We start from the raw sequence: 72,089 nt of genomic DNA, 5'->3' as shown, positions 1-72,089 counted from the left end.
TTTGCTTTACCGGTCGGTGGGTCGGGTCGACGTTGAGGGCGTGAGAAACGACCTCCGGGTCGATCCCAGGTACATCGGCCGCCGACCAGGCAAACACATCTGCATTGGCTCGGAGGAATTCCACTAACCGGAGCCGAGCTTCCAAGTCGAGATTGGCACCGACCCGGACCGTGCGGTCCGGGCGGCCTTCTTCGAGGGGAACTTCGATTACGCCCTCGGCCGGCTCCCCGTGCCGCAAGGCCACTTCGTCTCTGGCGTCAAGTGACTCGACGCTTAGGGCCTCCATGGGCTTCTTCCTTTGAGAGTTGCTAGGAAACACTGCCGTGCGGTCGGCTGGTCACCTCGGACCTCTCCAATCCCGGCCGCTGTGGGGAACCGCATGAGCAAATGGTAGGTAGAAACCACCGCGCGAAGGGCGTTCAGTCCGGGTCGTCCGAGGATAGCGTTGTAGGCCGAGGGGACACGGACGACCAAGAACCCGAGCCGCACCGTGGCTTCTGCGGGTGCAATGCCCGCAGTCACAGGCAGCTCGATGACACCTTCGGCCGAGATAGCGTCTCCAGTGAATCCTATGAGGGGGGTGGATGTTTTGTGCAACAATTGTCGGGAAAAGCCCATCTTTTGGAAGGCCTCGTAATACAAAATATCAGCTGAGCTTCCACTATCCACAAGAACACGCCTTACATCATAGTCCGCCATAGTGAGAGAGATCACCATGGCGTCATCGTGGGGAGTCTGAACCCCCTTTACATCTTCATCACAAAAAGTGATTACATTTCCGACCCGCTGCCTCTTCGCGACGGCCACTCCTGATACTTCCGCCGAGCCCCCTGCGTTCCTCACGGGCCGAGAGCAGCCCCCAGTGATGGTGTGGATCACTCCCGCAACGGGTCGATTCTGCTCCCGAGGCTCCTGAGGGGCCGGGTCGGCTGGACGCGGGTCTGCGGGGGGACGTCGGTCGTTTACATATCGACCGAGACGTCCTCGGCGAATGAGAGCCTCGATCTCGTCCCGAAGCTGGAAGCAGTCTTCGGTATCGTGGCCGTGGTCTCGGTGGTACTCACAGTACGCCCGAGAAGGCTTCCTCCCAGGGATCTTCTTCATCTGCCTCGGGACCGGGAGGTCCTCCCGCCCCTTGACCTCCATGAGGATCTGGGCCCGGGGGGCCAGGAGTGGGGTGTACCGGTTGAAGCGTCGGTGCGGAGAACGAGGGCGTGTGGCGCCGTGGTTCCTTGCTGGTGACGGGCTTCTGCGCCGGCGTTGAGGCGTCGGGCTCCTCCTCTGGGGTGCCTCTTTTCGCCTTTTCTTTCCCGGGCTTTAGAGGGGCTTCGGCGGCCTCCTTGTTCCGGTGGGAGGCTGCCTCCTCGGCGTCTGCATACTGGTTTGCCCGAGACAACAGCTCCGGGAAGCTCCGCGGCAGACGTTTGTCCAGGGAGAAGGTGAGTCTGCCCTTCCGGAAGCCTCGCTTCAGGGCTGAGAGAGCCACCTCCTGGCTCAAATTCCGGACCTCCAGTGTTGCCTTGTTGAAGCGGGTGAGATAATCCCGCAGGCTCTCTCCCTCGTTCTGCCGGACATCGAAGAGGGAGTCGGAGACCAGTCTTCGCCGGCTACTGACGGCGAAATGGCTGATGAAGAGACGGGTGAACTGGTGGAAGGACTGGATGGAATTAGCCTCCAGGCCGGCGAACCACGCCCTTGCCGGGCCGCGGAGGGTCGCCGGGAAGGCCTTGCAGAGGAGAGGATCCGATGCTCCATGGAGGAGCATAAGAGTCCTGAAACTCTCCACGTGGTCCCGTGGGTCCGCCGCCCCGTCGTAGGGTTCGATCGCCGGCATTTTGAACCCCGGCGGGTTTAGGGTTCGCAGGATCCTTGAGGCAAGCGCCGGCTGGGAGGAGATTTCCAAGTCGGCGAAGGGATCTTTGGAGTGGCCCTTCAGGACCTGGAGCTGTCTGTGGAGATCGTCCACCCGCCGGTCCAGGGAGCGCGACCGGTGGGTGGGAGACAAGGAGCGGCGCGAGGGGGACCGACTGGAGTGCGGGCCCCTCGAGGACTGGGGTGTCTGAGAACGCGCCCGGGTCCGCCTCTCGTACCCCGCGCAGCTCCGATGAGAAGGTCCTGGCAGAATGGACCGCACTCGAGAATCCTCCCCGCGCCGGCGCTCCTCTCCATGGGAGAGGAAGGAGCGCGGGTTGTGAGGAAGAGGCGAGTGCTCGGGGAGCAGCGGCTCCTGAGCCCGCTGCGGCACCCGAGAGATCACACCCTGCAGATTCTGCACTGCCTCCGCGAGGGTGCGAACCTGCTGGGCTAGCTGGTCGAACTGAGCAGGTTCGACCGTCTGAATGGGAGGAGAAGCGGTGGAATGCTGCTGAGAGTGTGTTGGGGACGCAGCAGCCTCCCGGCCAGAGGCGCGAGAGGCTCCGCGACCGGAAGCATTGGAAGCTCCGCGACCACCTCGCCGTGCCATTACGATCGTTCTGAGATTCAGGCCCTTCCTCTAGCGCCAACTGTTGCTGGTGGTCCAAACCGAGAACGATTGACACGACGGTGTGAACGGGGTTCCGCCTGAGTTGTCTTGGTTGGTGCTGGTTGCGCTCCACCTTCCGCCAAGGAACCTGCAAACAAGCCTTGCACCACCACCAGGGTGGTGATGGCCCTCCGACGGTCAAGTCAGAGGAGATTGGAGGAGGAGAGATGATAATCACAAGTGGGAGAGAGTGCTCTGGGAGGTATTGCTTACCCCCCCTTCTCCCCCCAGCCGCATATATACCTGGCTGGGAGGTCTCTCCGGGGGGTTTGTCGTCGTGGGGCACGATAGAATGGCCACTGACATGGCCGTTATGGGGCGTCGTGGAGCAGCGCCGGGTACGGTCATGGCAGGGCGTAGTGGAGCTCCGCTTTGTACGGTCGATACAGGAGATCGTGGGCAGCATCGGGTACAGCCGTTGCAGGGAGTAGTGGAGCAGGAGGCCGCGGCGTGCCTCTGGAGAATAGCCTGTCGTTATCAAAAGATCTCCGATTCGGGGTCGGAATGCTGGATCATAGGGCAGCCGACCCGGGGTCGGGCTGCGGAGCCGAGGAGGTCCGACTCGGGGTCGGAGTGCTGGATCATAGGGCAGCCGACCCGGGGTCGGGCTGCGGAGCCGAGGAGGTCCGACTCGGGGTCGGAGTGCTGGATCATAGGGCAGCCGACCCGGGGTCGGGCTGCGGAGCCGAGGAGGTCCGACTCGGGGTCGGAGTGCTGGATCATAGGGCAGCTGTAGCTTTCCTGGATACGCGTGCCGATCACGTGGGGCATGGCGGCTCAATTCCCCCATAACAAATTTAATTAATTGGATTTAATTAATTGAACTTGATCACGAGTCCTACTTGGAGTAGGATCCTTGGAGTCCTAATTGGATTAGAATTTCAAATTAAATTAGAGTCCTACTTGGAGTAGGATTTCTAAAGTCCTAATTGTCTTAGGGCTGAAATTTAAACAAGTCCTGATTAGATTAGGATTTCTTAAGTTCTAATTAATTTTAATTTTAATCTAATTAATTAAATGACTCCTAATTGGATTAGGATTGAAGAGTTCAATAGAGTCATGGTTCAATTAAATTCTAATTGGATTAGGATTTGGAGGAATTAAATTGGGTTCATCTAATCCTTTTTAGAAAAGGATTGGGTCATAACCTATGTGGCTAAACCCACCCCACTTAATGTGATTAAGTGGGGTGTGGGAATAGAGGAGAGAAGAGGGAGGGGCGTATGCCCCTCCCTTGCTTGCGTGAGAAGAAAAGGAGGGGGCTACGCCCCTCCTTGCTTGCCATCTAAAGGGATAAGAATGAGTTCCTAAAAAATAGGAACTCATCTTTATCCCTTAATACTGTTGGAATTTGTATCCTAAATGTCAATCGTCAGCATATTGATGATTGAATTTTGTAAATGAATTGACAAATTAATAAAGTGTTATTTGGCATTATTCATCATTTCATCTTCAAATGAACTCTTATATGATGAAGTCCTTAGGACTTATGTTATGATAAAGGAGGATTTATCTTTGAGTCCTTAAACTTGTTTGCGATGAAATGATATGTTGTTACTAGGACGACAACATTATCGAGATTAGGTCGTTGTGTGACATATACGTTGGTTGTCCTCTTAACCAAGGAGTGTGGAGACACTGGTATGCCACACAAGTGAAGTGTAGAAGTACATTTCACTAAACGTGACCAATTCCGGAACGCTCTACTGTCGAGAGATGTTCCGAGTGGATATGGGTATAAGTTTGGCCCTCTGACCTGAGACGCAAACCTGTGACTAGCAAGCAACTCACTGTATTTTGGTACCGGACTACCTGAATTTCTAATTCAGTGACGGAAGGTCACTGGGTGCAGTCAAGTACTTGCGTAGTCAGTTGTGAGTCAAGATGGAATTGACCCCTCCTGAAAACAGGAGATAATGTCTTGTGATTAATTTAGCAAAACCTTGGCCAGGGTAATCCCAGTGAGGAGTCACGGGATATCTAAAGTTAATCACATAATGGATGTACTAATTATAGGGTTGACAGTGAGCTCTAAGTCATCCTGGCATTAGGAGTCAAAGGGATTGAATTATACAGTAACCATAGTTCAGGATTCCAGAATATTTGCTTCGCATATATTCGACCTATCCGGACGTCGGGTACCATTGCTAGATGGTCACATCGATTAGTGTAGAAAATTGTTCCTATACTACCGGCTTAGGTTCGAACCTATGAGGTCACACGCATAGAAGATTCCTGATTGATCAAGAAAGCTGGTGAATGATTAAGAATCATTCAGGGGTAATTTGGTCAATTTGATTGGCAAATTATCTTATAAAATAATTAAAGTAATTATTGAAGGATTAATTAGTAATTAAATTACTAATAAACTCAATTTGATTGAGTAATTGTGCTAAGGATGAGCCAAATTGAATTGGATTCAAGTTTGGGCTCAATCAGGGTTTTGACCTGATTGGATTAGGTCAGAACCAAAAAGGACTTAAGCTGATCAAATTAATTTTAAATTAATTTGTTCTTAATTGGGGATTGACCTAATTGAATTAGGTCCAACACAAAGTAATAATTCAATTTGATTGAGTTTGCATGAGCCAAAATTGAATTGGATTCAATTTGAGCTCAATCAGGGTCTGACCTGATTAGATTGGGTTCAACCAAATTGCTTTGTTTTAATTCGGGTTTGACCAAATTTGATAGGTGCAACCCAAGGGGATTAGGCTCAGATGATGTGGCAATTATTGGTGACATGGAATTGGATTTCATGAATTTTAAATAAACCAAAATTATTGCATGGCACATGGACCCATTGCTTGACACATGGCGACATTGTTTGTTATTTGAATTTAAATTCAAACATTAAGCAATGTGTTAAATGATTTTAATCACTCAAACCATCAGCCAAGGTGGCGTCTGAGTTTTTGAATGGATTAAATTCGAATTTCAAGAGGTGATTTCGAAATTATGAAGTGTTTTACCTTGCCGCATGGATTTCAAATTCCTTCCCTCTTGCACATGTGTTTAAAATTTGAATTTAAATCAGATTTGGTTGAGATCTGATTTGGGTTGTTCCTATTCCTTTGCATGTGCCAACTAAAGAGGTTTTCTGAAAATAAATTTCGAATTTTGAATGAAAATTCGGAGGCCATTAAAAGGGGTCAAACATGGGCACCAAAAACACATCCATTGCAGCCTTCTTCCTCACCCGCCTCCTCCTCCTCTTCTTCTCCATTTTAGATAGGGTTTTCAGGGTGAATATCTAGAAGATTCAAGATCAGATCTGAGTCCTATACTTCCCTTACAAACCTCATCTCTATCTGCTTCAAGACGATTGATCAAAAGTTGATTGAATCCCGACGGGCAGATTTCAGCTTTCAAGTGTTTTGCAGCTGCTAGCACTGTTGCGGAAGAAGATCCTTCAGGACTTCGCGTGTACTTCTCGTAGAGGCCATTCGTGTGCGTGGCTGCGAAGTCAAGAATCAGATTCACAACTTTCATCCATCATAAAAGGTATTAATCTAGCATTAATCATTTATTATGGTGTCAAGGTCTAGGTCCAATTTCCCGAGGTTTTACCCTCTTTTGGGGCTCCTCACGGAGATATCTCCAGAATCCATTCGATGGATATTCGGAGATTAATTGGAATAGAGTTCTTAAGTTTCAGATCTGATAGTTAATCATGCATAAAAGTTTTAGCATAATTGTTTAAACGATTCCGGCATAATCCTATATGTTCTTAAGGTGCTGATTTCTAGATTTGATCTTGTAAGCATGCATGAATTAAATTGTTTGATTCGGTTTTTCCGCTGCATTTTAAAACTTAAAAAGAACTACGTATGGCTTGATCCCCCTTATGAAGGGGTACGTAGGCAACCCGATCAGGTTCAGCCATGGTTTTCAAAAAAAAAAAAAATCCAGCATGCTAAACACCGAAGAACCTAGGATTCACTTTCAGTGGTATCAGAGCCAGGTTTATGTTTAAACATTTATGTTTTAATTCTTGCAATTAAATCTGAAATCATTAACATGTTTAGATTAGATCTAAAGTGCTTTTTATGATTGATTTAATTGCTGATTATGCATGATTAAGTAGATCTGAAATTTTAGATGCATATGATGCATGTTTGTGTTAGGATTAGTAACATGAATAAATCTGAAATCATAATATTATTTAGATTAGATCTAAATAAAGTTTATGATTCATATGATCTCTGATTTTAATGAACAAATCAGATCTTAAAATAAAAGTGAAAAAACAAATACATAAGATGTATGTTGTTTGTATTAATTCATGTTGTTATGTATATGTGATGCATGAACATAAAACATAATGACTTAAACATGAATTAAATCTGATTACATGTGATTAATTACAAAAACTCAGATCTGAAAATGTGTTTTAAGAACTGAAAGATTGTAATTAATATGTAATTAAAAAGAAATATGCAATGATCAAAACTTTCATAAGTCTAAACTTAACTGAGAATTAAGTGTTATGAAATAGAATTGTAACTCAATTAATTGACATTGCATAATTCTTTGGGCATATGGGTTAGCTTGAATCAAGTTCTTAGGATTGGGTTAGACCTAAGGTTAGAATCAAACATGGTCTAATTAGAGTTAATTGATCAAATCTAATTAAGTAGTAACTAGATTAGGTCAAGGAAACTCTAGGTTAAATACAATAGTTGTAGATTGATCAATTCCATGTCTTTGATTAGACCAAGATGGAACTTGATTTAGGCTCAGAGGTGTAGCCCGAGTCATTTGAGTAATCAAATCGAAATTGATTAACCAGTCGGTGTCTAAGGTAAGTTTGGCAGTTTTGACCGGTGGTTTTTAATTGGGAGCTACTCGCACTGATTCGTCTTTGTCGAGTTAATGGCATATCCCTTCCACCGATCTCACTTACCTGGCCGACATGGTCAATCACATTTTGATTGGATCACTTAATGATTCGAGTTAGCCCATGCCTTAAGAAAATCAGTATGACTGATTTAGGTGTCTCCTTAACCGGTTTGAGTCTAATCTGATTTGGTGAAGTCAGTGGGAGAAATTAGACTAACCGAATCTTCTCATCTATCCTAATTATGAAATCCTCTAAAATTATTAGGTCCTTAAAATGAAATGGTTATGGAGATAACTAGGTCATAGCCTCCCATTAAGTTGGGTGATAATGGGTCCAATGTTTTGATAATTATTGGAGGCGCCACACGCCTGGTACTTATCAAGTATTGGAATTGTCATTCAATATATGATGAGTTAAGTGTACCTTCAATAGGCGGTCAGGTGAGCCGAGCCACACTCGGGCTTGGTTGTCTATTAGTTGATTAGACTTAACCCTATCATTTAATGGTTGGACCTGACTAGGGTATTCGGTGGAGGCGCCACACGCCTGCCGGAAAACCTAGGGCAAAATCATCACTAGAAGTTGCTTGGTGAAGCAATTGGTTAAGAACCTACCAATAGGTGCATATGGGTTGGCCGAGCCACACTCGGGCCTATATGGGATCTATTGGGTTCTAGTGCCCACTAAAGAATTAGGAGTAATTTTTCGAATTAGAGGTAGAGGCTACCAATTTGTATAAAATAGTGGGAATATCTTTAGACTAAAGTCCAAGTCTACTGTGTTTAGTCAATTCATATACTAATAGCCAAATTTTCTTTTTATGCAGAAATGGCCACTAATTTATCACTTCGCTCATTGTTGGACAATGACAAGTTGACTGGTCCAAATTTCAATAATTGGCATAGGAAACTGAAAATAGTGCTAGAGCATGAGAGGATCCTTTATGTGATAACGGATCAAGCACCTGAGCAGCCCGCTGCTAATGCATCAAGATCGGCCAGAGACACTTATCAGAAGTGGCTCAGTGACCGGATCACTGTTCGATGCATCATGTTGGCAGCAATGAGTGATGAGTTTAGTAGGCGTTTTGAGAATACGCAGCCGGAAGATATCATTCAAGTGTTGAATGAATCATTCGGCGTTTCTGACGACGTTGAGAGGCACAAAACTAGTTGTGCCATCTTCAGCGCCCGAATGAAAGATGGGACCTCGGTAACTGATCATGTACTGTACATGATTGAGTTGATCGAGCGTCTAAGCTCTCTTGGCTTTCTCCTTCATGATCAATTGGGGAAGGATGCCATACTAAACTCATTGCCTGGATCATACCGTCCTTTTCTCACTCATTTTCGTATGACGAAACCTGTAGTGAATTATCACCAATTGTTGGGGTTACTACAGACGTTTGAGAATGATCACCAACTTCTTAAGAAGACGGTGAATTTAGTGGGAGGTTCATCCAAGGGTCGCTCCTTTAAGAAAGGAAAAAAGAAAAATAAAATCCAAAAGAAACAGGTGCACCATGCGCAGCCTAGTCAGAAAAAGAATAAAAAGGCTGATCAGAGCAAGGCGGAGTGCTTCTTCTGCAAGAAGCAAGGACATTGGAAGAGGAACTGTCCTCTTTACATTGCATCCCTCGATCCGAACCGGCCTAAGAAAAGTGGGCAATCAGTTGCCAATCAAGGTACTTATATGATAACACCTTGCAATTTTTCTATTTGTGATAATTCGACCTGGGTATTGGATACCGGTAGTCCTTTTAATATTTGCAATTCATTGCAGGGGCTACAAGTCAGTAAGAGGTTTGAAGAAGGAGAAAGGTTCCTGAATGTTGGAGATGGAAGACCAGTTCCAGTTCTAGCTTTAGGAATTCTTAAACTTGAATTCAGCTATCATGTAAATGTCCTTAGTGATTGTCACTATTGTCCAAGTTTTCTATTGAATATCATTTCTGTAGGCCTTTTGGCCAAAAATGGTTATGAAATATCAATAAAAAAGGATTATTGCAATGTCATTTGGAATGGTGTTGTTGTAATGAATGGAATTCTGAGTAATGGCATTTACATTTTGTCACAGCCTGTTCATGTAATGTATAAATCCAATAAGCGCCCTAGAATAGATAATGTCATGGATGTCTACCTTTGGCATCATAGACTAGGTCATATTAACAAGAATAGGATAAACAGGTTAAGTAAAGAGGGAATCCTTGATGTTAATGATTGTGAATCATTGACAACCTGTGAATCATGTCTTCTTGGTAAAATGACCAAATCACCTTTTACCGAAAAAGGTGAACGAGCCAGTGATTTATTGACCCTTGTGCATTCTGATGTATGTGGGCCAATGAGCACAGATGCTAGAGGTGGGTATTCATATTTCATTACGTTTACAGACGACCTTTCTAGGTATGGTTATGTCTATTTAATGAGACATAAATCTGAATCATTTGAAATGTTCAAATTATATCGTAATGAAGTAGAAAAACAAACTGGAAAGAGTATTAAAACTCTTCGATCAGATCGAGGAGGTGAATACCTCTCCAGTGAATTTTTGACATATCTAGAAGAAAATGGGATTCTCTCCCAATGGACTCCTCCTGGTACACCACAATATAATGGTGTGTCAGAAAGGAGAAATCGAACTCTATTAGACATGGTTCGATCCATGATGGGGTTTGCTAATCTGCCCATATCCTTTTGGGGATATGCTCTTGAGTCAGCCTGCTATATTTTAAATAAGGTTCCAACTAAGTCTGTAAATAAAACACCACATGAGATGTGGACTGGACGTAAGCCGATGCTCTCTCACCTTAGGGTTTGGGGGTGTCCGGCGTACGTCAAACGTTTGAAGACAGACAAACTTGAACCCAAGTCTGACAAATGTTTCTTTGTTGGTTACCCTAAAGAAACTAAAGGATATTACTTCTACTTTGCTGAAGAACAAAAGTTGTTCGTAAGCAATAGAGCAATTTTCTTAGAAAAGGAATTCCTTGGTGAAGGAACAAATAGCTCTAATATTGAGCTTAGAGAAGTTCAACATGTAGAAGATCCGACACCATCTACTGAACCAGTTGAGTCGGATTTGATTAGATCAAATCCAGAACCCATATTAGATGCACCATTAAGGCGATCGAGTAGAGTACCACGTCAGCCGGACAGATACTACGGTTTCTTGGTCCGGGATGGGGATCCTATCAAACTTGATGAAAACGATGAGGATCCGATCACATATATGGATGCAATGCAGAGGTATGACTCTGATAAATGGCTTGGAGCCATGCAATCCGAAATGGAATCCATGAAGGTCAATAATGTTTGGACATTAGTTGACCCACCTGAAGGAATTAAATCCATAGGGTGTAAGTGGATATTCAAAAGGAAACGGGGCGCAGACGGAAAGGTAGAGACCTATAAAGCCCGTCTGGTTGCCAAGGGTTATCGTCAACGTTATGGTATTGACTATGACGAGACGTTTTCTCCTGTGGCAATGCTCAAGTCCATTCGGATTGTGCTTGCGATAGCAGCACATTTAGACTATGAAATCTGGCAAATGGATGTAAAGACTGCATTTCTAAATGGAGATTTAGAAGAGGAAGTGTATATGATACAACCTGAAGGTTTTACATCTGCAGATGAGTCTAAAGTGTGCAAGCTTCAAAAATCCATTTATGGATTAAAGCAAGCTTCACGGAGTTGGAATATACGTTTTGATAAGGTAATCAAAACATATGGCTTCATTAAGAATGAAGAGGAACCTTGCATTTATAAATGGGCAAATGGTTCAGTTATTATATTCCTTATTTTGTATGTGGATGACATTCATTTAATCGGAAATGACATTCCTGCATTACAAGGAATAAAGGTTTAGCTATCATCTCAATTTGCCATGAAGGATTTGGGAGAAGCATCTTACATCCTAGGGATAAAGATCTATAGAGATAGATCTAGAAGATTGCTTGGATTATCCCAATCCACATACATTGATACTATACTGAAGAGGTTCAGTATGATTAATTCCAAGAAAGGCTATCTTCTGATGGGCCATGGAATTAACCTCTCTAAAAGGGATTGTCCGACAACCCCTCAAGAAAGAGAGAGTATGGATAGAATTCCATATGCTTCGGCAGTGGGATCTATAACGTATGCCATGACATGTACTAGACCAGACGTGGCATACTCACTAGGAGTAGTGAGCAGATACCAGTCTGATCCAGGTAGCAACCACTGGAAGGTTGTAAAAACCATCCTTAAGTATTTGAGAAATACTAAAGATCAGTGGCTTGTCTATGGTGATTCTGACTTAAAACTTGAGGGATATACTGATTCAAGTTTTCAGTCAGATCAAGATGATAGCAAGAGCGTGTCAGGATATATCTTCACTCTTAAGGGTGGGGCCATCAGCTGGAAGAGTTCCAAGTAGCATACAGTGGCAGATTCTACATGTGAAGCAGAATATATCGCAGCATCTGATGCCGCCAAGGAAGCTGTATGGTTGCGGAAGTTCATCACCGAGCTTGGAGTGACACCCTCCATTGATGGTCCAGTGCCTGTATTTTGTGACAATACTGGGGCCATAGCTCAAGCAAGAGAACCCAAAGCACATCAGCGGACCAAGCATATTCTACGTCGCTACCACCTGGTTCGAGAGATCATCGATCGAGGTGATATTGATCTTCAGAAGATTGACACAAAAGAAAATCTGGCTGACCCATTTACCAAAGTCCTCGGCATCAAAGAGTTCGACGAACACAAGTCGAAGATGGGTATTAGATACTGTGCCGATTGGCATTAGGCTAAGTGGGAGTTGTTGGAATTTGTATCCTAAATGTCAATCGTCAGCATATTGATGATTGAATTTTGTAAATGAATTGACAAATTAATAAAGTGTTATTTGGCATTATTCATCATTTCATCTTCAAATGAACTCTTATATGATGAAGTCCTTAGGACTTATGTTATGATAAAGGAGGATTTATCTTTGAGTCCTTAAACTTGTTTGCGACGAAATGATATGTTGTTACTAGGACGACAACATTATCGAGATTAGGTCGTTGTGTGACATATACGTTGGTTGTCCTCTTAACCAAGGAGTGTGGAGACACTGGTATGCCACACAAGTGAAGTATAGAAGTACATTTCACTAAACGTGACCAATTCCGGAATGCTTTACTGTCGAGAGATGTTCCGAGTGGATATGGGTATAAGTTTGGCCCTCTGACCTGAGACCGCAACCTGTGACTAGCAAGCAACTCACTGTACTTTGGTACCGGACTACCTGAATTTCTAATTCAGTGACGGAAGGTCACTGGGTGCAGTCAAGTACTTGCGTAGTCAGTTGTGAGTCAAGATGGAATTGACCCCTCCTGAAAACAGGAGATAATGTCTTGTGATTAATTTAGCAAAACCTTGGCCAGGGTAATCCCAGTGAGGAGTCACGGGATATCTAAAGTTAATCATAATGGATGTACTAATTATAGGGTTGACAGTGAGCTCTAAGTCATCCTGGCATTAGGAGTCAAAGGGATTGAATTATACAGTAACCATAGTTCAGGACTCCAGAATATTTGCTTCGCATATATTCGACCTATCCGGACGTCGGGTACCATTGCTAGATGGTCACATCGATTAGTGTAGAAAATTGTTTCTATACTACCGGCTTAGGTTCGAACCTATGAGGTTACACGCATAGAAGATTCCTAATTGATCAAGAAAGCTGGTGAATGATTAAGAATCATTCAGGGATAATTTGGTCAATTTGATTGGCAAATTATCTTATAAAATAATTAAAGTAATTATTGAAGGATTAATTAGTAATTAAATTACTAATAAACTCAATTTGATTGAGTAATTGTGCTAAGGATGAGCCAAATTGAATTGGATTCAAGTTTGGGCTCAATCAGGGTTTTGACCTGATTGGATTAGGTCAGAACCAAAAGGACTTAAGCTGATCAAATTAATTTTAAATTAATTTGTTCTTAATTGGGGATTGACCTAATTGAATTAGGTCCAACACAAAGTAATAATTCAATTTGATTGAGTTTGCATGAGCCAAAATTGAATTGGATTCAATTTGAGCTCAATCAGGGTCTGACCTGATTAGATTGGGTTCAACCAAATTGCTTTGTTTTAATTCGGGTTTGACCAAATTTGATAGGTGCAACCCAAGGGGATTAGGCTCAGATGATGTGGCAATTATTGGTGACATGGAATTGGATTTCATGAATTTTAAATAAACCAAAATTATTGCATGGCACATGGACCCATTGCTTGACACATGGCGACATTGTTTGTTATTTGAATTTAAATTCAAACATTAAGCAATGTGTTAAATGATTTTAATCACTCAAACCATCAGCCAAGGTGGCGTCTGAGTTTTTGAATGGATTAAATTCAAATTTCAAGAGGTGATTTCGAAATTATGAAGTGTTTTACCTTGCCGCATGGATTTCAAATTCCTTCCCTCTTGCACATGTGTTTAAAATTTGAATTTAAATCAGATTTGGTTGAGATCTGATTTGGGTTGTTCCTATTCCTTTGCATGTGCCAACTAAAAGAGGTTTTCTGAAAATAAATTTCGAATTTTGAATGAAAATTCGGAGGCCATTAAAAGGGGTCAAACATGGGCACCAAAAACACATCCATTGCAGCCTTCTTCCTCACCCGCCTCCTCCTCCTCTTCTTCTCCATTTTAGATAGGGTTTTCAGGGTGAATATCTAGAAGATTCAAGATCAGATCTGAGTCCTATACTTTCCTTACAAACCTCATCTCTATCTGCTTCAAGACGATTGATCAAAAGTTGATTGAATCCCGACGGGCAGATTTCAGCTTTCAAGTGTTTTGCAGCTGCTAGCACTGTTGCGGAAGAAGATCCTTCAGGACTTCGCGTGTACTTCTCGTAGAGGCCATTCGTGTGCGTGGCTGCGAAGTCAAGAATCAGATTCACAACTTTCATCCATCATAAAAGGTATTAATCTAGCATTAATCATTTATTATGGTGTCAAGGTCTAGGTCCAATTTCCCGAGGTTTTACCCTCTTTTGGGGCTCCTCACGGAGATATCTCCAGAATCCATTCGATGGATATTCGGAGATTAATTGGAATAGAGTTCTTAAGTTTCAGATCTGATAGTTAATCATGCATAAAAGTTTTAACATAATTGTTTAAACGATTCCGGCATAATCCTATATGTTCTTAAGGTGCTGATTTCTAGATTTGATCTTGTAAGCATGCATGAATTAAATTGTTTGATTCGGTTTTTTCGCTGCATTTTAAAACTTAAAAAGAACTACGTATGGCTTGATCTCCCTTATGAAGGGGTACGTAGGCAACCCGATCAGGTTCAGCCATGGTTTTCAAAAAAAAAAAAAATTCAGCATGCTAAACACCGAAGAACCTAGGATTCACTTTCAAATACTTCAAAAGGAGCATGGGATTTCGGCCACTATTTATGCTTTTCTCCTCATTCCAGTCGTGAGCACCCTCCTCCATCTTCCTCCTTTGAGCCGCAATCAAGAGAAGAAAAAGAAGAGCCTAGGAAGCCCTCTTCCTTCTCATCTTGGTTCCAAAAGAAGGAAAAGAAAAAGGCTGCGCAGAGGCATTCAATCTTCTTCATTGGTTCTTCCTTCTTACTCTTCCTCTCAAGCCAATCAAAGGTTGATTCAAAGGAGAGGACTTCAGCCATCAATAGCCTTCTCTGCAAGAAAACTAGCACCCCGGGGAGATCCAAAGGCTTCGATCGACTCACTACTTTGTGTGGATACCTGTAGAGGTCGGACGCGTGTGCGGCTTCCACTGAACCTTCATCAAATACCACGTAAATCAGATTTGCAGAGACCATCTATCCGCACAAGATGAAGATCTGATCTTCTTAATCATGATTTTAAAATAATTTAATAAGAATTTAATCCTAATCTATCTATAAATGGTGTTAAAATACGTTCATGCGATGAACGGGATATGCACATGTCTTTCCGCTGCATCTGAAAATTTTTGAATTTTCAGCGGCATGTGACAGATCCTAACATGAAACAGTACCTATTGGGTGTAATTGGATCTACAAAAGGAAAATAGGTTCGGATGGCAAGGTAGAGACCTATAAGATAAGGTTGGTGGCAAAAGGTTATAGTCAGCGTGAAGGCATTGACTATCAGGATACATTTTCACCGGTAGCTATGCTGAAGTCCATTCGAACGTTGCTTGCCATTGCAGCTTATCATGATTATGAGATATGGCAGATGGATGTAAAAACTACTTTTCTTAATGGATATCTTGAGGAAGATATCTATATGGAATAGCCTCAGGGTTTCACTTCCAATGATGGTGATCACAATATCTGCAAGCTGCAAAGATCCATTTACGGACTAAAGCAACTATCTCGAAGTTGGAACACTCGTTTCGATGATGTGATCAAATCATTTGATTTCATCAAGAACGAAGAGGAACCATGTGTGTACAAAAAGATCAGTGGGAGGGCTATAGTATTCCTCGTATTGTACGTGGATGATATACTCCTAATTGGGAATGATATTCCCATGCTCACATCGGTCAAGTTATGACTGTCTAAGAAGTTCTTCATGAAAGACCTAGGTGAAGCATCTTATATTTTGGGGATTAAGGTCCATAGAGATAGATCTAAGAGGATGCTTGGCCTATCACAGAAAATGTACATAGAGGAAGTGCTAAAGAGGTTCAGCATGGAAAACTCTAAGAGGAGATTGTTACCCCTAAGGCATGGGATAAATCTCTCCAAAAAGATGTGCTCCAAAACATCTGAAGAGATTCAGCGCATGAGTAGGATCCTTTATGCATCGGCAATAGGAAGCCTCATGTATGCCATGCTATGTACTCGACCTGATATAGCACATGCTGTGAGTGTCACGAGCAGATATCAGTCAAATCCAGACGAGGAGCACTGGATAGCTGTGAAAAATATCCTTAAGTACTTGAGAAGGACTAAGGATATGTTTTTGGTCTTTAAGAGAGGCATAGAGTTAAAGGTAGAAGGATATACTGATTCAGACTTCATGACTGACCCTGATGATAGAAAATCTACATCAAGATATATATTCTTATGCAATAGAGGATCGGTAAATTGGAAGAGTTACAAGCAACCGATTATAGCAGATTCTACCATGGAAGCAGAGTACATTGCTGCATCGGATGCCTGCGAAGGAAGCGTTCTGGTACAAGAAGTTTGTCGAAGAGCTAGGAGTCATATCATCAGATGCTATAACCCTTTGCTACGACAACAGCGGTGCCATAGCACTAGCTAAGGAGCCGAGGTCTCACCAGAAGTCCAAGCACATAGAGCGGCGATTTCATCTAATTCGCGACTACCTCAAAAAGAAGTATGTAGAGGTGCAGAGAGTAAACTCCACTGATAATGTGGCGGACCCATTCACTAAGCAGCTGAGTCAGAAAAAATTAGAAGTCCATCTTGAGAAAATGGGACTTAAATACATGTCTGATTGGCTTTAAAAGTGGAAGATTGTTAGAAGTATACCCTACAAGCCAACGTGGCTGACGCATATTTGTAATCTGGGGCACAAATTTATAATTTGACTCTTATCAATAAATAAGATTGGGCAATTTATTTTTCATTCATGTTTGTATGTGTCCATGAATCATCCAAGAAATTAATAGATGATGACACATATTCTTAAGGAGTTGAGAATTTTGAGGCATGTGTCATTAGGGATTAATTTCTAAATGCTCCTGATCGATGGTCCATCACGAGGGACGGTGATCGATCCGCTGAGATTAGTGTATAGATCACTTAGTCAGATGGACGAGTCTTGAGTCCACGGTGTAGAGACACTGGAGTGATTATGCGAGTACTTGTTAGAGAACAAGGTACTGAGCGTGACCAAAGATAAGTAGTCACATGGATGTCTATCCACTCGTCAGTGACTACTTATGCTGCTGTTGTATGATTGGTCCTTTGACCTACGATGCCTCATCTATTCACTGTGAGGTTGTTGTAGTTTGACGATCATGTAAACTTGGGCCCTAACCATTCGGATCCTTATAGTACGGATTGGCTACAGTAGGTTCATTTTGGAATAGGATTGCATCTAAATGGGATCTATCGATCTTGATAGATTAGGAGTGATCCTATGTGATTTATGAGACTAAGTTCGATAAATTTCTGACCAGGTATTTTGGAAAAAGAGTTTTTCATATCTCGAACTGGAAGTCGTATAAATTTGACATATGACGGACAATGGGGTTTGACGAGATATCCATAACCTCCATCACGTCGGAATCCATGATAGAGGGACCGTATCATATGCTAACTGCATCTAGAGGTTCAGACATTCCATTCTGCTGGGTTGCCACCATATACTGCTAGGTGTCACTAGTGGATTGTGAGACTTGAAGGTATTCACTTGGTGATCAGTGAACCCTGAGAGTAGAACTGAAATCATTTCAGTCCACTGAAAGGAGTTTCAGTGATATTGAGATGGAGATCTCAATATGTCTCACTACCAGTCAGAATAGAACCTACGGAGTCACACACATAGAGGATTTAATTAGTCTGACTATCATAATAATGATTTGGAATCACAATAGAAATCAATCATCAATATGATTGGTGATTGAATTAACCCACTAAGTGTTAGTGAGTTAATGGAAGAAGAATTAAGTGGAATTGATTGCAATTGGATTGCAATTGGGCTAATTTAATGAGCCAAACCAATTGGGTTCGACCTAAATTGATTTGGGTTCATGATTGGGTCAATTTGATTAAACCAAGGATTATGCGGATTTTAAAGACCACATGTCGTCGTAGGATGAATATGACTTAAGTCGTATTCATACTATGCGGACTTTAAAGTCCACATGGCGTCGTAGAATGCATGCTCCCAAATCAATTAATTCTCCTAATGAGATTAGGAATCCTAATGTGATTAGAAAATTAATCAATTGATTAAGTGAACACATGTCATGCATCTATGAGCATAAGGATTGGACACTTGGTATTAATCCAAGGGTGGGTTATAGTTCCATACTCCTAATAAGATTAGGAGAAGCTCTAAACCCAATCTATAAAAGGGTAGCAAGAGAGACATTATGAATCAATTCTCTCCTCTTCCTCTCCACGCCTTCCTTTCTCTTTTCTTCTCCCTTCCCACGGCAGCAAGAGGCTTCCCCTCTTCTTCCCCCCCGTTTTCTTCCAAGTGTTGGAAAGAAAGAAAGAAAAAGAACCTAGGAAGAGATCAATTCACCCAAGAAAAGAAGGAGTTCTTTCCTCCACGCCCAAGCCCATTCTTCCTCCTTCTCCACGGCAGCAAGGGGGTCCTCTGCATCCTCTTCTTCCATGGCATCACGGCAAGGAAGATCCACGCACAAAGGTTCCTCCTTCCTCTTCCTTCGTTGCGAGTAAGATCAAAGAAGAAAGGGTTCTTCTTCAAGGAGGTATGTTGCAGATTTCTTCCAATCTATTTGATAGTCATGAGAGATCTTTGCAAGGAGTTAGCACTCTGTTAAGACCCTAACTCAGATGATTAGATCCTTGTGTGGATACCTGTAGAGGCCGGACACATGTGCGGCTTAACTAGGAACCTAGAAAGATCATCAGGCTGCGGTGTTCTACACCTGCAGAATTTTTGAAGATGAGATCTTCAAATTTATAACTTCTGATTTTTGTTTCAGTTTTATAAATCTTAATCAACTCTCCTCAGATCCTAATCTCCCCTTCCTAATGAGTTCAAAGATCTTTTGGATTTGGATCCATAATTTTTTTTGAATTCTATGATCCAAGGCGCGTTCATACGATGAACGACGTTCCGTTCGAATTCCACTGCAAACGTCGCATCGAATAGGGCATAACTCAGCGTCGTTCACTCTCGACTGATTAAGGAGGTTTTAGGTCTCGATTAAGATTTATATCTTATGTAGATGTCATAATTATTTAGGCCTTGTTCACATCTTATATGAGTATGAAACTCCTTTCATATGTTATGTATTTACATCTTATGTAAATGACATATTAGTTCAAGTTTACATCCTATGTAAAATTCATATTTATTTAGGCCTTGTTCCCATCTTATGCAAATATGAAACTCCTTTCATGTGTATACATCTTATGTAAATAACATATTTGTTCATGTTTATATTTTATGTAAATGACCTAACCTATTTAGGTTTTTATTCACATATCATATAAAATATTGCTTAACATATATATATATATATATACATCTCATGCATATATTAGTTTCCGTTTAAGCATAAGCATGAACAAATATTCTTTTATGATCATGAATTCATAATTTGATCATACCTCATTCATCTCATGCATATAATTTTTTAGATTTGAAAGTATTAATTAAAAAAGCTATCAACTGAAATTTTGATCATGCAAGATATGATTTCAATTATTACAATCTCATTGTAATTAAAATTAATCATGCAAAATCTGGATTTTAAAACAAAAATCAGCATGCTGAAATCTGAAATTTCAGCACGCAGAAATTTCAGCAAGCATAGAAAATTTTCATATCTAAATTAAATCCTAATCAAGCCTATTAATCTTAATCTAAATTCCAAAAATGCGGCTCTGATAACACTGTCGGGTTACCCCCGCATGCGTTGCGACAATCGCAGCGGAAAGACATGCACAGGGTCGTTCATCTCATGAACGTCCTAGAGAATATATATTTAAAAAAAAAAATTTGAGTTCTCTAACTCAGAAAATTATGAAATCTTAAGGAAAGATTAAAATTAAAGACTTGATTAATTTTCAGATCTATTATTCAGAATTGTAAAAATCCTTTCTTTATCTTTGAACGGGTAGATCTTTACCGTTATCTAATGATCGCTGTATTTAGTTCGCTTGAAGCCGCACAAGCGTCCGGCCTCTACAGGTATCCACACGAGGTAGACCGCTCCAAAAACCTTGATCTTACCGGGGTACTAGCTCCCTTGCAGAGATTATCTTTGATGGCTGATTTTCTCTCTCTTTCAATCAACTCCTTTGATTGCTTTGAGAGGATGAAGAAGGAGGAAGAGGAAGAAAGACGTCGGCCTTCTTCTCCCTTTTCTTGCTCACGCCTGGAAGGAGGAGGAAGGGGTTGGGCGGCTGAAAGAGAGGAGTTTCCAATGCATCCAATGCTTTTTTATGCCCCACGCCAACCCTCCTTTTATAGGCATCTCATGCCTAGCTAAACAAGGAATAATTTCAATGAGAAATCACTCCTTAATTCATCCCTCCAAATTCTACCACACTCCTTATTTAATTCTCACACCCCTTATTTAAAAGGGTTTTGGAGAGAATTAAGTCATTGAATTAGTTTCCAGTTCAGAAGGAAAGAACGACTATAAGAAATCAAGCAAAACATGAAATAACATACAGAAATAAATGGATTGGTAAAAAAAGAAAAAACGGTGGGGAGAGGGAGGACAGAATGATAATATACCCTAAGGATGCCAAATGGGCTTGCATTTGGGACCGGAAGAATTGAAAGGAGGGCGGAGAAAGATGTTGAGATCCAAGCTGCAGCGGTCCACCGGAGAATGAACAATCATGATCGCCACCCCCAGTGGGAACGTAGTTGGATTCTTTGATGACTAGAATTTACTACTCTTTGCGCTCATCCACCCGTGGATCATCCACTGCTCGCTTTGAGAGTTGTGCGGTGGGTGATCCAACGGTGAAGCGGAGTGAAGGTGAATCGCTCTTTCCTGCGAAGGATACAACTGTAATCATGTCTGAAGACAACCGTTAGTTTTGAACCAAGTCCCATGGAGCAGCATTCCGATAAGCTTTTGCCGTTTGAATTAATACAGTTAAAGATTATATCTTGTGGATTAGGTTCTATTGGGCCAGGCTTTGATGTTAGTAGGTGTTAGGATCTCCTCCTATTCTCCTCTCTTCTTCCTTCTTTTTTTTATTTGTATGTTTTTTCTGGCTCCTTATTTATTTGCTAATCATTTCATTTTATCAATGCCATGGTTGTGCTCCCAAATTTTTTTTAAAATGTAAGCTTTGACGCATTCATATGGGATCACAAAGAGAACATCTTTAGAAAGCCTCGTGTTTGGCTATAAGGCATCATACTTCATCATCATGGTCCAGCATCAAAACTAGTAACGCTCAAATACCTGACCGCAACCAGCCTAGGTTGACCAAAACCTACTATTCGGCCCTAATTGATTCCAAAATTTCTTTAATCTGGATTAAGAGGAAAAAAAGGAATACTTTTGGGAACTACATCCATTCGACCTTTTGGAATACTTCTATCCTGGGTAGAAGCAAGTGTAGAAAATGTTTCCGCTGAAATCTCCTGGCCACTGTACTCCTCTCTCCCTAGTAAAGTTTGGTGGACTTCGGCCCTCCATTTTTTACTCAAAAACAAAAAACAAAAATCTCCCCCTTCTCCCATTTCCCTTATTGCAATGGGGGAAAAATTGTTATGCCGGATGACATAGAATAAAGCTCAACAAAATCCACCCTATCCTTGAAGTAAGCAGTGAGTTCAACTGTCAATAGAAGGGTTGTATCTTTGGCGTGAAAAAAGAATTCCCCTTCATTCGCATGAATCCACCATCAGATCGCACCATGGCCATTTTGAGATCTGCGCAAGCGAATGGATGAAGAAATTTAGAGAGCTTTGAGATCTCTGAGACACGATCCAACCGTAGACATGTGAAAGAAGATCAGTCATTCTTTCCTGCCAATGATACAGCCCAAACGGAACAAGGAAACCTTCATCAAAATAGCAAACTGTACATTTACAAAGAAACCTTCATCAAAATAGCAACTGTGCTTTTTTGAAATATACATTCCTCACGTATGGATAATCACGTTCAGTCTACTTTTTGATACAGCAGTAATTGTGAGATTCCATCGGCCATATTAAAAGTTGATAAAAAAAAACATAGGCATCAAAGAAGTATTAAAGCACCCAAATTTAACCTCGTAATGATGTTAAAATCAATTGAACAAACATTAAATCTTTTTCGTCCTTTTTTTCCTTGAGAAAAGGGACCGAAACCCATCCAAGTTTCATTGAGGTAACGGAAATTTACAAGTGAGGTCTATCCTTGTTGACTGCTCCATCAAATAAAACAAGTTCCAGCATCAAAAAATAAGATTTTTTTTCTGTTAATTTGCGAACGCCCAATTAAAAGACGATAACCGAGAACATCTTTCATAAACCAAACCCAACAAGTTCTTTAACTGGAATAAGTACATCCAACAAACAAGACGGCAGCATTTCGCGTGTATTTGCTTAGTTCTGCATCGCAACATGAGGGCAGTAGATCAGAGAGGCCTGCTAGAAATCCACCTTTGGACCATAGCAAAACATTCCTCAGGCTTGTACTCTGGAGCTGTGTGACCAGCACCCTAGATAAACAAATAAAATATCTCTGAATAAAACCTCTTCCTGAGAGACAAATGATTTTGTTTTTCGGGTACAAGAGACAAATGGTTTTTAATATAATAATAAAAAAATGCCTTACCCTTACAGTTGCAAATGTTAAATTGTTGGAATATGTTGTTGTGTATCTAAGAAACCAACAAGACAGGGCCCAATCAGAATGAACTCATGGTAAGATGGTACAATCCAAATCATAGAGAAGATCAGATCACATAAGAATTCTGACACTAGTAAGAAGCTCACCCGGCAATATGGCCACCAACATGCCATGATCTCCACTCATCCACAACAGAGAAATTGAGAGATCTAGTCCATGCTTGTGTGCCCAGAAAAGGTACCACCAAGTCATGATCCCCACTATGTGAACAAAAAGGGCATGTGATACATTAGAGAGTACAGCACGATACCACAATTACAATAGATGATGATAAGAGTAAAGGTATGCTCAGGGGTTCACCTGTATACGAGAGCACGATAACCTTTACTGGTGATGCTAAGATGATAATTTATATTATTTGGGATGTCTTTTGTATAAGGTAAGTCAAGATTACACCTCTGCCATTCTCTCACTGTTCCCTGCTTCATGTCATCATTGTTAGGGGTTAGATTTCTGGTGATAATCACTAGAGGCCATAGAAATTAAAGAACAAACAATTGACCTTTATAAACATTAAGGTAGAAGCCGTAACCTCTAACTTGGATGTGCCAACTTATCTATTTTTTATCTTCTCTATTTTAACTTTTTATTTTGAATACTATTCACAACAAGCTGCCAATTGCATTCTAACTTTCTATAAATCACAAACAAAACTGATGGCAGGTTCCCATCGAAAAAAAGAAACCTAATTGGCACATAAGGTGACATATCTTCCCCATAAAACCAATGTTGGAGAGGATGACATTAATGCAACAAGTCAATGAGGGATACATTTATATTATTGAACACATAATTAGAGATGCGTGACATTTATATTATTGAACACATAATTAGAGATAAGTGCTTGTTTCTTCCAACATCTTTCTTTTTTCCTTCATAATTCACAATGCATGCTCCCTCAAAACATAATTCACTATGTGTGCCTTTTTTATGCTAACTACTTCCTACTAGTATAGGCCACAATTTTCTCATGATAGATGGGCCCAGTTGGGGGTCCAGGGCCATTTGGGGACTCAGGGCTGGAGCCCCCAACCCATATTTTTAAGGTGTCCATACATGTATTTATTTTGCCAGTCCAAGGGCTTTTTGGATGGAACTTTTGTTTTTGGGCTTTTGAGAGCCCATGAGATTGAGAGCTTTTCTAATTGGGTTTCTCCTCTATACTTTCTCTACCATTAGTAAAGCTTTCTATGATCATCTTTGTATAATATACTAATATCAAAGATTGATATAGGGTTTCAAGATGACACTAAGGTTTGAAATAGAGAAATTTGATTGGTCAAATGATTTTAATTTGTAATGGCTAAGATGAAAGCTATTCTTACTTAGGGTTAACTATGGCTTTGAAGGGGAAAAAGAAGTTTCTTGCTAGCAGAATGGCCGAACTACTTGGGTTAGGGTATACCAACCCATACTAGTGATTACTAGGTTGGGATATGCAGTTGGCTCGGTACAAGCTCAAATCGGCCTAAACCGACTTGATCCAAGCAGAACTACCTAATTGCACTCGGTTCGGGGTTTGCACCGCCCTAATATTGGTGGGGAGGCAAAGGTCTCTCATGCCTTCTTTACCTTTGTTGACCCTAGTGTGATTTTGATATTTACAAAGCCATTGAGGTCCTATTGTTGTACTAATGCTTTAAACCTAAGCATGTCAAATGATCTAGTACATAAGTATCAAAGGAAGAAAGAATTCAAACATTTTTGATACGCTTTCCTGATACAGTTAAAACAACTTTTGAGAATAATAGTGTTACTTCGATGATTAACACAACCATTGAGGGAATATCAAATTAATAAAATAGTATAACGTGATACATCACTAATGAATACGACACCCTCGATACATTCATGATACATCAAGAGAATGAGATCAAGACGTCTTTCAATGATTAACAACGAGATAAAATCTGTAGTAGACAAGTAATAGAGAACTCCTAAATCTAATTAAGTAAAGTTTCAAGTGAGATATACTCTTAAGGGCAAAACAGTAATTTTCATTGTTAAGGGTATGTAGCTCTATCGTGGGATACACTCAAAATTACTTGAAATATGTTTCATTGATTATATGAATTAGTCTAACCTTAAGATGCAGAAAAATGTGGATTGAGTCGACCCCAACTTAAGTGGAGTCGACCCTGGCACACCTTGAAACCATTTGGCACACTCCTGCAAAAATGGCACTGACCAACAGTAAGTGGAGTCGACCCCATATATCTTTGAGTCGACCCCAGGAGAGGAGCCGACCCCAAAAAACCTTGAGTCGACCCCAGCTTCAAGCCTCAAGAAAACAACTCTCTGAAAATACTGAAAGGGCCGATCCCAAATTTCCTTGAGCCGACCCCAGATGGAGCCGACCCCAAGAACACCTGAGCGGACCCCAATGGAGCCGACCCCAACTGAACATGAGCCGACCCCAAAGATATGTGCTCAAAAACCACGTCTCTGGATTCCCTGAGAGGGTCGACCCCAATGGAGCTTGAGTCGACCCCACTGTAGCATGGGTCGACCCCAAGAAAGGTTGAGTCGACCCTAGTGAAAATAGCCGAAAATGTAAGGTTCTGTGGTTCCTGAGAAGGCCGATCCTACTGTAGCAGGGGTCGACCCCAGTAAAGTTTGAGTCGACCCCAGAGTAAGTTGGATCGACCCCAAGTCTGATGAACAGTAAGTTGAATCGATCCTAGAAAAGTTTCGATCGACCCCAGCACGGGCAAGGGCATAACGGCTAGTTGCCTAGTTCTCCAGAAGTGCTTTTTGACCTCCCAACGACTAGTAACGGATAGTTTTTCAAATCTAACCAATAGGGAGTGACTAAGAGAGGTGGGCAAGTATTTAAAGTGACACTATTCATCAGAGGAAGTATCTTTTGCCAAGAAATCAATAGTTCATTCAAGTCAAAGCAAGCCCTAACATCCTTCATCAAGGTTCTCCATTTAAGTCTCAAAAAGGAGGTGACTGAGCAATCTAAGTGTGCATTCAACAGCTCGACCAAACCATTGTGAAGTGAAGTAACCTTGGCAAAGAAGAGAAGAGCATCCTAAAGTGATAACTATTTTCTCATCTCTTCTATTAGTGTAAAATTATTATATTTGCTCTTCTACAAGTTTCAAACTCTTTCTTCTTAATTACTTTGTAAGGTTTGTTGGTGAGACCGTAAAACCAACGGTGAAAGTTCGTTGGTGAGCTCGCAAAACCAACATAGGTTTTTGGTGATCCCGAAAAACCAAAGTGTAAAAGCTTTTGGATTGTGAGCCTGGAAAACAATCCAACTGTAATCCGCGAGATTATAGTGAATTTCCAAGGAAACGCTTGGGAAGTGGACGTAGGTGCTTAGGAGAGTACCGGACCACTATACTTCTTGTGTGTTTGTATTGTGTATTGTTCTAACTTCACTACACGCACTCAATTAATATTAACTAAACCACTCACTCATCAATTGATTTAATTAAGGGATTGAAAAATTTAAAAAAAAACAATTCACCCCCCTCTTGGCTTGTCACCTTGGGCAACAAGTGGTATCAGAGCAAGGTGCTCTCATAGTATTTGTTGATCACACGATCAAGAGTCAAAGATCATGACAACCCAAGTAGGATGTTCTATGAGCGAGGAGCAATCCACAAATAGACCTCCTCTGTTTAATGGCACTAATTACACATATTGGAAAGCTAGGATGAGGATATTCATTCAAGCTCTAGATTATGACTTGTGGAATATCATAACTAGAGGACCACATACACCCACAATTAGTATAGAGGGCACAATCATTTCTAAACCAGAAATGGATTGGAATGATAGTGATAGAAAACTAGCACAATTAAATGCTAAAATAATTAATGTACTTTACTGCATATTAGATGTAAATAAATTTAATAGAATATCTACATGCATCTCCGCGAAAAAAATTTGGGATAAACTAGAGATCACACATGAAGGAACTAATCAGGTTAAATAGTCAAAAATAAATATATTAGTACATAGGTATAAATTGTTTAAAATGAAATCAATAGAGTCCATAACTGAAATGTTCACTCGATTCACGGAAATCATAAATGGACTAAAGAGCTTAAGAAAGTCTTATACTAACTCTAAACTAGTGCGAAAAATTCTCAGGTCACTACCAAGAGTTTGGGAGGCCAAGGTAACTGTAATTCAAGAAGCAAAGGACCTCAATACACTACAATTGGAAGAACTAGGATCACTCATGACCCATGAGTTGACCATGAAGCAAAACTTAGAAGAGGTCAAAAAAAAGAAGACCATTGCCTTGAAGTCTATAATGCCAAAACAGGAAATTGAATCAGAGTCTGATGATGAGGAGGAATATGATGAAGGAATGGCTATGCTCGCAAGAAAATTCAGAAAATTTATGAGAGGGAAGAAATTTCATAAAAGGAAGCCCTTCCACAAAGATAACTCGAGCAAGAAAAAGGAAAAGGACAAAGAAAAAAAAAGAAATGTCAATTTGCTATGAGTGTAACAAGCCCGGGCATTTCAAGATAGATTGCCCGGAATTGAAATGGATGGCAAGAAAGCTTAAAAAAAGAAACCTCATGGCTGAATGGAGTGAAAGTGAGGAGTCAAATTCGGAAGAGGAAGATCAACAAGAGACGGTCCAAATCTGCTACATGGCCAATGACGATGAGGTAGATTCTGAACTTGAATGTGATTTTGCTGGATGTAAACTAGATAGAAAAAACACTAGTGGCACATGTCAATTATTAGGTACTAACTTAATTTCATGGTTCAGCAAAAAGTAGAATTTAGTTGCACTATCAACGACTGAGGCCGAGTATGTTGCAGCTGGAAGCTGCTGTGCTCAAGTACTATAGCTCAAGCAAAAATTAGAAGACTATGGAACTAAACTTGATAGAATCCCCATAAAATGTGATAATACAAGTGCAATCAATTTACCTAAAAATCCAGTTCAACATTCTAAGACAAAACACATTGAAATTAGATCACTTTATTAGAGACCATGTACAAAATGAAAACATAAATGTTGAACATGTATGTACTGAAAAACAATTGGTAAATATATTTACAAAACCCTTTAGTGAGGATAGATTTTGCATGCTTAGAAAAGAGTTAGGAGTATATGACCCATTTGCATAGAGAAGGTCAAATGTTTCATGATACACTCCTCTCATCTCCAAAATCTTCTCATACGATTTGAAACATTGCTCAAATGATCAATTTAGAGCTTCTTCTCATGAGCATTGTTGACCCATGAAAATTTGGTAAGGATCAGATCAGTGAAAAAAATCATTAAAAATTTTTTTTTAGGGCTGAACTCGAGTCAACCCGAGACCTTGGTCGACTCGACTCGACGGCGGGACCCCCTCTTTTAAGGGGCGGCCGAATCCCATTCATTTGGGTATTTTTCACTTCCAAACAAGCCCTGGTCCTCTAGAAAACCCTTTTCCACTCCTCCATTCACCTTCAATCACCGGTAAAACCCTATTCCTCCCTCTCCCAAGCCGGTAGATCAATTTGTAAGGAAGGATTAGGTGAAGATGGGGCCCAAAAGAGCCGTGTTCAAGAGAGCTAGGAGGGTTACTCGTTCATCTACGGTTGATGAGCACGATAGAAGGCAAGGTGATGTTCCTCCACAAGCTGAAACACATGTAGAGTCTTCCCAACCTCCTTCCCCTTCGGTATTGCTTGCCAAATATGCAGGAAGACCGATCACCATAGGTAGAAAAATAGATTTTCAACTTTTGGATCGCGAAGGGTTTAGCTTGAGTAGATGGATACAGCAGCAGGGATGGGAGTACCTCTATTCTTTGGATGTACCGACCTACCTAAGGTTAGTTCGTGAGTTTTATGCATCATTACGGGTTGGTTCGGGAGGGATTGAGTCCAACGTTCATGGAGTCCGGATTATCCTTACTGAGCAGAGTCTCGGTCACCTATTGCATCTACCTTGTGAGGGTGCTATACCCGATAGATCAGAGGACAGGGTTAGAGCGTTGCAGATGGTATTGGAGAGAGATGAGTTAGACTATTTTGATAATCTGATTGCTAGTTCATTATCAGCGGAGATGAGACTGCTTCATAATTTCATAGGACGGATATTATTTCCGAAGAGCAGGAGATTTGACTATGTATCTGAGCGAGAGCTAGTGATTATGGAGTATGTTATTCAGGGCATTCTCCTGAATCTCCCGGCAATGATGATGAGATAGATATGTGAGGCCGTGTATAGGGCGAAGGCCTCTTTATCCTATGATATGGTACTTATCTTGATCTTTAGAGAGTATCAAATTTGTCTAAAGGGGAGATCTCCAAAGCACTGCTGCACACTGACACCTACAATGCAAGGTCACTTCATCGTATGGGGTACCAGAAGTTGGAGGGTCAATGGGTACGCAGAGCTGTAGGGCCAGAGCCGGAGAGACAGGCAGCTAAGCCTGAATTACCAGAGCCCAGAGATTTCATCCCAGAGCCTAAGATACCTGTGGAGCATCCATCTTCACATATAGAGGCAGGACCTTCATCATCAGCACCTACTAGTTTCACGGATGAGTAGTGGAGTAGGATGGCTGATATGATATCGACTCAGGTGATGAGCCTTTCAGATAGGCCGACGAGTCAGCTAGAGAGCTTATCAGATAGCTTGTCGGCACAGATCAGGGGTGTATCGACACAGGTGACGAGCCTTTCAGATCAGCTGACTACTATTGAGAGAGAGCTACATGGTCCCATCGCGTCTCGAGCTGCTGATTCTGAGGTCTCAGCACAGAGCCAGCCAGTCCATAGGGCTCACAGACCGTCTCACTCTCATCAGACCAAACCTTCCCTCGCCACCTATACTAGGAGATCTAGAGCTCGTTCTCAGCCATTAGATCCATCTAGGCCTAGTGATAGTACTACAGGAGCACATCTCGATTAGTGACTAGAGTTTATCTAGCTCTTGTATGGATTTTTTTTTTTGGTGTTTGTCTTTTGTTGCTGAACTACTTTAAATTAACTGAAAACAATGTTGTCTTATGTGGTAGTTTGTATTTCTTATTAAGAACATTGTACTTTTGGCATAGATGAAATACAATGTTTCCTCTTGAGTTATGATCTTTGTGATTGTCATTACAATGCTATCCATTTCATTATTATTTTTTCCTTTTGATAATGACAAAAAGGAAGAGAAAATATAAGAGAAACTAGAAGCAAATTCGATAAGAAAGATTGAATAGGGAAGAAAATATGAGTATTAACCCTTAAACTAAGAGGCATACATTATATACTTAAGGGGAAGACATGCGACAAAAAGAAAATCTGCATTTTGACAAAAAAAAGTCTAAATTTTAAAATCTTGATACATGAGAATTCATGATCCATGAAAATTCAAGATACATAAGTCTAGATACATAAGAAGGCATGATACATAAGTATTTGGCACATAATCATAAAGATTTTCCTTGCCTCGACACATAACTTGAAACTCGTGCTTTGACACAAACTTTTAAAAATTTTATTTTAATGAAATACAAGAGTAAGGGGGAGCAAAGCTAAAATTTATTTGGCATCTATTTAGATAAGATAGGGGGAGCTTTTGGTTCATTGATACATTCTCTAAATTAGACTATTTTGAAACTTTTGCACCAAAAGCATTTTCTATACATTAAACCTTACTTCTCACATGAATATCAATTTGCTAATACTCAATGTTTTGTAATCATAAAAAAGGAAGAGATTGTTGACCCTTATATGATTTTAATGTTTACAAAGCCATTGAGTTGATATTAATGTACTAATGCTTTTAAATTAAGTATTTCAAAAGATCTAGTACACAAGGAAGAAAGATTTGATACATCCTTGACACGGTTTGCTTGATACATTTGAAACAACTCTTAAGAACTAATCTAAAGACAAATTCATTGGAAGAACTTGAGGGAAAACTAAATTTTCAGTTTAACAAAGCTAAGAGTTAAGTTTCCTTAAAGGGCAATTCTGTCTTTTGCATAGTTAAAGAGATAAAGCTTTAATATGCCAAGCATCCTAAATTACTTGCAAAGTCTTTTAGTGGTTTTATGTGCAAGTCTAAACTTAAGATGTAGAAAATCAGGACTAGAGTCGACCTCAGGATGTTTGGAGCCGACTCTGATACATATGGCACACTTTGGCACACCTTGGCACAGACCTAGAGCCGACCCGAGAAAGATTGGAGCTGACTCTGGCACATTTGGCACAACTTGGCATGCTTGGCACAAAGTTTGGGTCGACCCCAGAAATTGGCACTATAGCTCGAGTCGACCCCAACAAGTTTTCCAAAAAAATTGCTCTCTAGAATTCCCTATCAAACCCGACTCCATCAAGCTCCAGTCGACCCCAGCCATGCTCGAGTTGACCCCAGCAAAATCCGAGTCGACCCCAAATTGTAACACAAGAAAATTGCTCTCTGAAATTTCCTATCAGAGCTGACTCTACTGTAGCTCGAGCCGACCCTACTGTAGCTCGAGCCGACCCGACTGTAGCTCGAGTCTACCCCAGCCTGTATCAACAAGAAAAGTGCTCTCTAGATTTTTCTATCAGAGTCGACCCCACTGTAGCTCGAGTCGATCCCAGCCTTGCTCGAGTCGACCCCAGCAAAATCTGAGTTGACCCGAGCTCAACTGACAGCATAACGATTAAGTTCTTATTGGTGATCCCGTAAAACTGTTAGGTTTTTGTATTGTGCTCGGTAAAACAATCCAACTGCAATCCAAGGGGTTATAGTGAATTCCTAAGAAAACGCTTAGGGAGTGGACGTAGGTGCCTTGGAGTGCACCGAACCACTATATGTGTTTGTGTTTGCATTGTGCCTTTTGCTTTATTTACTTTACTATATTGAGTAGTTGCTCTAGCTTGAATTCTCAAAGTAACTTAATCATAATTGCCTAGAGCTTAACTATTCTTGCTTCCACTGCACTTATATTCCTCGCATAGGCGAAACTACATATTCATTTAGAATTAATTAGAGGTCATAAAATTTAGAAAACCTAATTCACCCCCCCTCTTGAGTTGTTACCTTGGCCTACAACATGTCAATTCTTAGGTGCTAACTTAATTTCATGGTTTAGCAAAAAACATAATTTAGTTGCACTGTCAACGGCTGAGACCGAGTATGTTGCAGCTGGAAGCTGTTGTGCTCAAGTGCTACGGATTAAGCAGCAATTACAAGATTATGTAATTAAACTTGATAAAATTTTCATAAAATGAAATAATACAAGTGCAATCAATTTAACTAAAAATCCAGTTCAACATTCTAAAGCAAAACACATTGAAATTAGACATTACTTTATTATAGACCATGTGCAAAATGAAAACATAAATGTTGAACATGTGTACTGAAAGACAATTGGCAGATATATTTACAAAACCCCTTAGTGAGGATACATTTTGCATGCTTAGAAGAGAATTAGGAGTTGAGACCTCTTTGCATAGAAAAAGTCAAAAGTTTCATGATACACTCCTCTCATCTCCAAAATCTTCTCATATGATTTAAAACTTTGCTCAAATGATCAATTTAGAACCTCTTCATGAGCATTGTTGACCCTTGAGAATTGGTTAGGCTCGGATCAGAAATTTATTATCAAAGAAATATTTTTTTTTTGGCTGATCTCAGGTCGACCCGAGACTGTGGTCGGGTCGACTCCAGCTCGAGCCGACCCGAACAGTGGTTCGAGTCGACTCAACGGCGGGGGCCCTACTTTCTTAAGTCGGCCGAAAGTCCCCAAAGTGGCTATTTCCTCCTTCCAAACGTGCCCTAGCTCCTTAGAAAATCCTTTTCCACTCCTCCATTGACCTCCAATCACCGGTAAATCGCTATTCCTTCCACTCCCATGCCGGTCAATCATCTTGTACAAAAGGATTGTGTGAAGATGGCACTAAAGAGAGCCGTGGCCAAGCGACCTAGAAGGGTTACTCGTTCAAGTATGGTTGAAAAGCAAGATAGAGCCCAAGATGAAGTTCCTCCACAAGCCGAAGCACGTGTGGAGCCTTCTCAGCCCCCTTCCCCTTCCGTATTGCTTGCCAAATTCGTGGGAAGGCCTGTAACCACGGATAGAAAAATTGATTTTCATTTTTGGGACCGCGAGGGATTTAGCTTGAGTAAATGGATTCAGCAGCAGGGATGGGAGTATCTCTGCTCCTTGGATGTGCCGACCTACCCAAGGTGAGTTCGTGAGTTTTACTCATCCGTATGGGTTGGTTCGGGAGGGATTGAGTCCGACATCCGAGGGGTCCAGATTGTCATTACTGAGCAGAGTCTTGGTCAGTTACTACATCCACCGAGTGAGGGCTCAGTACCCGTCAGATCAGAAGACAGGATTAGAGCCTTGCAGATGGTCATGGAGAGAGATGAGTTAGAGTACTTTGATGACCTGATTGCAAGTTCATTATCTGCGGAGATGCGTCTGCTTCATAGTTTCATAGGATGAATTTTATTTCCGAAGAGCAGAAGATTTGATTATGTATCTGAGCGTGAGCTAGTTATTATGGAGTACGTCATTCAGGGCATTCCCCTGAATCTCCCGACAATGATGATGAGACAAATACATGAAGCTGTATCTAGGACGAAGGCATCTTTACCCTATGGTATGGTACTTACTCTGATTTTTAGAGAGCATCAAATATGTCTGGAGGAAGAGATCTCCAAGGCACTGCTACACACTGACACCTACAACAAACGGTCACTCCATATGGGGTACCAGAAGTTGGAAGATCATTGGGTACGCAGAGCTACGGGGCCAGAGCCAGAGAGAGCCAGCTGAGCCAATGATTGGAGATCAAGGAGCAGCTAAGCCAGAGTCCGGAGCATCCCCTGTCATGTATCTAGAGCACCCACTGTCCAAATACCATCTTCTGTTTGATTCATGGGATGCTAGACATATCTGCAAAATAGAATTTAGGCTTTCATCTTAGGTACTCAAGCTCTCTTGGATCCTTGCAGGTTAGCAATAATACTTCTTTTTGGAATCCATATCTTCTTAATTGAAACATTACTTACAAGATTTTGGCTTATAGGATTGCATGCAATGTATTTCTGTTTCAGTTTATCTAACTTACAGAATGCAGATTTTGGTTTAACGTAAGAAGGCTTTACAAACATGTTTTTCAGAGATTTCTATTTTCTTTATGGATTGTATCCTAATCCAGCTTTGTCAAAGACAACTCACTGACTTTCAAGAATTAGATTTAATTTTTTAGAGCTTAAGGTGAATCTGTCTACTATAGATTTCAGTTTATCAACTTCTTTAGCTAACTTTTGATTTTCTTCATGCAGTTCCTTTTCATTTTTCAGAAGCAGAGCATTTTCCTTTTCCATGGATTGATTCTTAATTTTCAGCTCCTTATTCTTTAAGCTAAGCTTTTTATATTCAATCATAAGCTCAGAAAAAGCATCTTGAAGTTCATCAAAAGTGAAATCATATCGAATATTTGAGTATACCTCATTCTCATGTGCCATTAGACAGATTTGCAGCTTTTTGTTGCTATTCTTCTTCTCCATAGCTGGAATCATCGCTGTCACTCCAAATAGCCAGCATAGCTTTCTTCTTCAATCTTTTTGGAACCTTTTTTAACAAGGGACAGTCTGTTCTGAAGTATCCTGGCTTTTTGCATTCATAGCAAACATATTGCTCCTTGTTGTTTTCCTTGCTTTGCTCTTCATTGATTACAGGCCTTTTCTTGAAGTTCTCTTTTCTCTTTGAAAAACTTTCTAAACCTTCTTGTAATCAGGGCCATTTCCTCACTGTTATCAGAATCAGAATCCTCGCTCTCATCTTCAAGTTGAGTGGACTTAAGAGCAATGGTTCTGCACTTCTTGGGTTCATCTTCCTCAAGGTTCTGTCTCATTGAAAGCTTGTGAGTCATTAAGAAACCCAGCAGTTCTTCCAGTGGGAGAGAGTTGAGATCTTTGGCTTCTTGGATAGCAGTGACCTTTGCTTCCCATGCTCTAGGAAGAGACATAAGAATTTTTCGAACAAGATCCCTATTAGTGTAAGATCTACCAAGGCTTTTCAAGCCATTTATAATATCAGTGAATCTAGTAAACATTTCAGTTATAGACTCACTGTTTTCCATTTTAAATAGTTCATACTTATGCACAAGCATACTGATTTTAGATTCTTTGACCTAGTTAGTGCCTTCATGAGTAACTTCCTGCCTATCCCAAATTTCTTGAGCGGTCATGCAAATAGATATACGATTAAATTTATTTGCATGTAAAGAATAGTAAAGAATATTCATGGCTTTTGCATTCAGCTGAGCCATCCCTTTATCATGGTCATCCCATTCAATTTCAGGTTTGAATGTGGTGATGCCATCAATAATCTTAGTTGGTGTGTGAGGTCTCTTGACAATAACAGTCCATAAATCATAGTCAAGTACTTGAATGAAAATATGCATACGTGCTTTCCAATAAGTAAAGTTTGTGTCATTAAAAAGAGGTGGTCTGTAAAGTGCCCTTTGGCAATAGAAGATCCCAAAGAGGCTGCCATGATCTTTAACTCTTGATTGTTAGATCAATAAGTGGCTGTGAGTACCAGGCTTTGATACCACTTGCTGCCCAGAGGTAGCCTAAGAGGGGGGGTGATTTGGGTCTTTTAAAAAATAATAATCTAAATGACTTATGAAACCACTAAAATACTTTTGCAAACTCAGAGAGCTAGCAGCGGAATTAAAGCAGCACAAAAAATGCAATAAGGTGAGGAAAAGCAGTTAGAAGAATGCGATAGAGAGAGAAAGACAAGCCACACAAACACAGAGATTTATAGTGGTTCGGTGCACTTTCAGCACCTACATCCACTCCCCAAGCCAAGCTTGAGACTTCACTATAATCTAGCATATTACAGCCTGATTGTTTTCCGAGCTCACAATCAGAAACCCAGTTGGTTTTCCCAGACAACCAACTGAGAACCTATCACCGTTTGTTTTTCCAGGCTCACAAACAACCTAGTTGGTTTTTCCAAGCAACCAACCAAGAATCTTTACACAGTTTGTTTTCCGAGCTCACAAACAACCCAGTTGGTTTTCAGATAAACCAACCAAAAATTTTTCTCTTGCTGAATTCTCCCGATTCAACAACTTCCAATTAAGGCTTGGAAGTGCCTTTGCAAGTTTCAGATGATGAAACTGTTACAGCAACAAGTAATCCAAACAAATGATTGCTGTAACCAGAAAACTAAAGCTTCAAGAAATATAGAATGAATCAATAGAAACAATGCTGAAGCCGATGAAGAGGTTGGCTGTTGATGAGAATCCCAATGCTGAACACCAACTCTTCTTTACGCAATGGATGAGAAGCTGACTGATTTCCTCGCAAAAGCAAGTTTCTGAATAATGCCGGTGAGGATGATGAACTTTTTGCTTTTTCTTTCTCCTTTTTTTTGATTCTACTTCTTGTGGAAACTTCTTTTCTTGATTGAATGTTTCTCTTCCTTGTTGTATTTCCTTTCTGAGGTTTCCTTGAATTTATACACCAATTCTTCAGAGGGATTCAAATTCCTTTCTTTCCATTCTAATAGGAATCTTTTATGTTATAGAAAAAGACAATTTATTACAAGGTTTCCGTTATGGTGCCAGCTGTACAGGGGTCGACTAATGTAGTCCAAGGGTCGACTCATGTTTATCCTGGGTCGGCACTTCAATATATTAAGACGGCTCTTGCTGCTGTAACTTCAAACATAAGGGTCGACTCATCTTCTTTAGAAGTCGCCTCTTCAAACACAAGGGTCAACTCATCCAATAATCATTCTGGCCAACGCTAAGACTGAGCTGGGGTCGACTCTTCAAACATAAGGGTCGACTCTTCAATGTCGGGGGTCGACTCATTTGTAGCAAGGGTCGACTCATTAAACAATCTTTCTGACCAACACTGAAACTGAGCTGGGGTCGACTCTTCAAACATAAGGGTCGACTCTTCAATGTCGGGGGTTGACTCATTTGTAGCAAGGGTCGACTCATTAAATCTTGTCTCAGGCGGTAAAAGCCCTCTGTTTAATTTGAACTACACAAGGGTCGACTCATATCTTGCGGGGTCGACTCATTGACTATACCACTTAAAGAAAACGTGCCAGAGTCAACTCAAACTTGTCCTTTTTGCTCTAAAGGTCGACAAGTGTCTCAGACAGAGTTCTTTAGACTTTTTCTTTGATCTTCATGAATTGGATTAAGGTCATTTTTCTTTTAGAATATATCTAATGAAGTGTTTATAAAGTGTTAAGGATAAGGATTTTGCAGTGCTTCATTTCTTCTGATTTTTCTTGACTTATAGAACTTCACAATCAAGCCAATATCATTAGTACACAACATCAACTCAAGTATTTCGTAATCATCAAAATTCATCCTTTAGGGTTGACAAGTAGGCAGTGAAGTGGATTCTTCGCTATTCGACAAGTATAGCAGATTTTCATTAATGTATGATAGGAACAATGATAATGGTGCTATTTTGGGTTTTCAGTTTCAAACTAGTGATTCTAATTGGTCATTAACAGGCTACCTTTTCACTTTCAAACGCTTTGTTATTAGTTGGAAGTAAGGCTGCAAATGGGTCGGGTCGACCCGTGACCGATCCGACCTGCCCCGTTTAAACCTCACCCGACCCATTTTGGAGAACCCGTGGGGCCAGGTCGGATCCTAAAATTGGACCCGTTCTATTTTCGGATCAGATCTAGATTTACTAAATTTAAACCCAACCCAACCCAAACGACCCATATGTAAAATATTAAAATATTATTATAAATAATAACTCTTTCTTTCGTGCTAGTTTCAATACCTAATGTAATAAATGCTAGTGTTTATGGTTACCATTTATTACACGTAATGTAATAAATGCCTTGCTTTTGGGAGGTAGATCTGGCAGCTGCAGATGAGCACGGTTATGGGGAGAGAGACAATAGCGCAGTTGTCAGTATAATAAATGTCTCTTCTCTATTTCTCAAAGAGAGAGACAAGAGCGCGATTGTCAGTATAATAAATGCCTCCTCTCTATTTCTATCCCTTCTTCCAACTCTCCACCCAGCGAGAAGAGAAGCCGAGAGCGAGAGACATAGGGTTTTTGTCCTCCCCTCCTGCCCTCGTCCTACTTTTGCTCTCCTCTTTGCTTTCCTCTGCTGCCTCCCCTTGCCGGCGCCGCCGACATCCCCCTGGGCTCCACTCTCACCTCCTTCAACTCCTCCTAGACCTCCGAGAACAAGACCTTCTCCCTCAGCTTCGTCTCCGACCCCGAGAACCCCTCCATCGCAGTCATCACCTACTCCGCTGCCATCCACGTCTGGATCGTCGTCGGCACCAACAGCGCCCCCACCGCGGTCGACTCCACCGCCTCACTATAGCTCCGCTCCGATGGCGGCCTCCGCCTAACTAATGGCTTCGGCTCCATCGTCTGGCAGTCCAAAACCTCCGGCAAGGGCGTCACAACCGCTTCCCTCAGCGAGTCCGGCAACCTCGTCCTCAAGAACGGCGGTGGTTCCACCGTTTGGCAAAGCTTCAACAACCCCACAGACACCATCGTCCAGAATAAATAATTACTGCTGAGTGTCCAATTAGGGGGAGGGGAGTGGGAGAGAGAAGCGACAAACTAGATGTTGGTCTTCCCTCTGGCCGCTTGCTTCACCAGCTCTCCAATTTTTTGGATTGGACCGAGTTATACATGGACCCGACCCGACCCGAATGATCCATTGGGTCTGCTGTGGACCCGACCCGATTTTTTATTGGGTCGGGTCTGGGTCCAAATTAGGACCCAAACAAAAAACCGGATCAGATCGAGGTCACTCAAGACTCGGTCCGAACCGACCCATTTGTACCCCTAGTTGGAAGGCATCACTACGGCTCACAATTCTTTGTCCACTGTAAAGGCAAAGTACATGGCAGTGATGGAGATAGTGAAGGAGGTTTTTTAGTTGAGTGGCTTAGTTAAGGACTTGGATATGCAGCAGGATAAAATAGTTGTCTATTGTGACAACCAAAGTGCCACACATTTAACTAAAAATCAGATGCAACATCAGATAACCAAACAAATTGATGTCAAATATCATTTCATCATGGAGATTGTGGAGATGGATATCTTACAATCCTAAAGGTCCCTACATCACATAACCCAGCTGATATAATGATTAGGCCTAATCCGTTGCCAACTTGAATCATTATTTGGACTTGATTGGTGTTATGGTAGCTGATTAGTGCGCTTAGGCACATGTGGAGATAGTCATGGAGCTTTTGTGGAGATTGATTAAATACAAGCCAAGGTGGAGATTTGTTATGGCGTTTCTTGTATTTAGAGGGCACACTGGCAAAAGAGCCTCCTGTCGGGTGGCTAGAGAAGCTGAGTCCTCCATACACTATATCTGATATCTTGCAGCTAGTCCATCCAATAACCCAAGGGTGACCAAGTTTTGAGATGCCAGTACATGTATATGTTTCGCCCAGCCAAGAGCTTTTGGGATTACAGCTTTGTTTTGGAGTTCTGACAACTTATGAGATTGAGGGCTTTTGTAATTGGGGTTTTCTCTTCTTTAGTGTTCTCCACCATTAGTGAAGGTTTCTCCAATCTTCTCCGCTCAAGGATGTAGGCCGTAGCTAACTATGTAAATTTCTATGTTCTTGTGTCTCTGTTTGCTTTGCTATTTCTACAACTAGTCCCTTTGCAACTTGAACAAGTGTTTTTACATACCAGAAGTCCAGATAGAGTGTTATTTCCATTTTCGATGTTTGTTGACATGATTTGAAAAAAGAAAACATTTAAAAATGGGAACAATTCATAAAAGGTTATATGCAACAACAAACGATATCCAAAGTACTACAATTTTGAAAAGGCAAATATCCACACACAAAGATCCCTTACAATACATAAACATGATGGCTAGTCATTAAAACCATTCAATTAACTAAGATTTTAAAACCCGTAAGATAGGGCTATTCATGTCTGCCCATGGAATGGGACACACCGCTGTCCCACCCCATCCCGACACTTAAGACAGAGGATATCCCAAGATGTACTGATCGGGATGCTGGGACAATGGTGGACCAGTCCTGTCCCGACATCAAGTATTTTAATTGAGTGTTGGAACGTCCAACCAAGATTTAAGACCATGATTCATACAAGACATGAGACTTGTAGATATCAATATTTTTGCATAAAATATGTGTGCGTTTTCACTAAGCCAAAACACAATTGATGTTGTTGCTTTTTTGTATGTCATTGCATGTCAAATGTGTTTGGGAGAATTACCTTCTTGATGTGGAGAGCCTTTCTTGTGACATTACTGTTTGCCCAATAATAGGATAGAAAATAAGCATAAGACTGCAAAGAAGTCAATGTTGTTGATTAGTAAATCAATTGGAGACTTAAGAAAAACCTATATAATTTAGCTAGTTATCTTAAGACAAAGGGAAATTGGCCTTATTATTAATTTATGATGTGTTTTATTTTTATTGGATATCAAGATTTAACTGCAGTTTCCAGTAATTATGTGACATCAAAGATTGAACCTCTCATTTCAATCGCTAGTCCAATTAAGTAGTGCATTAATTTCTCTTTAGTCACCATGAGCGGGTTAGATTTATGTCAGTAAAGCATGAGAGGTATATTTGAACTGATTGATGCTAGGACATATAACTTTTGAGCCGCTTTTATCAGGAGGGGGCTCAGTTGAACCCTCCTTCCTTTTTGAGAGAGAGATAGAGTGACTTATATCAGGAAACACTGGGTATAGCAAAATAAGTTAGAAAGTTTAAACCCTGAAATTATATACAAACCTCCTATCAATATTATCTTGTTATTACAAGATGACAAGGGCATCAACCTACAGGATCCATTAACTGGACACCCACTACCAAGAAAACAAAATGGATTAGTTCGATGGGATGTTCAGATATATGAGTGTCATAATAAAGGTTATATACTCACTTGCAGATTTCTTGTTGCATTTTGGCAAGATGTCAGCCTAAATGTTGCTATTTTTTATGGCACACACATGACACTCTAAAGTACACACATAGTGATGCAAAAGAGAATTGCATACTCTGCACTTGAGAGCAGGACGAGGTGGTGGACTATGGAGCTCTATGTACCCCTTCAGTGATCTTCTATCCCCAATCATTTCCTCAGGCTTTGGGGATGCTCTTGCACATTTAGGTTCCAAAATTTGCGTTGCCTGAGTTTCTGAGTAGAACTGCATGTGTAGAGGATTAACTTCACCTTCAGAGTAATAAGGACTCAGTGAGTGAACAGGTTGCCCACCTTATCAAAAGCATCAAGGTCTGTAGCACATTGTGCTCTGACAGGTTTTTCATAATCTTCCCCTTCACAATTTCTTTGTATCAACTGAGAAGGATTAAAACAAAGTTAATATATTACCCTTTAATATCCATATCCAAATAGAGTCTAAGTGATAATTCACCTCATAGAGTACATCTGATATGATCCCCACTCCATGAGCATATGGGACTCGAGCATTCATATCAATTTTTAAACCTGTTGCTGGGTTACCTATCAAATAACCCTGAAATCAATCAATCCACAAAGGTTATTTCTTGAACCAAAATGTTTTTATTTTTTGAGTTAATTAAATTCTAAGAGTATTGTTGAGTGTATCGGTATAAAAGCATCAACAACAGGCACAGGTTTGGAGACCAACCTGAAATTATCTCAAATTTCATAATCATATGCAACAAGCAGTGTCTCATATAATTGGCATTTGCCATCTATTTTTTATGTTTGTGATGGCAGAACAATTTGCTTCTTATCACCATAAAAATTACAGGATCATCAAAAACAGAACTCTATGTAATAACCAAATTAGTTTGCTCCAGCATTACTCTTTATTGCCCTCTTTGAGTAATATAAATCCCTATAAATGTCATAAAAATTAGTATTTTTTTCATTCCCATCCTTTGAAAATAAGATGGCCAATGCCCATCAAAATTCGTTGCATTCATGAACTGTGGTCGAGGTGGGACTGAATCCAAGCTGATTGGATTAACTTGGATTCAGTCCCCTAGCGACTTTACCAACTGGACCAGTTGTCACCCTCAAGAACATACTAAACTATCTTTCTTGCTAAGGAAATTTGACATCCTCTTCTGTTAGGTATGATTTGGTCTACCCAGAATCCAGTTGTCAGCTTAGTAGCATATTTACAGATCATAGGAGGTGGCTCATTTATAAATCAAAACCTATAACACATAATTACGTGCAAACATTAATGTAATCTGAACAGCACATGAAATATTTAAAATTATTCTAGATTAGTACCCTGTAAGAAAAATAATAATCCGAACAAAAGACTCTTAGTTAAATACTAACATCATGTGGACCAAAAAAACAACCTACTAAAATCACTATGGATGCCAAAATAAAAGCCAAGGTAATTGATTTAGTCTACCATGTCAGTATATGAGGATATTCAATATTTTCTGTTGGTAAAGACTAATTAAAAATATTGTTTCTATTACTACATTAATCCTATAGGAATATTTAACTGATAGTCTGCTTGAGAGAATGAGTTTGTCAAAAAAATGCAGCAATTTCTTTACGGTCATAGCCTATACCTTGAGATTAAGGCTTGGCTGCTGTTCTGCTTCGATATCTGGATTTCAAAAGAGTTAGATATACATCAGGATATTTTGTTAGCAATATATCACCTAAATAAGTAAATAAACTATAATTACAATTAATAGAATAATCTTAAAAAGAATAATATATATATATATATATATATTCTTTGGAATCAAAAGAAATCTATTTTAGCACAAAAGAAATATATTCTATAGAACATGTAATAAATTTAAATCATAAATTGTAAATGTTACAGATCTACTAATATTAAATTTGAAATAAGGTAAATGGAGATAGCCTGAATGAACGCAGGTCGAAGCGCGTTGACGCTGTCCCAAAGAAATATTTGCCCCTACGTATGGGTCTCCCGGCAATCCTTCTTAGAGATACGATGACTCAAAGCTTCTTCTTCGATACGTCTTGGAAGAAACCAACACGAACCCAATCGGACATGCAGATCCAGCAAAGAAAGAAAATAAAAAGAAAATAGAACTTCGCTGAATGAAGGCGAAAAAAAAATAAAATCAAAAAACGGCCAAGGGGAAGAGCAATATTCTTTTTCAAAATTTTTTCAAAATTTCTTTTCTCTTTCTTTTCATCATGAAATAGGAGGAACAGGGAAGTTTTTATAGCCTTCTTGGGCCAACGTCTCGTTGGCCCAAAAAGGCCGCAAATTGGACGTTGGCCCAAAAAGGTCGCAAAGGGCCAATTTGCGGATGCATCTACGCTTTCTGCGGATGCGGCCGGCCCATGGAGGGCGCCGACGGGCGCCAGGACGCGTCCCCACCTTCCGCGGACGCAGCCAGCCCGCGGAAGGCACCGGCGCGCGCCAGCACGCGCCAATTAATTTTTTCTAACAATCTTCCACATAAATTAATTTTTAAATAATTTTAAAATCAAAACAAAATATTAGATATCTTATATTATGTAATAGGTGTAGGTACCTTTCGATTTGAACCTTCATTTAGTGACAATTGATTACATCTACGGAGCCAAGGTGGTCTTAACCTTGAACCTCGGTCCATGGCTCAGATTAAATCAACAGCACACATAATATAGCCCGATATAGGTTATAAGCAGGTTGCGCTAATGCAGCCAAGCGCAGGTATCTTTCATGTGCTTTTTAGGAAATCGCCCATTTTCCATAGTCGCGGCCTCACAACTGCACATATAGGTGAGTCCTAATAAGGAAGCTAGCAAGAAAGCTCCTGCCTCTTGGATCTCAAACTCATTAAGAGTTATACAAACAAACTCATCCTACCGCTTGCTTTTATGAGCACTAGCACCATAGAAATGAGGAAAACATAAAACAGTGCTCCTCTTAGTCACACTCCGGTTTGTTTCTACTCATTGAACCTTTTAAGGTTGAGTTCCCACCATGGTGATCTATCTTTATGGGCTAAGCCCCATCCCCTTCGACGACTCTAGAACTACTATTCTCCACAAACCTTTTGTAAGCTGCTCGGCCAAATTATTTTCAAATTTTACAAAATTCAAAATTATAATGTTAGTTGTCAATTTATATCTTAATGATTTATGATGCACTTTTAAGTGTCTGTTCATTTTTACATTGGCATTTTGTTAGAAGTATGTGCTAGAAGCTAATTTGGCTGACGCATTATTTTGTTCTGGGATATAAATTTGTACTTGACCTAATTATGAATTTATTAGGATGGGCATTCTTTTCATTCATGTTCTTATGTGTCCATGAATCGTCCGAGGAATTAATAAGATGATAACGCATTTTCTCAAAAGTTGAAAATTAAAGGCATATGTCATTGGTGATTAATTCCTGAATTGCTTCTGATCGATGGATCATCACAAGGACGGTGATCGATCTGATGAGATTAGTGCACATATCACTTTTTTTGATGGACGAGTCTTGAGTACACAGTGTGGGGACACTGGAGTAATTGTGTAAGTGCTTGTTAGAGAATAAGGATACTGAGCATGACCATAGCAAGTAGTCACTTGGATGCCTATCCACTCGTCAGTGACTTACTTTATGCTACAGTTGTATGACTGGTCCTTTGACCTACAATGCCTCGGCTATTCACAGTGAGGTTGCAGTAGTTTGACGAGCACATAAACATGGGCCCTATCCATTTGGGTTCTTGTAGTGCAGATTGATTACAGTAGATTCATTGTAGGAGTAGAAGTACATCTAGATGGAATCTATCGACCTTGATAGATTAGAAGAGATGCTATGTGATTTATAAGACTGAGTTCGTAAATCCTTAGCCAAGGTAGTTTTTGAAAAAGAGTTTCCAATCTCGAACTAGAGTCGAATAAATTTTACATATGACAGATGATGAGGTTTGACGAGTTATTTATGACCTCCATCCTGTCGAAATCCATAATAGAGAAACTGTATCATACACTAACTGCACCTAGAGGTTCATCATTCCATTCTGCTGGGTTGCCCCGACATGCTGCTAGGTGTCACTGGTGGCTTGTGAGACTCAAAGGCATTCACTTGGTGATCAGTGAACTCGAATGAGAAGAGTTGAAATTGTTCCAACCCATTGAAAAGAGTTTCAATGATGTTGTGATAGAGATCACAATATATCTCACTACCAGACAGAATAGAACCTATGGGGTCACACACAATAGATGATCTAATCGATCTAATTGTTGGATTGTGATTTGGAATCATAATAGTTTGTAATTATCAATTGGTTTAACCCACTAAGAATTAGTGAGTTGAAGAAGAAATAATTGCAATCGGATTATAATTTGATTGAATTAATTGGACTTAATTAATTGGGCTCGATCTTATTTGATAAAGTTCAAAAGTCCTACTTGGAGTAGGACTCCTAGAGTTCTAATTGGATTAGGACTTCAAATTATTAGAGTCCTACTTGGAGTAGGATTCCTAAAGTTCTAATTGGATTAGGACTCAGATTATATGAGTCCTAATTGGATTAGGACTCCTAGAGTCCTAATTAATTATTGGTCTAATAGATGAAGATAACTCCTAATTGGATTAGGATTGAAGAGTTTAATCGAGTCATGATCCAATTAGGTCCTAATTATTAGGACTCCAAGAGTCACAATTGATTTAATCTTATGGATAAGGATTTTGAATCAAATAGAGAGACTAATTGGGTCCTAATTAGATTAGGATTCAATGAACCAAGGGCCACCTAAATTCTAATTTGATTAGGATTAGAAGGAAGGGGCAAGAACCCCTCCTTTCCCTAGGTACTCCCGGGATCCGCGTCCCAGTTGGCCGGGATGCACGTCCCGGGTGTCCGCGATGCGAGACCCGGTTGGGGTGCGGCCTCCTCCTAGGGCAAGGCTATAAAAAAGGGGGGCCGGCCCTAGACTTGTTTCATGGGTTTATGGTTTCTTTTCATGATAGGCGGCCACCCCTCTCTCCCCTTCTTCTTCCATCCGCAAGGCAAAGAAAAGAAAGAGGCAGCAAAATATGGAGTCTTCTTCCTCCTCTTGATCAGCTGCATGGAAGAAAAATAGAGAGGAAGATGTTCCTCTCTTCCCTGCATCCTCTTCCTTCTTCCAAGAAAAGGAAAGTGTTTCTCCTTCTCTTTCTTCCTCCTCTTGGAAGCAATCAAGAGTTGATTGCTTAGAGGAGTTCCAACCATCAAAAAGGATCTCTGCAAGGGAGCTAGCACCCCGGTGAGATCACGACCTTGATCGAGCAAGATCTTCGTGTGGATACCCGTAGAGGCCAGACACTTGTGCGGCTTTAAGCGAACCTGATTTTCACGATCATCAGATAGCGGTGAAGATCTACCCACTCAAAGATAAAGATATGATCTTTACAATTGTTTTATATAGATCTGAAAATTAATCAAGTTTTTAATTTAATCTATCCTTTAGATTTCATAATTTTCTGAGTTAAAGAACTTAGAATTTTTTTAAAATCTATGTCCTCGGGACATTCATGCGATGAACAACCCCGCACGTATCTTTCCGCTGCGATCGTCGCAACACGTGTGGGGATAACCCGACACATTTTCTTGGTAGCACTATTGCAGATTTACAGTCACAATGTAAGAAGACAGGTAGTAAAGGTAACTCATCTACAGAAAGGTCTATAAGTAGATCTCTAAGCCACTCAGTCTCATGCTAGTGGTGTCTAAAGCTATTAGTTTAGACTCCATGGTACTCCTAGATATCAAAATTTGTTTGGTGGATTTCCAAGACACAGCAGCACCTCCTAGGAGAGACATATCCTGTGGTAGATTTAACATCTAAGGTATCGCTGATCCAGTTGGCATCACTATAGCCTTCTAGAAAAGCAGAAAACCCACTAAAATGCAAACTATAGGACTTGGTACCCTTAAGATACCTAAGAATCCTCTCTAATGCTGTCCAGTGATCTCCATTTGGATTAATAGTATATCTACTATGTCTATTTACAGCATATGCTATATTTGGTCTGGTGTAGTTTGCTAGGAATCTTAGTAAGCCTATGATTTGAGCATATAGGATTTGAAGGATAGGAATTCCTAAGTTCTTCTTAAGGTGTGTAGAGGGATCAAAGGGAGTAGAGACAAGCTGACAATTGGTATAATTTAATTTATTGAGAATCTTGTCAACATAATGACTTTATGATAACTCAATTCTATTTGTACTTTTAATTATTTTGGTATTTAAAATTAAGTCAGCTTGTCCCAAATCTTTCATATCAAACTTATGACATAAGAATTGCTTTACTTCATCAACCATTTGAAGATCTGTGGCACACTAACCAAATCAAGAAACCGATTCAGAAAGATCGACACACGAAAGCCGGATAACGAGCACCGGCACATTGGTGGCACAAGATCACAAATTTATTTCCAACTCTATTATAGTATACACATTCGTCTGTACTATTGATTTCAAATCCAAATATCAGTATGATTTCATCAAATTTTAAGTACCATTGCTTGGATGCTTTTTTAAGACTATAGAGAGCTCTGACTAATCTACAAACTTTATTTTCTTGGCTTGAAATTATAAATCCCTCTGGCTGGTCCATATAAATTTTTTCATTTAAGTCTCCATTTAGAAAAACTATTTTCACATCCATCTAATGAATCACTAATCTATGGATGGAGGCTAATGTTATCAGGACCCTAATAGTAGTAATCCTAGCTACAGGTGCATATACATCAAAGAAATCTACCAAAGATCTCTGAGTAAAATCTTTGGCAACTAATCTAGCCTTAAATTTATCTACAGAGCCATCAGGCCTAAGTTTCTTCTTAAAGATCCATTTGCACCCTATAGTTTTACAGCCAAAAGAAAGATCAATCAGTTCCCCAGTATGATTTTGGATAATTGACTGCATGTCATTGTCCACAGCTTCTCTCCAAAAGGGTGAATCCAAGGATTCCATTGCGTCCTCAAAAGTAGTTAGAGAGTCCTCTATAAGAAAGGTATAGAAGTCATCTCCAAAAAAAATTTTTACCCTGGATCTCTTACTCCTAGGTTTTGCTTCTACTTCTATTTCTCTTGTCCTTATTCTACTAGAGCTACTAGGTATACCACTATCTACTCTAGTCCTAAGTGGAAAGGTGTCTTCAAAATATATTGCATCTCTAGCTTCTATAACAGTGTTGTTACTAATATCATTTTCCTCTGAATTAATCACCAGAAATCTATTGGCATTACTATTGGCCGCATATCCTATGAATATGGCATCTACTATTTTAGGTCCTATTTTCTTTCTTTTAAAATCAGGTATTTTCACTTTTTCCAAGCACCCCCACACTTTCAAATGGCTAAGATTAGATTTTCTATGTTTCCAAACTTCATATGGGGTAAGATCATTATTTTTGGAGGGAATCTTATTGAGGATATAACAGGCTGAAATTAGAGCTTCCCCCCACAAATTCTCTAGTACTCCTGAGCTTATAAGTATGGAGTTAACCATATCCATTAAAGTCCTATTCTTCCTTTCTGCTACTCCATTTGATTAGGAAGAATAGGGAGCAGTCACTTCATGAATGATACTATGATCTTCACAAAATTGAGCTATATCATTAGATGTATATTCACCTCCCCGATCTGATCTAAGAATTTTAATTTTCTTCTCTTGTTGATTCTCAGCTTCGATGTTAAAAATATTAAATTTGCTGAGCACCACTGTAAGACCCCGGAACTGGGCCGGTCCAAATGACCGGCCCAGTCCCAAAACCCCGGCCTCACTTGCGACACACGTGAGGCGACGGGATGGACTGGTTCCATCCCGAAGAAGAAGGAAGCCCTATTTTTAGGGCTTCCTCTCCTCCTTAAAACCACCGAGAAGAGCCGCCAGGGAGAAGGGGGAGAGATTTTCTTCGCATTACCGGAGAGAGAGAGGAAGAGGGAGAGCCAAGTAGCACGGGTGACCCTTTTCCTTCATTGCCGCCAGAGAGGAAGGGAGGCACGGATCTTCGTCGGGGCTAAGGTAAGCTTTTTCCTTCTCCTTGCTTGGTGATTAGCCATGGTGGGTGGTGATTTTGAGCCGGCCGATCGCCGGATTTTGGCCCAAAAAGGGATGCTTCGCTTCGGCTAGAGGCGTTAGCGCCGGCGTGCTCGCTGCCGCCAGCCGCAAGGGGTGGTCGGGCTTGCTCCGCCGCCTCCTGCCGCCGTTGGGGCCGGCCACCATGGCCGCCCCGGAGTCCGACCGAGAGGGAAGAAGAAGAAGAAGGGGGGGTCACGGGACCCCCTGTTTCACCGAAGGAGAAGAGGGGGAATCGGGAGAGAAAAGAGAAGAAAAGAAGAAAAAAAAGGGGGAAGGAAAGAAAAGAAAAGACAATAATAATAATAGTAAAATAAAGGGAAGAGGGTGGTCTATGGGTATGAACCCGAACCCGAACCCGATCTCGGGGTGCTAGGCACTCTTGTAGGGTCGGCCATGAAAAAATATTAAATTTAAGTTTTTATATATATTATGATTAATTTTAAAAGAAATATGATTTTTGGATATTAGGTCCTGCGAGGAATTTGTGAGATTAATTAGATTTGTTGTGGATCGCGTTCAATGTAAGTAACGAACTGCCTTCTCTAGACTCTTCATTTATATAATATTATTTTTGCATTGAATAAATTGTTAACGAATTTATATTTGATTTATGAATTTTACGAGATGATGATTTGAATGAAAAATGAATATGTGAACTGGAATAATATTTTTCGGATTATTGCTATATTTACTGTTCTTGCATCGTATATGCATATTGAGATCGGATTATGATACATGTATTATGTTACCAAAAAAATTTTGATGTGCATCAGATTTAGAACTCTCAGCCTGGCTATGTTCTGAACCCTGCCAATAGGGGTTATGCATTGGCAATTCTAGCCCCACCACAGGGTATAAATGTGGCATTCTGGCCCACTCCGCAGAATATAAGTGCGGTATTCTGGCCCACTCCGCAGGGTATAAGTGCGGTTCTGTTTCTGACCTAGCCACAGGGTATAAGTGTGGTCGTAGCTAAAGGCTGATGAGATGAATGTGATTTGTTTCGAATCAGATTTATGATTATGTATATGGATATTTGAAAAATACAATTTTAATGAATTTGTGCTTGAAAAGGAATTGATTATGTTATTATGTTGATTCATCGTAATTTGTATTTATATTTTATGTTATTATATGAATTAACTAGGTAAGGTGTTTATTACTTACTGAGTTGTCTAGCTCATTATACAATTTCTTGTTGTTTTACAGATTCCTAGAACTAACCTATCAGGGATTTAAAATGGGGAGAGCGACTAGAAGAACTGAAGCACAAGTTATCCTAGATTAGGCTTTATTTAAATTGATGTTTTATCTTTATTGTTCCGCTGCATATTTAGAATTGTGAGACTATATAATTTGGGTCAGTCAATGGAGTAAGATTGCATTTATTTCAGTTGAATTATTTTATATATATATATAATTGAGATTATTGGTTAAGATGCCTTGCATGCTCGTGGGGAGAGTTTTCTACGAGTGTGCGGCGGTTGGCGCGGACCTCCGACTCGCGATCTCGGACCGAGGGCGTGACAACTTTTATGGTATCAGAGCATGAATGGATAAATTTTAAGATAAGAAAATCTGACATGACATGAGTGTAGATAGGTAGACACTAGGAATATTGGAACGTTAGTTTATGATTATTGTAACAACCATTCTATGTACTTGTAATGAACTGGTAAGCTTATTATTGGTATGCTGCTATCTGATAGACATAGATCAGAATGCCTCCACGTCGGACGAGAAAGACTACTCGCAGAGCTACTAATAAGGCACCCAACCCGCAAAATGACAGCACACCCCAACAAGTTAGTAACACTCCTCAGCAGGAGAGAGTCGTCAATCCTGCTAGTGATACTCAGACAGGACAACAAGAGCCGGGCCTAGGCCAGGTTATGCAGACCATAGTAGGCCTTATGCAGATGCAACAGCAGGTGCAACAGCAGTTGCTCCAACAACAAGCGCAGTTGCCCCAGACACAACCACAGCAAGGACGAGGGGAACAGTGTGAACAGCGTAGTAGTATAGCTGAATTTAAGAGGCTGGCTCCTCCAGCTTTCAAGGGGACTACAGAACCGTTGGAAGCAGACAATTGGCTTACAGAGATGGAAAAAGCATTTGCTGTCTTGAGATGCCAGGATGATGAAAAAATTTTGTTTGCATCATACATGATGCAAGGTGAGGCATTCAACTGGTGGCGGATGTTGGAACATAAATATGAACAGGATAGGGAGCCACTCACTTGGGCAAAATTTCGAGGAGCATTTTATGATAAGTATTTTCCTCGAAGTGTAAGGACGCAGAAAGAGCAGGAGTTTATTCATCTAAAGCAAGGAAATATGACTGTTGCAGAATATGAAGCTAAATTTACCAAGCTAGCCAAATTTGTTCCAAAGTTAGTCGAAGATGAACTAGATCGAGCGCATAAATTTGAGATGGGACTAAAGACTGAAATTAGAAAACAAGTGGTACCTTATGAATTGATTACCTGTGCAGCTGTGGTAAATAAAGCTTTAATAATTGAAAGGAAAGTTAATGATGAACGGTTGGAAAGGGAAAGAAATCAAAAGAAGAGGAACAGATCGAATGAATTTCAGGGGCAGAGCAATGAAAATGCCGAAAGTTCAAACAAGAAATCAACGAGTGACAACCCTAAGTAGGTGAATATCAATAAATGTTCTAGATGTGGTAAGGCTCATGCTGACAAGGATTGTCATTGGAACACTGGTGCCTGTTTTAGATGTGGTAAGATAGGTCATAAAATTGCAGACTGCCCACAAAGAAACGAGAATAGATCTACTCAGGCAATGGAAGGAAGCCGGGGGCCAAAGACTCAAGGAAGAGTATTTGCATTTACACAGCAAGATGCACAGGCATCTGATGTGTTGACGACAGGTATTAATCTAGTCCCAATATTTATTTCTATTTATTGTTTTGTCATGCCCACTGCTCTTTGTTAGATAACTCATTATGCTGCTAGAAAAGATTAAATAGTTACATAACATTTTTTGATTGATTGTCAAAAGAAGAATATAAACTTTTAACTTTCGAAAGTGTTCACACAGAATAAGACATAATAATGAATGTACCAACAAGCAAGTAATTCTTAGAAAAAAAAATCTAGACTTGACACGGGTATGTTGAGGTTTAAATCAGAGTGTGCAGAGAAAGTATGGTGAATAGAATTATTTGACATTGGTCAGACAAGACGACTTGGATTTGAAGAGTGTTATGACTTGATTTGGAAGAAGTATTCTCAATTTTTTTAAAACTGCAGGTACGCAAATTTCGGAAACGAAATTTTTTTTAGGAGGGTGGGATGTAAGACCCCGGAACTGGGCCCGGTCCAAATGACCGGCCCAGTCCCAAAACCCCGGCCTCACGTGCGACGCACGTGAGGCGACGGGATGGACTGGTTCCATCCCGAAGAAGGAAACCCTGTTTTTAGGGCTTCCTCTCCTCCTTAAGACCACCGAGAAGAGCCGCCAGGGAGAAGGGGGAGAGATTTTCTTCGCATTGCCGGAGAGAGAGAGAGAGGAAGAGGGAGAGCCAAGTAGCACGGGTGACCCTTTTCCTTCATTGCCGCTGGAGAGGAAGGAAGGCGCCGGATCTTCGTCAAGACTAAGGTAAGCTTTTTCCTTCTCCTTGCTTGGTGATTAGCCATGGTGGGTGGTGATTTTGAGCCGGCCGATCGCCGGATTTTGGCCCAAAAAGGAATGCTTCGCTTCGGCTAGAGGCGTTAGCGCCGGCGTGCTCGCCGCCGCCAGCCGCAGGGGGTGGTCGGGCTTGCTCCGCCACCTCCTGCCGCCGTCGAGGCCAGCCACCATGGCCGCCCCGGAGTCCGACCGAGAGGGAAGAAGAAGAAGAAGGGGGGGTCACGGGACCCCCTGTTTCACCGAAGGAGAAGAGGGGGAGTCGGGAGAGAAAAGAGAAGAAAAGAAGAAAAAAAAGGAAAGGAAAGAAAAGAAAAGACAATAATAATAATAGTAAAATAAAGGGAAGAGGGTGGTCTACGGGTATGAACCCGAATCCGAACCCGAACTCAGGGTGCTAGGCACTCCTGTAGGGTCGGCCATGGGGAAATATTAAATTTAAGCTTTTATATATATTATGATTAATTTTAAAAAAAAATATGATTTTTGGATATTAGGTCCTGCGAGGAATTTGTGAGATTAATTGGATTTGTTGTGGATCGCGTTCAATATAAGTAACGAACTGCCTTCTCTAGACTCTTCATTTATATAATATTATTTTTGCATTGAATAAATTGTTAATGAATTTATATTTGATTTATGAATTTTACGAGATGATGATTTGAATGAAAAATGGATATATGAACTGGAATAATATTTTTCGGATTATTGCTATATTTACTGTTCTTGCATCATATATGCATATTTAGATCGGATTATGATACATGTATTATGTTACCAAAAGAATTTTGATGTGCATCAGATTTAGAACTCTCAGCCTGGCTATGTTCTGGACCCTACCAATAGGGGGTTATGCATTGGCAATTCTGGCCCCACCACAGGGTATAAGTGTGGCATTCTGGCCCACTCCGCAGGATATAAGTGCGGTATTCTGGCCCACTCCGTAGGGTATAAGTGCGGTTCTGTTTCTGGCCTAGCCACAGTGTATAAGTGTGGTCGTAGCTAAAGGCTGATGAGATGAATGTGATTTGTTTCGAATCAGATTTATGATTATGTATATGGATATTTGAAAAATACGAATTTTAATGAATTTGTGCTTGAAAAGGAATTGATTATGTTATTATGTTGATTCATCGTAATTTGTATTTATATTTTATGTTATTATATGAATTAACTAGGTAAGGTGTTTATTACTTATTGGGCTGTTAGCTCATTATACAATTTCTTGTTGTTTTACAAATTCCGAGAACTAACCTATCGGGGATTTAAAATGGGAGAGCGCATGGAATGCCGTACCGGTCCGTACCGGCCGGTACGGGCCGGTACGTACCGGTCCGGCCGTGGACCGGTACCAGAACGGATAAAAAACCGGTATTTCCGGTTTTTTATCCGAACCAGCCGGTACGGGTGCGTACCGGCCGGTTCGGGCCCGTACCGGCCGGTTCGGAGCCCGTACCGGCCGGTACGCACCTCATACCGGTGCGAACCGGCCGGTTCGCACCGGTACGATTTTTTTTTTTTAGAACCACAGCGCCGCGCGCTGTGGTTTTTGAAACCACCGCGTACCGGCCGGTACGGGACCGGTACCAGCCGGTACGTACCGGACCGGACCGGTACCGTACCGGTCCGGCCGGCCACCGGTACGCCGACCGGTACCGGTACGGCGGACCTTGGGAGAGCGACTAGAAGAACTGAAGCACAAGTTATCCTAGATTAAGCTTTATTTAAATTGATGTTTTATCTTTATTGTTCCGCTGCGTATTTAGAACTGTGAGACTATATAATTTGGGTCAGTCAATGGAGTAAGATTGCATTTATTTCAGTTGAATTATTTTAGATATATATATATAATTGAGATGTTTGGTTAAGATGCCTTGCATGCTCGTGGGGAGAGTTTCCTACGGGTATGCGGCGGTTGGCGCGGACCCCCGGCTCGCGATCTCGGGCCGGGGGCGTGACAACCTCATCCTTGGTTTTAATTAGATAGATGTAACAAAACTTAGATAGATCATCTATGAATGTCACAAAGTATCTGTTACCTCCCCTAGAAGTTCTACCAGAGTCACAAAATCACTATGAATCAACTCTAATAGATCTGAATCTCTATTAATAGATTTAAAAGACTTCCTAGGAAGTTTGGCTTCTACACAAATTTCACATTTCTCATTGTTCTTAAGATCACTTTTTGATATTAAATTTAGGTTCATAAGTTGCTTATTTGAATTATAATTTACCTGATCTAATCTACCATGCCAAATAGAACGAGGTTCTATATTCATAATCAAAAAAATTTTATTCATTGAAGGAACTATAACATTCAACTTAAACAATCCTTCACTAAGGAATTCTTTTCCAATAAACATCACACCATAAGAAATTACAACTTTATTAAACTCAAAAATAAGATGAAAGCCTTGCTGGACAAGCAAGGAACCACTAATAAGATTTTTTCTAACAATTGGAACATGTTGGACGCCGTGCAGGGACAGAACTTTTTCAGAAATAAGCTTTAAGTCCACATGTCCCACTCTTAGCACACGCGCCTCTGAGCTGTTTGCCATGATCACAGTTCCTCCACTTGAGACCTGGTAAGAAGAAAACCAGGAGCGATCTAAACAAATATGAATACCAGCTCCGGTATCAATCCACCAATCATGCGCTTGTAAAGTTATGTTAACTTCAGGAGTGAAGAAAACAGACTTGAAAGCAGTCTCAGAGGAGCTAGCGCCGGAAGTCACCATGTTGACTTGAGCACTGGTTGTGTTTGGACCTTTCTTCTTGGATTGAAGAGGTGCAGTCTTCTTATAGAAGCGCTGGGGAGACAAATGGTTGGTCCGACCACACACAAAACAGAAACGACCACTGTCTTCCTCTTTCTTCTTCTTCTGCTCCTGGGATTGGAAAGGTTTCCCATTGTAGTGATGGTTAGGGTTTCTACGGTTGTAGGGTTTCTTTTTGAAATGCTTATTTTGGTTATGACGGAAAGGTCGGTTCTAATTTTTCTTAGGTGAGACCTCTACATTATAAGCATTATTTTTGTATCCAGTAGAGGTTTTACTCCTGAGCCTATGCTGCTCTTCAATTCTAATAGAGTTCAAAACTTGGATTAGGATGAGACCTCCTTGGGTATGGCTCAGAGTCTTAACAAAATCAGACTGAGAATTAGATAGTTTATCTATCAGACAGGTTACCTAGAATGATTCATCCAAATTAGTTCCATTAGCCCTAAGCTGGTGGATCAGAATTTCAAAATCATGACTTTGGTCATTCATAGGCTTTGAGTCCACTATCCTAAAGTTATTGAAGTCGGAGGCTTTGAACCTCTTTACCCCAGCATCATCAAGACCATATTTGCTTTCTAGGGTGTCCTAGAGTTCTTTGATACTCTTGGTTATGTAATAAATGTCATACAGCCTCTCAGAAAGGGCATCTAGAATTCTATGGATGCAATGATAGTCAATCTCATCAAGTATCCTATAGGGTGTGCTGGTGGAGGCAGAAGGTTCAGTTCGGAAGGAGGATGAACTCGGGTTTGGGTTGCGGTAAGTAGCAGGTCGTGAAGCAGTTGGGTTAGACCCATTATCAACTTCAATAGTGCTCTCACCTATGGCTGTGATCAATCCTAATGTGGTGAGCCAAAACCACATTTGGTTCTGCCACCTCCTAAAGTTATGGCCATCAAATTTTTCAGGTTTGGCACTAAGATGCTCACTAGTGTTAAAGGTCATAGGTTCTAAGTTATAGAATATAGAAAAGAGGTAAAAACTTGTACGAAGGAAAAAAGTTTATGACAAAGAATTGCACCAATATTTATATTGAATTTTAGATGTCTAGTTGATATATCCAAAAAATTATAGCCAGATCAGCTCCAGATCGGTGGTGGAGCACTAGGCTCACTTGAGTACCAGCCTTTCTTAGGCACATATGCCTTTTTGACAAGCTTTTCTTCGACACTATTAATTAGTAGATATAATCACGAGATATCACAAAAATTTAACTTTTCGAAAAGCCTAAGTGCAAACGTAAATTAATTATTCTGGATTAACCAATTTTCGAATTTTCATTTGAATGAGATCTGAAAATTACTCCTTGAGGAGTCCAAATGGAGGTATGATAAACCTCTTGAAGGTTAAACAAATTATTACCTTATTAGAATAATTGATTACCTTATTAAAATAATTGATTACTATGTTTGTGCTAGCAAGACAACTATTGTAATTAAGATCTAATATGTCACAAATGTAATAGAGAATTCAATGAATTATATATTAGAATAATTTATTATCTTATTAGAATAATTGATTACTAAGTTTGTGCTAGCAAAACAACTATTGTAATCAAGATCTAATATGTCAAAAGTGTAATAGAGCATTCAATGAATTATATATTAGAATAATTTACTACCTTATTAGAATAATTGATTACTAAGTTTGTGCTAGCAAAAAATTATTATAATCAAGATCTAATATATCACAAGTGTAACAGAGAATTTAATGAATTATATATTACTAACAAAAAAAATACTTCTTTGGAGTGTTAGCAATATATCACCTAAATAAGTAAAATAAAACTATAATTACAATTAATAGAATAATCTTAAAAGGAATTATATATATATATATATATATATTCTTTGGAACCAAAAAAAAATCTATTTTAGCACAAAAGAAATCTATTCTATAGAACATGTAATAAATTTAAATCATAAATTGTAAATACTACTAATCTACTAATATTAAATTTGAAATAAGGTAAATGGAGATAGCCTGAATGAAGGCAGGTCGAAGCGCATTGACGCTGTCTCAAAGAAGTATTTGCTCCCACATATGGGTCTCCCGGCAATCTTCCTCAGAGTACGACGACCCAAAGCTTCTTCTTTGGTACGTCTCGGAAGAAACCAACACGAACCCGATCGGACTTGCAGATCCAACAAAGAAAGAAAATAAAAAGAAAATAGAACTTCGCTGAATGAAGGCGCAAAAAAAATAAAATCAGAAAATGGCCAAGAGGAGGAAGAGCAATATTCTTTTTCAGAATTTCTTTTCTCTTTCTTTTCATCACGAAATAGGAGGAATAGGGGGGTTTTATGTTTTTATAGCCTTCTTGGGCCAATGTCTCGTTGGCCCAAAAAGGCAGCAAAGGGCCAATTTGCGGACGCGTCCGCGCCTTCCGCAAACGCGGCCAGCCCGCGGACGGCGCCAGGACGCGTCCGCACCTTTCGCGGACGTGGCCAGCCCACGGCTAGTGCCAGCGCGTGCCCGCGAGCGCATGCAGACACGCGCCAGAGACGCGCGTCTCGGGCCGCACGCCAATGAATTTTTCCTAACAAATTTAAGAAGCAAAATAGCCTGTATAAAGACAGAGTAACATCTATTTATGATTTCATGAAGTTTTATGGTAACACCTGTATGCAGACATACTTTTACATGTGCATGTGTCTATCCATATGTCAAAGAAGCTAATGCATTTGATATAATCAAACAAGCAACAGTTCCAGTAAAAGATCATCTGAAAATTCATATGGTTGCAAATGTGTATATTTCTGCTATCAGTCAGTTGTCACATCACAGATTAGCAGTAAAAGGCTCTTATGCTGTAGAACATCCCTTTTCTCAAGTAGTCTTGTTGAACGCATCAGGCATTGCTCGCTTAACTAGTTTCCTTAAAAGCTTATAAATGCATTGTTTCTCAAAGCATGCTTGACTTACTTGCCTATTTTGATGTTTGAAATACTTCTGCTTATATACTGATGTAATAAAATCATAAAGATCTTTTCTACTACATCCTAGGATGGGGTTAGTTTTTATTCTCAGAAATCCCGTCCATACCCACATACGAAACACAAAATTGTGGATAAAACAACAGTTTATTAGTTGCATTCTCATTGTCAAGCTAACTTTGCCAATGCTGGTCCCAACCCAGTTGAGAAGGTGAAGATTTGACCTTAGATTCTCAACCAGTCTTAACAAGCAGCTAGAAATACAAAATCTATCCTAATTTGACATTCACCTTTCATAGGAACAAATTTTAACAAGTATTCATAAAGCAAGCACTTCATGGACATACTTATCCACACCTATAGTTTTTGTCAGCAAAGGTGAAGGTTGATTAGTCTTGGTATGACTAGAAAGCTTCTCGTTTCTTAAACATCCACAGTTCCATTCGGAACATTCTAAATCCACACCCACCCAATCCCCACCCAACCAAAAAAAAAAAACTACTTACAGCCTCACAGGCTAGGTTCATAAGATCAGCCATTTACATCAATTCCATAAAGTACTCATTAACTTTGGCACCATAAAAACTTTGAATTATTTCATATTTTAGAAATGTGCCAAGAGGGAAGAAACTCAATTTACCCTCTGATATTGCTTTCGTGACGACTGGAACAACCTTCCCAGCATAAGAATCACCGGAAATGTAGAGAGGATTGGAAAGGAATTTTGCGTGATCAACAAACCACTGCAACAAGGTTTGGAATCAAAAAGTAGGCTGCATGCCTAATTGAGTGCATTAATTCCTAAACATTTGTTAAAAAATTCTTTGAAATTTGTATCCACCTTTCTGAGAAACTTGTAGGCATGCATGGACCAAGCAATGTCCCCAGTTGCGTAACCTTCTGGTTTTCTTGAGAACGAGAACCCAGTTCCAACTGGGGAATCAAGGAAGATGATGCTGGCTACCTGAAAACAGTAAACAATCAAGAACAGTAAACAGAGATAAAGAGGAAGGGGGCTGAGAGAGGACTTCTCACCTTTGTCCAAGAGTATGGATGATACACTAAATTTGGCAAGCTCCCATTGTATTCAGCAGTCACAAATTTTAGAGGACCTGTTTACAGAAATATGAAGATTAAGATAGAAGGTACATCTCTTTTTCTTTACTTTCTTGAGTAAAGATGTGTCAGCTGATTTTATTCACAAAATTTCAAAGAAAGACAAAGAAGTGTATCCTGTATATAATGTAAGGAGTAAAGGTTGGAAATTTTTGCAAAACCATGGAGTTAATTAAGATGAGCAATTTGGCGCAAAGTTCCTTTTTCTGGGGTCTAATTACATTAAATATCTCTCATCCGATAAGACCAAAACCCTTTGCTTTGTTTTGCTTAGGCGGCTCTTATTATAAATACAGCCAGCAGAGTTCGAATACTGGAGATCATGAAAATGTGCAGGGATGGACAAGTAAGAGTCCCAGAAAGTAATCAAGACCAACCTATTTCAAAGACCAAACCACTGAAGGCAGAGCATCCTGGTCCCCCAGTGAGCCAGAGAAGGAGAGGGTCTTCACTCGGATTCCTCTCCGACTGTATGAAGTAGTAGAAGAGCTCCAAGCCGTTCTCCTCATCCACACTCACATACCTTAATGGCAGCCCCCAAGTAAAAAAAAAAAAGAAAAAGAAAGAAACATAAACACAAAAAAAAAAAAAAAGCTGAGCTCACCCTGTTTCCAGATAGAAGGGCAGAGGCCCTTGGAAGCCCGGGAGATGGGTGATGATAGACGCTGAGAGAGCAGTTGAGCTTAGGTAGTACAGAAAGAACAGTATTGTGAGAGCCATAAGAAAGGGAGGATATCTTGCCCTTAATATATTGGTGGAAAAGAGCCTCAAGGGTCGCCCACCATCCCTGTTGCACCGACCGTCCCTTCCTTGTCTACCACGATGGCACGATTCCAATTATTAGCTGTCACCGGGAACGTGGGACACGTGCACAGGAATGGAGTCAGACTGGACAACACAATTTCTTGCGAGATGTCCTCAGCACAAGTTACTTGAATGGATGAGGGACCATTTATCCAATTTTATAAGGGCGGCATGGCATCTAAACATTTTAATACTTTAATAAAACAATATTTTTTTAATTAAAATTTATAACTAAAATCCTTGGTAAACCAGATGGGCTGGCAATTTGTCTGGATCAGAGCCCTGCTCATGGCGAAAATGATGAGCACTAGTTTTTGCTACTGGATAAATTGGACACAAATAAAGAGCCTCCTCTCCGTCAAAATTTGACCCACCAAGAGCTATAGTTACAGTGCAAATTGTGAGACCCTGGAACTGGGCCCGGTCCATTTGACCGGCCCAGTCCCAAACCTTGGCCTCACATGCAACGCACGTGAGGCAACGGGATGGAATTCCTTCCATCCCGAAGAAGAAGGAAGTCCTGTTTTTAGGGCTTCCTCTCTTTCTCCTTGAGGCCACCGAGGAGAGCCACCACACCAAGAAGAGGGAGAAGGGGGGATCCTTCTTCCTTGGGCTGCCGGCCGAGAGAGAGGGAGAGAGAGAGAGAGAGCGCCGAGCAGCCAAAGCACGGACGACCCTTTTCTCCTCTGTTTGCCGCCGGAGAAGAAGAAAGCTGCCGGATCTTCGCCGAGGCTGAGGTAAGGTTCCTAACTTCATATCTTTGTTAAACCATTTGAAAAAAAAGAAAGAAAGAAAGAAAGAAAGAAGAAGAGAGGGAAGAGGGGACTTACCCGTGTGCGGCCGCGAGCACCGCCGACGCTGCGGGTCCCCGCCGCGAGCTCTTCCTCTCTTGAGCTCTCTCTCTCTCCTCCATGGGAAGAAGAGAGGGTCAGTTGCCGCCCTTCCGAGCCCTCTCTTCTCCAGGGGACGGAGAGAAGGCCGACCACCGCAAGTCGCGGGCACCGCCGACCGGCCGCAGGCGCCGCCAGCACCGCCGGCCTCTGGCCGCCACCCCTTCCAAGCCTCAAGATGGGGTCGCGTCTTCCCCTCCATGGTCGCGGGAGAAGAGGGGAAGAGAAAAAGAAGAAGAAGAAAAAAAAAGAAAGGAGAGGAAGCTTCGTTAGGAGAAGGAAAAAGAAAAGGAAAGGAAAGAAAAGAAAAGAGAAGGAAAAAAAAAGAAAAGAAAAGAAAAGAAAAGAAAGAAAGAAAGAAAATAATAATAATAATAATAATAATAATAATAAAATAAAAGGAGGAGGGTGGTTTACGGGTATGAACCCAAATCCGAATCCGAACCCGGGTTGCTAGACACTTCTGCAGGGTCGGCCCTGAAAAAATGTTAAAATTTAAGTTTTATATATATTATGATTAATTTTAAAAGAAAATATAATTTTTGGATATTAGGTTCTGCGAGAAATTTGTGAGATTAATTGGATTTGTTGTGGATCGCGTTCAAGGTAAGTAAAGAACTGCCTTTTCTAGACTCTTCATTTATATAATATTATTTTTGCATCGAATAAATTGTTAATGAATTTATATGTGATTTATGAATTTTACGAGATGATGCTTTGAATGAAAAATGGATATGTAAATTGGAATAATATTTTTCGGACTATTGTTATATTACTGTTTTTGCATCGTATATGCATATTTAGATCGGATTATGATATATCTATTATGTTACAAAAGAATTTTGATGTGCATCAAATTTAGAACTCTCAGCCTGGCTATGTTCTGGACCCTGCCAATAGGGGGTTATGCATTGGCAATACTGGCCCCACCACAGGGTATAAGTGTGGTATTCTGGCCCACTCTGCAGGGTATAAGTGCGGTTCTATTTCTGGCCTAGCCACAGGGTATAAGTGTGGTCGTAACTAAAGGCTGATGAGATGAATATGATTTGTTTCGAATCAGATTTTTGATTATGTATATAGATATTTGAAAAATACGAATTTTAATGAATTTGTGCTTGAAAAGAAATTGATTATGTTATTATGTTGATTCATCGTACTTTGTATTTATATTTTATGTTATTATATAAATTGACTAATTAAGGTGTTTATTACTTACTGGGCTGTCTAGCTCATCATACAATTTCTTGTTGTTTTACAGATTCTGAGAACTAACCTATCGGGGATTTAAAATGAGAGAGCGACTAGAAGAACTGAAGCACAAGTTATCCTAGATTAGGCTTTATTTAAATTGATGTTTTATCTTTATTATTCCGCTGCGTATTTAGAATTGTGAGACTATATAATTTGGGTCAGTCAATGGAGTAAGATTGCATTTATTTTAGTTGAATTATTTTAGATATATATATATATAATTGAGATGTTTGGTTAAGATGCCTTGCATGCTCGTGGGGAGAGTTTCCTACGGGTGTGCGGCGGTTGGCGCGGACCCCCGGCTCGTGATCTCGAGCCGGGGGCGTGACAACTTTTATGGTATCAGAGCCAGATTGGATAAATTATGAGATAAGAAAATCTGACATGACATGAGTGTAGACGGGTAGACACTAGGGACATTGGGACGTTAGTTTATGATGATTGTAGCAACCATTCTATATACTTGTAAGGAACTGGTAAGCTTATTATTGGCATGCTGCTATCTAATAGACATAGGTCAGGATGCCTCCACGTCGGATGAGAAAGACTACTTGCAGAGCTACTAATAAGGCACCCAACCCGCAAAATGACAGCACACCCCAACAAGTTGGTAACATCCCTCAGTAGGAGAGAGTCGTCAATCTTGCTAGTGATACTCAGACAGGACAACAAGAACTGGGCCTAGGCCAGGTTATGCAGACCATAGTGGGCCTTATGCAGATGCAACAGCAGTTGCTTCAACAACAAGCGCAGTTGCCCCAGACACAACCACAGCAAGGACGAGGGGAACAGTGTGAACAGCGTAGCAGTATAGCTGAATTTTAGAGGCTGGCCCCCTCCAGCTTTCAAGAGGACTACAGAACCGTTGGAAGCAGACAATTGGCTTACAGAGATAGAAAAAGCATTTGCTATCTTGAGATGCCAGGATGATGAAAAGATTTTGTTTGCATCATACATGATGCAAGGTGAGGCATTCAACTGGTGGCAGATGTTGGAACATAAATATGAGCAGGATAGGGAGCCACTCACTTGGGAAAGATTTCAAAGAGCATTTTATGATAAGTATTTTTCTCGGAGTGTAAGGACGCAGAAAGAGCAGGAGCTTATTCACCTAAAGCAAAGAAATATGAGTGTTGCAGAATATGAAGCCAAATTTACCAAGCTAGCCAAATTTGTTCCAAAGTTAGTCGAAGATGAACTAGATCGAACGCATAAATTTGAGATGGGACTAAAGACTGAAATTAGAAAATAAGTGGTACCTTATGAATTGACTACCTATGCAGCTGTGGTAAATAAGGCTTTAATAATTGAAAGGGAAGTTATTGATGAACGGTTGGAAAGGGAAAGAAATCAAAAGAAGAGAAACAGGACAAATGAATTTCAGGGCAGAGCAATGAAAATGCCGAAAGTTCAAACAAGAAATCCATGAGTGACAACCTTAAGCAGATGAATATCAATAAATGTTCTAGATGTGGTAGGGCTCATGCTGACAAGGATTGCCATTGGAACACCGATGCCTGTTTTAGATGTGGTAAAATAGGTCATAAAATTGCAGACTGCCCACAAAGAAACGAGAATAGATCTACTTAGGCAATGGAAGGAAGCCAGGGGCCAAAGACTCAAGGAAGAGTATTTGCACTTACACAGCAAGATGCACAGGCTTCTGATGTGTTGACGACAGGTATTAATCTAGTGCCAATATTTATTTCTATTTATTGTCTAACCATACCCACTACTCTTTGTTAGACAACTCATTATACTGCTAGAAAAGATTAATAGTTACATAACATTTTTGATTAATTGTCAAAAGAAGAATATGAACTTTTAAATTTCGAAAGTGTTCACATGGATTAAGACATAATAATGAATGTACTAATAAGTAAGTAATTCTAAAAAAAAAAAATCTAGACTTGACACGAGTATGTTGAGGGTTAAATCAGTATGTGCAGAGGAAGTGTGGTGAATGGAATTAGTTGACATTGGTCAGACAAGATTACTTTGATTTAAAAAGTGTTATGACTTGATTTGAAAGAAGTATTTCCTACTCTTGAATTGCATGTACGAAAATTTCGTGGACGAAATTTTTTTTAGGAGGGGGGAATGTGAGACCCTGGAACTAGGCCCGGTCCATTTGACCGGCCCAGTCCCAAACCGTGGCCTCACGTGCGTTAACGGGATGGAATTCCTTCCATCCCGAAGAAGAAGGAAGCCCTGTTTTTAGGGCTTCCTCTCCTTCTCCTTGAGGCCACCGAGGAGAGCCGCCACACCAAGAAGAGGGAGAAGGGGGATCCTTCTTCCTTGGGCTGCCGGCCGAGAGAGAGAGAGAGAGGGAGAGAGAGAGAGAGAGAGAGCCGAGCAGCTACAGCACGGACGATCCTTTCCTCCTCCGTTTGCCGCCGGAGAAGAAGAAAGCAGCCGGATCTTCGCCGGGGCTGAGGTAAGGTTCCTAACTTCATCTCTCTGTTAAACCATTTGATAAAAAAAGAAAGAAAGAAAGAAAGAAAAAAAGAAAGAAGAAGAGAGGGAAGAGGAGACTTACCCGTGTGCGGCCGCGAGCACCGCCGACGCTGCGGATCGCCGCCGCGAGCTCTTCCTCTCTTAAGATCTCTCTCTCTCCTCCATGGGAAGATGAGAGGGTCAGTTGCCGCCCTTCCGAGCCTTCTCTTCTCCATGGGACGGAGAGAAGGCCGACCACCGCAAGTCGCGGGCACCGCCGACCGGCCGCAGGCGCCGCCAGCACCGCCGGCCTCTGGCCGCCACCCCTTCCGAGCCTCGGCATGGGGTCGCGTCTTCCCCTCCATGGTCGTTAGGAGAAGAGGGGAAGAGAAAAAGAAGAAGAAGAAAAAAAAGAAAGGAGAGGAAGCTTCGTTAGGAGAAGGAAAAAGAAAATGAAAGGAAAGAAAAGAAAAGAGAAGGAAAAAAAAGAAAAGAAAAGAAAAAGAAAGAAAGAAAGAAAGAAAATAATAATAATAATAATAATAATAATAATAATTGTTACGGGGGAACTTAGCCACCATGCCCCACGTGACCGGCACGCGCGCCCAGGAAGACTACGGCAGCCCCTTGATCCAGCAATCCGACCCCGAGTCGGACATCTTCGGCTCCGCAGCCCGACCCCGAGTCGGCTGCCCCTTGATCCAGCAATCCGACCCCGAGTCGGACATCTTCGGCTCCGCAGCCCGACCCCGAGTCGGCAGCCCCTTGATCCAGCAATCCGACCCCGAGTCGGACATCTTCGTCTCCGCAGCCCGACCCCGAGTCGGACATCTCTCGACAACGACAGGCTATTCCCCAGAGGCACGCCGCAGCCTCCTGCTCCACTACTCCCTGCAACGGTTGTATCTGGCGCTGCTCCACGATCCCCTGTAACGGCCGTACAAGGCGGAGCTCCACTACGCCTTGTCATGTCCGTACCCAGCGCTGCCCCACGACGCCCTGTAACGGCCGTGTCAGTGGCAGCTCCATCGTGCCCCACGATGACGAACCCCCCTGAAAGACCCCCCAGCCTGGTATATATGCGGCTGGGGGAAGAAGGGGGGGTAAGCAAGAACTTCCAGAGCATTCTCCTACTTGCTACTATTATCTCTCCTTCTCCTCCAATCTCCTCTGACTTGATCGTCGGAGGGCCCCCACTACCCCAGTGGTGGTGCGAGGCTTGCTTGCAGGTTTCCCGGTGAAAGGTGGAGCGCAATCAACACCAATCAAGGCAACTCAGACGGAATCCCGTTCACACCGCTGTGCCAATCGTTCTCGGTTTGGACCACCAGCAACAGTTGGCGCTAGAGGAAGGGCCGAATCTTATAGCGATCGTAATGGCACGGCGAGGTGGTCGTGGAGCTTCCAATGCCTCCGGTCGCGGGGCCTCTCGCGCCTCCGGCCGGGAGGCCGCTGCGTCTCCAACACATTCTCAGCAACACTCCACCGCTCCACCTCCCATTCAGATGGTCGAAGCCGCTCAGTTCGACCAGTTAGCCCAGCAGGTTCGCACCCTCGCGGAGGCAGTGCAGAACCTGCAGGGTGTGATGTCTCGGGCGCCGCAGCGGGCCCAGGAGCCGCTACTCCCTGAGCGCTCACCTGTCCTCCTCAACCCGCGCTCCTTCCTCTCCCATGGGGAGGAGCGCCGGCGCGAGGAAGATTCTCGAGCACGGTCCATTCTGCCGGGACCTTCCCATCGGAGCTGCGCGGGGTACGAAAGGCGGGCCCGGGCGCGTTCCCAGACCCCCCAGTCCTCAAGGAACCCGCGCTCCAGTCGGTCCCCCTCTCGGTGCTCCTTGTCTCCCACCCATCGGTCGCGCTCCCTGGACCGGCGGGTGGACGATCTCCACCGACAACTCCAAGTCCTGAAGGGCCACTCCAAAGATCCCTTCGCCGACTTGGAGATCTCCTTCCAGCCGGCGCTTGCCTCGAGGATCCTGCGGACCCCGAATCCGCCGGGGTTTAAAATGCCGGCGATCGAGCCCTATGACGGGGCGGCGGACCCGCGGGATCACGTCGAGAGTTTCAGGACCCTTATGCTCCTCCACGGAGCATCAGATCCTCTCCTCTGCAAGGCCTTCCCGGCGACCCTCCGTGGCCCGGCAAGGGCGTGGTTCGCCGGCTTGGAGGCTAACTCAATCCAGTCCTTCGACCAGTTTACTCGCCTCTTCATCACCCATTTCGCCGTCAGTAGCCGGCGGTGACTGGTCTCCGACTCCCTCTTTGATGTCCGGCAAAACGAGGGAGAAAGCTTGCGGGATTATCTTACCCGCTTCAACAAGGCTACGCTGGAAGTCCGGAACCTGAGCCAGGAGGTGGCTCTTTCAGCCCTGAAGCGTGGCTTCCGAAAGGGCAGACTCACCTTCTCCCTGGACAAACGCCTGCCGCGGAGCTTCCCGGAGCTGTTGTCCCGGGCGAACCAGTATGCGGACGCCGAGGAAGCGGCCGCCCACCGGAGCAAGGAGGCCGCCGAGATCCCTCCAAAGCTCGGGAAGAAAAGGCGAAAAGAGGCACACCAGAGGAGGAGCCCGACGCCTCAACGTCGGCGCAGAAGCCTGTCGCCGGCGAGGAACCACGGTGCCCTACGCCCTCGTTCTCCGCCCCGACGTTTCAACCGGTACACTCCTCTCCTGACTCCCCGGGCCCAGATCCTCATGGAAATCAAGGGGCGGGAGGACCTCCCGGTCCCGAGACAGATGAAGAGGATTCCTGGGAGGAGGCCCTCTCGGGCGTACTGTGAGTACCACCGGGACCACGGCCACGACACCGAAGACTGCTTCCAGCTTCGGGACGAGATCGAGGCTCTCATCCGCCGAGGGCGTCTCGGTCGATATGTGAACGACCGACGTCCCCCCGCAGACCCGCGTCCGGCCGACCCGGCCCCTCAGGAGCCTCGGGAGCAGAATCGACCCGTCGCGGGCGTGATCCACACTATCACTGGGGGCTGCCCCCGGCCCGAGAGGAACGCAGGGGGCTCGACTGAAGCGTCAGGGGCAGCCGTCACAAAGAGGCAGAGGGTCGGTAATGTAATCACTTTTTGTGATGAAGATGTAAAGGGGGTTCAGACCCCCCACGATGACGCCATGGTGATCTCCCTCACTATGGCAAACTATGATGTAAGGCGTGTTCTTGTGGATAGTGGAAGCTCAGCTGATATTTTGTTTTACGAGGCCTTCCAAAAGATGGGCTTGTCCAGACAATTGTTGCACAAAACATCCACCCCCCTCATAGGATTCACTGGTGACGCTATCTCGGCCGAAGGTGTCGTTGAGCTGCCTGTGACTGCGGGCGTTGCACCCGCAGAAGCCACGGTGCGGCTCGGGTTCTTGGTCGTCCGTGTTCCCTCGGCCTACAACGCTATCCTCGGACGACCCGGACTGAACGCCCTTCGCGCGGTGGTCTCTACGTACCACTTGCTCATGCGGTTCCCCACGGCGGTCGGGATTGGAGAGGTCCGAGGTGACCAACCGACCGCAAGGCAATGTTTCCTAGCAATTCTCAAAGGGAAGAAGCCCGTAGAAGCCTTAAGCGTCGAGTCCCTCGACGCCAGAGACGAGGTGGCCTTGCGGCACGGGGAGCCGGCCGAGGGTGTGATCGAAGTTCCCCTCGAGGAGGGTCGCCCGGACAGGACGATCCGGGTCGGCGCCAATCTCGACCTGGGAGCTCGGGCCCGGTTGGTGGAATTCCTCCGAGCCAATGTCGATGTGTTTGCCTGGTCGGCGGCCGATGTACCTGGAATCGACCCGGAGGTCATTTCTCACGCCCTCAACGTCGACCCGACCCACCGACCGGTAAAACAGAAGAAGAGACACTGTGCCCCGGATCGGATCCGAGTGGTCGACCAGGAGGTAGACAAGCTCTTGGAGGCAGGATTCATAAGGGAGGTCAGCTACCCCGAATGGCTGGCGAATGTCGTACTTGTCCGGAAGGCGAGCGGAAAGTGGAGGATGTGCGTCGACTACACCGACCTGAACAAGGCGTGTCCCAAGGATAGCTTTCCGCTTCCGCGGATAGACCAACTGGTCGACGCGACTTCCGGGTATCAGCTGCTGTCTTTCATGGACGCCTTCTCCGGCTACAACCAGATAATGATGGCTCCACAGGACGAGGAGAAAACTGCCTTTATAACAGACCGGGGGCTGTACTGTTACAAGGTAATGCCCTTCGGTCTGAAGAATGCTGGCGCCACTTACCAGCGCCTCGTCAACAAAATCTTCAAAGAGCAAATCGGCCGGAACATGGAGGTGTACGTGGACGATATGCTGGTGAAGAGCCGCCGTGCAGACCAGCACATCGCGGATCTGGAGGAGACTTTCGCCACCTTGCGGAAGTTTCGCATGAAGCTGAACCCAGCGAAGTGCGCCTTTGGCGCTTCGGCCGGGAGGTTCCTCGGTTTCATTGTCAACCAGCGGGTGATCGAAGCCAACCCGGACAAAATCAAGGCCATCCAAGATATGTCCCCTCCGACCAAAGTGAAGGGGGTTCAGGAGCTCGCTGGGAGGGTCGCCGCGCTCGGACGATTTGTGGCAAAATCGGCCGAACGCTGCCAACCTTTCTTCAAGGTGTTGAAACGCCCAAAAGACTTCCTCTGGACGGCCGAATGTCAAGCAGCATTCGACCAGCTCAAGGAATACTTGGCGTCTCCTCCCCTGCTGTCCAAGCCGCAAGAAGGGGAGATGCTCTACCTCTATCTGGCGGTCTCCCCAACCGCAGTCAGTGCGGTACTGGTTCGGGAAGAGGCAAAGCTCCAGAAGCCTGTGTACTACATCAGCCGGGTCCTACGGGATGCCGAGACGCGGTATACGAAGGCTGAAAAGATCGCCTTCGCGCTGCTGACCGCGACCAGGAGGCTTCGCCCCTATTTTCAGGCCCATTCTGTCACCCTCTTGACCGATCAACCGCTGCGGCAGATCCTCAGCAATCCTGAGAATGCGGGACGGCTGGTGAAGTGGGCAGTAGAACTTGGTGAGTTCGACATCCGCTACCAGCCCCGACCCGCCATCAAGGCCCAGGTGCTCGCGGATTTCCTCGCTGAGTGCACGGTGCAGGAGGCGGAACCTAGGTCGCCGGAAACACCCAGTCTCGACCTCCCGATTTGGACGCTTCACATCGATGGGTCGTCGAACCCCGAAGGTGGAGGGGCCGGGCTGGTCCTTACCAGTCCTGATGGAGTGATAGCCGAGTATGCCTTGAGGTTCGGATTTCCAGTGACCAACAACGAGGCGGAGTACGAGGCCCTAGTCACGGGACTCAAACTCACCAAGGAGCTCGGCATCCGGCGCCTAAAGGTCTTCACCGACTCCCAGCTGGTGGTCGGGCAGGTCCGTGGGGAGTTCGAGGCCCGGAACCCGGCCATGCAGAATTACGTCCGGAAGGTGCAAGCACTCATTCCCGACCTCGGCAGTGTCGACATCCAGCAGGTCCCAAGAAGTGAAAATGCCAGGGTCGACAGGTTGTCCCGCTTAGTGGGCGCAGACGCGCACAACTTGTCGAGGGCGATCTACCTGGAGACCCTGGATGCCCCGAGCATCGGCGAGGCTGGAGCGGTGATGGCGATTGATCCGGAGCCGTCTTGGATGGACCCGCTTGTCGCCTACCTCGCCGAAGGGATCCTCCCTGAAGACGAAGATCAAGCTCGGCGACTTGTTATGAAGTCCGCCCACTACGTACTCTATGAAGGGAGGCTGTATCGGACCTCGTTCACCGCCCCCCTCTTAAAGTGCCTCCGCTCCTCGGAAGCGGCCTACGTCCTCGGCGAAGTCCACGAAGGCGTTTGCGGATCACACTTGGGGGCTAGGTCCTTGGCGCACAAGATCATGAGGCAAGGCTATTATTGGCCTACCTTGTTGGAGGACTCAAAGGATCATGTACAGAAATGCGACGCCTGCCAGCGCCACGCCAACGTCCAGAGAGTCCCTTCTGTCCCCTTGGCACCAATCACTGCACCCTGGCCCTTCGCCCAGTGGGGAATGGATATCCTCGGACCATTCCCCGTCGCTTCAGCTCAGCGGAAATTTTTGATTGTTGCAATCGACTACTTCACCAAGTGGGTGGAGGCAGAGCCGCTGGCCACTATCACGGAGGCGCAAGTCCGGAAGTTCGTGAAGAAGAACATCATTGTCCGATTTGAGGTACCTCGGGTCCTCATCTCGGATAATGGTCGACAGTTCGACAACAAGCATTTCCGTGACTTCTGCGAGGAGTTCGGGATCGAGCATCGGTTCACATCTGTGTCGCATCCCCAAACCAACGGCGAGGCCGAGGTCACAAATCGGACAATCCTCCAAGGAATCAAAGCGCGAATCGGTCGGACGGGGCAAGCTTGGGTCGAAGAACTCGAGAATGTCCTTTGGGCGTATCGGACCCCTACCGGGGAGACGCCTTTCAGCCTAATCTATGGCACGGAAGCCGTTGTCCCCATGGAGCTCGGACTCCCCTCACCTCGGGTGGCCGCGCACCGACCCGAAGCCAATTCGGAGCAACTCCGAGGGAACCTGGATCTCTTGGAAGAAGCGAGGGAAATGGCGCAGGTTTGGATGGCGATGTATCAGCGGAGGGTGGCCCGATATTACAACTCCAAGGTCCGACCGAAGCTTTTCAGAATCGGAGATCTGGTGCTAAGGCGAGCTAAAGCATCTCAACCTGCGGAAGGTGGGAAGCTAGCGCCAAATTGGGAAGGCCCGTATAGGGTTCGCTGGGTAAACCGACCTGGCTCCTACCAGTTGGAGGCCCTAGATGGTCGAGAAATTCCAAGGAGCTGGAATTCCGCTAACCTGCGGATGTATTACCAGTAGAACGACAATGCCAGAAAGACAGTTCAAAAATGTATAACACTTTTCATTTCAATAATTTCTGGTTACAATGGCGTGCTCGTGTGATTACAAGGAATTCCCAGAGGGGAATTAGGGTGTAAAGAAAGTAAAGAAGAGGTGGAGACTCCGAGGAGCTGAAGATCTGGGATCCCAAAACCTCCATCCGAAGCGGCTGCAATCCCGCCGGAAGTGGGTGCTTCCAACCGGAGACGCCATCGGCGTCTCACGAAAAAGACGAAGAGCCGGCGCGGATGAAGAAGAAGTGGACGAAGGAGAAGTCCACACTGCTCCTACCCAGAGGCGCAATCCACGCCTCACGAAAAAGACGAGGAGCCGCCGCAGAAGAAGCTCCCGCTGCCTCCAGGGGAACGCCACCTCCAAGGGATATTCCGGTCCTCTCCAGTGTTAGGGGAGAGAAGGAATACAAAGGAGAAGAGCATATGGAGGCGCGGTCCCGGATCAAGCG

The 72,089-nt window shown here is 42.5% G+C and overlaps 1 protein-coding gene across 2 annotated transcripts; it reads right to left on the bottom strand.

The window, feature by feature from the left end:
• Window positions 1-22,268: 22,268 nt before the first annotated feature.
• Window positions 22,269-60,151, bottom strand: LOC120113374 (serine carboxypeptidase-like 18). 2 transcript variants are annotated; one of them, XM_039134513.1, is made up of 14 exons: window positions 59,993-60,149; window positions 59,766-59,911; window positions 59,308-59,384; window positions 59,114-59,236; window positions 58,913-59,015; window positions 42,437-42,474; window positions 41,287-41,388; window positions 41,127-41,210; window positions 40,909-41,058; window positions 40,116-40,187; window positions 23,210-23,328; window positions 22,996-23,109; window positions 22,835-22,880; window positions 22,269-22,718 (listed from the first exon to the last, which is right to left on the bottom strand). In XM_039134513.1, exons 1-14 carry the CDS (start codon window positions 60,106-60,108, stop codon window positions 22,635-22,637), a joined length of 1,374 nt encoding a protein of 457 aa, XP_038990441.1. In that variant the 5' UTR covers window positions 60,109-60,149; the 3' UTR covers window positions 22,269-22,634. The 2 variants fall into 2 exon arrangements, with proteins under 2 accessions (XP_038990441.1, XP_038990442.1); XM_039134514.1 differs by lacking the exon at window positions 40,116-40,187 and having other exon boundaries at window positions 59,993-60,151.
• Window positions 60,152-72,089: the final 11,938 nt, after the last annotated feature.

The sequence above is a fragment of the Phoenix dactylifera genome, chromosome 16, assembly GCF_009389715.1.
Source record: "Phoenix dactylifera cultivar Barhee BC4 chromosome 16, palm_55x_up_171113_PBpolish2nd_filt_p, whole genome shotgun sequence".
Taxonomy (NCBI): domain Eukaryota; kingdom Viridiplantae; phylum Streptophyta; class Magnoliopsida; order Arecales; family Arecaceae; genus Phoenix; species Phoenix dactylifera.
Note: the sequence above shows the minus strand (reverse complement) of the source record. Positions and strands in the feature narration are given on the sequence as shown.

What these genes read in the sequence shown, in the direction of transcription:
- LOC120113374 (XM_039134513.1), bottom strand. Translation starts at nt 60,108, where the DNA reads ATGGCTCTCACAATACTGTTCTTTCTGTACTACCTAAGCTCAACTGCT. An exon ending in ATCCATACTCTTGGACAAAG is followed by an intron (nt 59,237 to 59,307) that starts GTGAGAAGTCCT and finishes TACTGTTTTCAG; the next exon opens with GTAGCCAGCATCATCTTCCT. An exon ending in TATCGTGCTCTCGTATACAG is followed by an intron (nt 23,110 to 23,209) that starts GTGAACCCCTGA and finishes TTGTTCACATAG; the next exon opens with TGGGGATCATGACTTGGTGG.